Here is a 69,314-nt window from a genome sequence, read left to right as displayed (position 1 = left end):
CCTGGAACTCCCTGTGGAACTCAGACTGTTCCACCTGCCTCTGGCTCCTTAGTGTTAGCATTGAAAGTATTGGACTCCACACCAGGTAGTTGTTATTAAATATTAACAATGTTTCCGACCAGGCCCAGGGAAAGCAGAATTCGCCTTACATAGACATACCACACACACAGAGAGAGACACACACCCTCCATTCTCAGGGTTATGAACTCAAGACTAACCTGGACAAGAATCTGTCTCCAAAAAAAACCAGAAACATTAGCAAAGTGTATAATAGGTCAAGTTTAGCTGGATACTGCATACTTTTGATACCAGTACTCAGGAGGCAGAAGCAGGTGAATCTCTGTGAGTTTAAGACCAGCCTGGTCAACAGAGTGAGTTCCAGGACAGCCAGAGCTATGTAGAGACCTAACATAAAACAAAACAAACAGAATAACAACAACAGAAAAGATGGAGTTGAAGGACGACTCCGACAGCAGGAGGACTTCAGGGTTAGAGTCAGCTTCAGTGGAGCCGTGAAGCAAGTGAAAGATGGGGGCAGGGGCAGAAACAGTCAGAGCAGGGTCCCCAAGTGCTCAGTGGTCTGGTCTACCCCAGATATTGACTACTAGGGAGGCTTTCAAATAACCTTTGTGTTCCCTGGACTGATGGAGTGACAGAGACCTCACGCTGGAGGCCTGATGGAGCGACCTTGTCTTCTCCCTGCTCATCACTTCCTGGGTCTTCACATGACATGTGACCTTAAGCAGAACACTAAGGAGGGGATCAGGCTGAACCTGGGCCCTTTGTTGACCAGGATCTTACTCTCTTGCCAAAACACACATCTCCCCCTGACAGCCCCAGGGAGGTTCAAGCAGGATTCTGGGAGGAGCCTGGAGAGCTCAGACCCAGCCCCTCCCAACTCCCTGAGCAGCCCAGGGCAGTTACAAAAGGGGCCCCAAGCTGGGTAGGAGCACCTGCTGCAGTTACCATGAAGCTCACTGGTGCTCTCGTGTTGCTTGGGGCTGCCCTGCTCCTGACCTCTGGGGGAAGTAGGTACTAGGAGGATGTGGGTGACCTCAGGGTAAAGTGGTTACTAGGCTTTGGTGTCAGGGACACAGAGTCTCCAGGGCTCTCACAGCCTCACTCCCCAGGAAGGACATCTGTGTTCTGATGCAAGGCTATCAACAGAGAATCACCTTTTTTTGTGTGTTTCAGATTGTGGCATTTGCCCAGCTTTGAAGGAGGACCTTGCTCTATTTCTTGGCCCATCTGTGCCTGACTATGTGGAATTCGTGAGCCAGTACAAAAACGAGTCTGCCGTATTGAAAAATGCTGAAAATCTGAAGATGTGTGTTAATAACAAGCTGACAGAGGAAGACAAGGAAAATGTAAAGAGTTTGACGGTGAGTTCTCTGTGTGTCTGGATCAGAGCCTGTGTGCCCACCTGCTCACCACAGCTTAGGGATGGATGTGTGTTCCTCCCCAGCACTGCAGCTCCTCTGTGAGTCAAGAAAGATGTCAGGAGGAAGGGGCAGGAAGGACACTGGCTGTTCAGCTCAGTCAAGCCAGACCAGACCCCCAGGACCCCTGCCCCCATGGTACCACCTGGCTTCTATCAGGCTTTCTGGCTCAACCTCCCAAGTCCAGCAACATCAGTGCCTGACACCCCTACTCCAGCCCAGATCTTTTATCCTTACTGTTCAAGTCTACCACACACCCCCAAACACTCATCTTTTTTCTTGTTCTCTGGATCTCCGAGGTCACTGTGGGGAATCCAGCCCTGGATGCTCAGCTGCAGAATCTTATCCCTAGAACTAGTCATTGTCACCACCCCAGCTGCATGCCTCTGAGGTCATCATGTGACAGGAATCAGTTGGAGTCCTGCCAGGCCCTCCCCAGCTGCTTCTCCATTCTGCCCCACATGTGCCCATGGTGTCCCGAGGGCAGGTGGCTCTTCCCATCAGGCTGGATTGGAGGCTGTTTACAAGGCTCGCCCTGGTGTGGTTTGCTGGAGACAGAATAGAGAGGAGACTCCCTGGGCCAAGTCAGACCCAGGAGCTGTTGCAGAGTACAGGTCCCTCCCAAGTGGTGTCCCGTGTGTGACTGCTGAGATCTCCCTCACCTCTGATGCTTTGCCGCCTTTTTCTTTACAGGCAAAAATAGAAGCTTACCCTCTCTGTTGATGATTCCATCTTTTCCAGAAAACTCAGAAAGCCACTTGTCTGCTCACCTGCATAGATGCGCCAAGCCCTACCCCTACCCTCCAGGTGTCTAAAAACAGGGTTCCAACAATAAAAACCTTGCAGTTCACAGGGGAGCCTTGACTGTTTGGATTTGGGGATGGGCATTAAGTGGGTTGGGACATGGCTGGGACTACCAGTGGGACTTTGAACTGTCACTACTGAATTGCAGCGCTGCCAAAATGCCCCTGCAGAATGCATTAGGGGACCACAGTCACTACAGCCAGAGTGTCTGTCACTTTCAGGGGCCATGTTCCATAGGGCACATACATGACATCCCCAAATGAAGTCCCCAGGAACATGGAACCGTGAAGGGTCAGAGAGGCCGAGTGTCTGCTGAGGATCACACAGGCTCCAGACAGCAAAATCTCTTCCTTCTTCCCACTGCTTGGGACAATGGCCAATTGTGTGTGTAAAGTGTTCATGAGTTAAGATGCCCCTCTAGGCCTCTGGGTCCCATCTATCAAACCCTACCACAGCTGGGATGTGGGCGCTGTCTCAGGCTTCTGGGACCATGACTTGCTTTGTTATTATATTTGTTTGGGGAAGGGGGATAAGTAATAGTGTGTGTGTGTGTGTGTGTGTGTGTGTGTGTGTGTGTGTGTGTATGTGTCCATTTGTGTGTGTATATATAGAGGTCAAATTGCTCTCCTGCCTTGCAGGTCCCAGGGCTTGAACTCCTGTTGCCAGGGTAGGGAGCAAATGCCTTTACCTGTTGAGCCATCTCCCCAGCCCCACAACTGACTTTATAAAGAGTCAGTTCACACACATCTGAATAGAAATAAGGGAATACTATTAACTCAAAGGTCATCAGGTGAACACAATTCTTGGGTCACACAAATCTGGTTGCCTGTGTAATCTGATTTTGTAGCATTGGAGAATATCTGAAATAAGGACTCTCTACGCTTCTGTGATTCGCTGCAATTCTTTTCATGGCGATCACAGAACGACGCCCCCTGTTGCAGGAGCGAGACCAGAACTTCGGGGTACTAGCGAGGCTGCTGGCCAAGTGTCTGTGCATACCCATGTTCCAACTTTAGGGTGTTCTCCCATGAAGGGTCATGGCTTGAGGATACTACATTACCCAGAAGCCTCAGCGCTTTGCGTCAAAGGAGGCACTTCCGGCTTCGCTTTATAGGCAATCTGAGAGTCTGAGTTCGTGCTACCTCCTTGGTTAAGTAACTCAGAGATTTTAGAATATGCCGCCTAGATGACGCCGGTACAGGACAGCACGGGCCAGCGGAACTTCGCTGGGTCCCAGCCCGGAGCAGCTTCGCTCAGCCCCGAGTCTGCAGGTGGCGGCCGCCCTGACTAACTCGGCCAGGGATGGTGCCGAGGCCCCGGGCGGAGCTTGCAGACTGCCCTGCGATCATCTGAGGTCAGAGGCAGCCCCTGCCCAGGTCTTTTCAGCCTCACCAGGCTGATGCGGACTGGGCAGCCTGGTTGTGGGAGGTCCCGGCCTGTCACCCAGTGCCACGGAGGCTCAAGAAGTTTTCTCTACAGCAAGACTCACATGTTGAGAGGCGTGCAGATGCGCTTCGGGAGAGATGGGAGACTGAGCGGATGAGCCCAGGGCGCCGGTGGCATGGTGAGACGAAGATACTCTTATTTGTATATATGTATGTGTGTTTTGCTCGAATGTATGTCTGTGCAAGTAACGTTCAGCTCCCAGGGAGACCGGAAAACGGCTTCAGTAGCTGGAGACTGAAGGTTTAGACCATAGAGCTGTCATGTGTGTGCTGGGAATCGAACTGGAACCCATGAAAGAGCAAACAATCTCTTAACCATCAAGCCATCTCCAGCCTTTTATACCTACAAACCAAGGAGAGTCGTGAGTCAATGGAAGGAAGGAAGTGCTGTCAGATGAAGAGGAAAGGTTGGCGGGATAATTTTTTTTTTTGAAAGAATGTTACGAAGAAGGTTTGGGCCAAGCAATGGTGGTACTGAAAGACCTGGATAAATCCAGACCCCCCCCCCCCTTGCAGGAAAAAATAGAGCCAAAAATCTAAGCAGGGAGAAAATCAGAAATCTAGGATTAGCCGGTTCAGTGACTGTGTTTTAGGAACTAGCTGAAGATAAAGTTAGATTGTAATCTTCAGAATAATCTTTTTTTTTTTTTTTTTTTGAGAAACAGGGAGTTGCCCCCTTGTGATCAACACTGGTATTTTCAGAATTTTCTGTGACACCCTCGCGGCCCCTCTCGGATTATTGGGCTGTGGTTTCTTCCTATAAAAACCCCTTATCGGGCTTCTGGGTGCTGCCGCTGCCGCCGCTGTTGCTCCCGCCGCAGCCGCCTCTGCCGCCTCCGCCGCCTTGGAACCCAGGCCTGGGGGGGCGGGGGGGCCTCGCATGGAGCCCCCGCCCCCGGGAGCTGCCGCCGCCGCCACCGCCGCGCCACACGCAGGTCCCTCTGGAATGGCGTGAGCACTTCCCTAGCGATGGACCCGTCTGTGACGCTGTGGCAGTTTCTGCTGCAGCTTCTGAGAGAACAAGGTAACGGCCACATCATCTCTTGGACCTCACGGGATGGCGGTGAATTTAAGTTGGTGGACGCAGAGGAGGTGGCCCGTCTGTGGGGGCTGCGCAAGAACAAGACCAACATGAATTACGACAAGCTCAGCCGGGCGTTGCGGTACTACTACGACAAGAATATCATCCGCAAGGTGAGCGGTCAGAAGTTTGTCTACAAGTTTGTATCCTACCCAGAGGTTGCAGGGTGCTCCACTGAAGACTGCCCACCCCAGCCTGAGGTGTCTGTAGCCTCGACTGTAGCAATGGCCCCTGCTGCTATCCATGCAGCCCCAGGGGACACTGCCAGTGGAAAGCCAGGAACACCCAAGGGTGCAGGAATGGCAGGCCAAGGTGGTTTAGCACGCAGCAGCCGAAACGAATACATGCGCTCGGGCCTCTACTCCACCTTCACAATCCAGTCCCTGCAGCCACAGCCACCACCACCTCTGCATCCTCGGCCTGCCTCAGTGCTCCCCAACACTACCCCTGCAGGAGTACCAGCACCTCCCTCGGGGAGCAGGAGCACCAGTCCAAACCCCATAGAAGCCTGTTTGGAGGCTGAAGAGGCTGGTCTGCCCCTGCAGGTTATCCTGACCCCACCCGAGGCCACAAACCAGAAATCAGAAGAGTTGAGTCTGGAGCCAGGTTTTGGCCGTCCACTGCCCCCAGAAGTGAAAGTGGAGGGACCTAGGGAAGAACTACAAGCAGTAGGGGCTGCAGGCTTTGGTTCAGAAACTGTCAAAACTGAACCAGAAGTCTCACCCTCAGAAGGCCTTCTGGCTCGGCTCCCAGCTGTCATAATGGAAAATACAGCACAGGTTTGTGGCCTCTCTGCCTCTGCCACTGAGATCACCCAACCCCAGAAGGGCCGGAAGCCCCGGGACCTGGAACTTCCACTTAGCCCAAGCCTGCTGGGTAGCCCAGGACCTGAACGGACTCCTGGATCAGGAACAGGCTCTGGTCTGCAGGCACCAGGGCCAGCACTGACACCATCCCTGCTACCCACACATACCTTGACCCCGGTGCTGCTGACACCCAGCTCACTGCCCCCCAGCATTCATTTCTGGAGCACTCTGAGTCCAATTGCACCCCGTAGTCCAGCCAAGCTCTCCTTCCAGTTTCCGTCCAGTGGCAGCGCACAGGTGCACATCCCTTCCATCAGCGTGGATGGCCTCTCGACCCCCGTGGTGCTCTCCCCAGGGCCCCAGAAGCCATGACTCCACCACCACTCCCTTCTGGGGTCCCTCCATCCGTGCTCCTCAACTCTCCAACTAGCCATCTCGAGGAGAAACAGCTCAACTGACAGACTCATGCTCTGCTCGTGGTGGGGTGGATATTCCTGGGAAAGAGAGAATCTTTCACTAACTTCCACCCAAAATAGACAGCTTCTTTCTTTTTTGCCAGCCTCCCAGTGGCCGCCTTTACACGTCTCCTACTTGAATGGTAGAGGCGGTTTATTTATTTATTTTTTGAAGGCCACTGGGAAGAATCTGGCCTAACCCTTTTAGGAGAGTGGGTAAGACATCTCCCCCATTTCTTCCCCAATTTTCTCCCTAAAACAAGACAATCAGGGTATGGCTTGAGAAGGACCTTTTTATTTATTTCTCAGCCTGCCCTTGGGGAGATGAGGGTGCCCTGTCTTTATTTTGCAATATGGGTTGAAGAGCTAGTTTGTTTTGTTTTATTATTCCTGGCCATATCTGAGTCCAGGAAGCACTTAATGGTTTGGGAGTGGTAGCCAAGGAAGAATCACACTGTTCACATAGGAATTGCTACCTCCCCAACCTTCTCAGTCAGCTTGTTCTTTCTCAAGTAAGCTTTCAGCCAGGGAGGAATACTCCTCTTGTTCTTCCCCTGAGAAGCCATTCCTTTGTCTCCAAATTCCCTGGGGGCCTGCCTATTACCTCCCAATGGAGGGTTTTTTTGGGGTGGTGGTCCCCGTCTGGGGGGCCCCTCCAGCCAGTACTCCAGGGCTCTCTGTCTCCCATCTTCTTCCATTTTGATAGTATAATCTATTTTTAAATGGGGCTTTTCAATAGGGGAGAGGGAAGCATCCCTTCCTGTATCTGATGGGTGGGTGGGTGGGAAGTAAGGGATTTGGAGGTGGTCTTCCTGCCAACCCCAAGTGTTTATTTTTGATACCAAATGTGTATTTTCAGCTCCCTCCCTCCCAGCCCCCCAATTTCCTGCGGGCAGGTGCAAAGGACCCTTTTAAGTGTCCCTGGAGTTGGGAGGGAGGAATGGGGAACATGAAGCCTGTCTTGTATCAATTCTAGGCTGGAAGGAATGGATACAAAAAACTCCCAGGCTCACCTCCTGTCAGCACTTGGCCAGACCAGGCCTGAAGACCTGGGGGCTGGTGATTTGGGGGACGGTGCTACACTCGTCTCCACTATTTGTTTTACTTCCCCAAAATGGACCTTTTTTTCTAAGAGTCCCAGAGAATGGGGAATTGTTCTGTAAATATATATTTTTAAAGGTGAAAAAAAAACCCTTCTCCCGGTCACTTGGGGTCGAACTCCTTCCCTGCATGGGTTATGAGTCTTGGCCCCAGTGCACTGGTACCTGTCAATAAACCTCGTGTGATTGCAGCAAGGACGGTCTCTCGTGAGTTACTGGGGGTTGGGGGGGGTCGTGTTATCCCGAGACTTGAGTGAGAGTCTCCACACCGGGGGTCTTTCATTATCCACCTTTTAATTCCAGCACTGAGTAGCCAAAACAGTTGGATCTCTGAGTTTGATGCCATCCTACAGAGTGAGCTGCAGAACAGCCAGGACTATGCTGAGAAACCCTGTCTTGAAAAAAAAATAAACAAACAACAAAAAAGAAGTAGGTTTAGGGCCATGCTGAATCTGAGCTTGTCTAGAGAACTCTCTGTGAAGGTATTGAGTATACGTCTGGAGTTCTGGACAGAGATTCCTATTGGAGACACCCCATTTAGGTGACCTATATGTACATAGATGTAGAAATTAGTTCTATTAAAAAAGTTCAGGGGATGGTGTGAGCATTGCTAGGAGCAAGGCAGGTGGCTAGGGATCAGCTTAGGAACACTGGACTCATCTCTCAGATTGAGATGGGATCACAAAGACAGACAAGGTTAAGTCATGTTCATGGGTTAGAACTGTTTTGCAGGGGAGTCACCTCATGTCTCTCTGGCTTTCCCTTTCTTCCCCAATCATTCTGAGCAAGTCTGGAATTTTCCTATAGCAGTCTCTACAGCAAATGTCCACAAGTCCCAAACTCCACAGGCGCTTGGCTCCAAATGCCTCTGTTTTTAGCCCCTCAGCACCAAGCAGCTCTGCCTTCAGGTAGCTCTGTGCTTTCTCTTCCTGCCACCCACATGGCTGATTTCATAGTTTCCCTTGCAGGTTGCTGGCTGCTTGACTCCTTTTCTCCCCACAAGTGTGGGCCTTCCCTGGAGCCCCTCGTCAGGCTGCGGACACAGGGTCAGGAAAGCTGTTCTCAGCCAGGATGGACACCGCCTGCTTTTCAGCTCAGACAGGCTAAGCAGAGGCAGCCGGCCCCAGACTTTACCGTTATCATCAGCAGATTTGGTAAGACAATTGGGAACTGTTAAAGGGGGGATTAGTTCAAAAAACAAAGGGAGAGTTGTTTTGTCCACATCCAAAAATGGGAAACACTGTTAGGATGGAGAGACTTAGGAGATAATTAACTTAGAAGGGATTATATAATGTCAATTATAAACATTATTGGTTTGATACATCTTGTTTGATCCCGAAACAAGTTGGTTGATATGACTACCAAGAGATAAAGGCCTTAGAAAAGGTGACCACTGACAATATACAAGCCCTACAACTAATTACTAAAGAAAATAATGGAATTTCGTCTGATAAATTATAAGACTTAAGACAATTCATTAAAACAGATAATGAAGATACTCAGATATAGAAAGAGGAATTTAAAGGAGAACCAATGACACCATTACATCATAAACTTAGAGAGGAACAGTCCAAGGCTGTCAGACAATCAGCCTTAATTTATTTAGTCACCTGGAAATAACTATCAAATGGCAGTACCCCAAGGCTGTGTCAGAGCTGGCTGGGTTCCTGTGGAAAGGTTAGATTTGAGGAGATTTAAGGAAGCTGTAGTTTCATATGGCATGCATTCACCTTTTGTTCAGTAGATGTTAAATTCATGGTCAACTGGTAATAGAATTGTCCCAAATGACTGGAAAGACTTGGTTACAATAGCATATTGGAACCTGGTCCACAGTTACAGTGGAGGACATGGTAAGAAGTTGAGGCTAGGACCACTGAACAACAAAGTGGGCTAGAAGTCTTGAAATCTCCCAAGACCAACGTCTTCAAGAGGGCAATTATGCTGATGTACAAAGTCAGTCTCTACATGAAGACTATGACCACACCCTGACTCTGTGCCATGCAGCAACTTTGAATGCTTGGGACAAAAGAAGTCAGAAAGAGGACTCAGTCATTTACTAAAGTTATACAGGACCAAAAAGAAACCTTCACTGATTTTTTTTTCCACAAAGATTGACTTCAGCTGTGAATAGAATGACACCAAATTCAGAAGCCAGAAAATAATTGAATCGTTGGCTTTTAAAAAAGTTAATTCATAAAGCAAATGATAATTAGGCCTTTAAAGGCAAGATCTGCTATAGAAGAATGCTCTTTTACACTGTAAAGATTTGTCACTGCTATTGGTTTAATTAGATGTTGATTTCCAGTAGCCAGGCAGGATGTATAGGTGGGGCAACTAGACTAAGAGAATTCTCGGAAGAGGAAAAGCAGAATCAATTGCCAGCCAGACACAGAGAAAGCAAGATGAGAATACCTCACTGGGAAAAGGTACCAAGCCACATAGACAAGAATAATGGGTTAATTTAAGTTGTATGAGCTAGTTAATATAATCCTGAATTAATTAATAGTTTATAATTAATAAACTAATTAATAGTATATGAACAGTGTATAATTAATATAAGCCTCTGGGTGTTTCTCTTTTGGACTGAACGACTGTGGGAATGAATTGGACAGAAACTTCCATTGACAAAGGTCAGCACCCATACAGGAATGGATCTGAGATACAGTCAATATTGAAATCATAACCATGAAGATACTTGCATAGGAGAGGGGATTTCCAGAGGGTTAAAGAAAAAACAAATTGTCAGATGTTTTCATTGTAGTAAACAAGGTCATCTAAAAAGGAATTTTTCTAGACTGGGCATTTTTAAAAGCAGTTTCTTCTAGGACTAATCCAAACAGAACACCCCTGCCTTCTAGAGTAGGCAGAAGATGAGGCAAAGGCCCACAAGGACCAATGTATGCAGATCAACAAAGGACAGACAGGGTAACCCTTTGCCATCAGGAAATGCCTGGGGGACCTCTCTCAGAGGTCCTTGTCAAATTTAGTTGAAGGAAACTTCATCCCAGAACAATTATAGGACCTAATGTCTTTTTTTAAAAACCATATTGGGTGCTAGAGAGATGGCTCAGTACTTAAGATTACTGAATTCTCTTTCAGAGATCCTGAAATCAATTCCCAGGTCCCACATGGTGGCTATTAAGCATCTGTAGTGGGCTCTGATGCCGTCTTCTGGTACATGCAGATAGAGTGTGCTCTATCTGCAATATATATATATATATATACATCTGTAATATATATATATATATTACATAACTTTAAAAAAAAAGAAAGAAATAGGGACCCTAAGAGAGACATAAAAGGATCTATATAGGAAAGAGAAAAAGACAAAATCCCCCAAGTAAATTGGGAGTTGGGGGGAAGTACAGGAGAGGCTAGAAAGGGAGGGGAGCAGAGAAAGATGTATCACCCAATTAAAAAAAGAAATAGATACTGAAAACCATACTGCTCTAGATGATACATCAATTTTAGAAAACAAAAATTTCAAGAGAAACCATCAAATAAATATTTTGGCAGACTTTTGTGAATGATCAGAGACCAAAACTAAAAAGAAAAACAAATGACATTGTAATTGAGGGTCGTATAGACACAAGGGAGGACGTAACAATAGTTGTACCAGAATCTTGACATCCAAATTGGCCTCTTCAGGAAGTAAATGTTCAACTTTTAGGGATTAGAACTTTTTCTCTGGTGAAGGGAGAGCATAAGATGGGTTGAATGTGTAGGGCCAGAAAAACAGAGAGAAAATTAAAGCCATATGTGGCTAACATAGCAATGAATTTGTGGATACGTGAATGGCTACAACAGAGGAAAACCTCCAATCTCAGAAAGAAACCATAAACTAGCATATGTTTCTGAGAAAAATATTAAGAGGTATAGAAAGATCAAATTGAAGTCTAAAAAATATGCTACATAAATAGAAAGGGATGATAAAGACCCCAAGAGATAGATTTCATAATGCTTTATTAGTTTTAAATTTTCTAAATGCTAATGAGGAAGAAAGGACATCTATGAAGAAATGTTAGATGATAGAAAAAAACTACTGAATTAAATCAGCCTATATACTTTGATGATGTGTTGACCTCAAAATGGAAGCCAGGATATGTGTTACATTAGGAAAGAGGTTTTGCTTTTGTTTCCATGGGAGAAAAAATGCTGGGAATTCCCTCAAAATTGATAAAGATGAGATTTGAACAAGAGAGACCTTTGATTAGAAGAGTTCATCAGCCAGTGTGACCATTCAATTTAAACTAACTCATTAGACTAACAAATGCTTTTCATTTGGTTGGCTAAAACTTGCCAAAAGGGAAATTCCCCAAAGTTGGGGTTGGAGCAGGGATTTGGTTTTGTTTGTAAAGGAGAATGAAGGCGTCCGATTAGGGAATCTGAAGACCACTGGACAAATGACACATTCAAAGTAAAAGGACAAATCATCCAGAGAAAATGTCCCAACACAAAGACTAAATTGGCCTGTATGTGTATCACATTCCCAACAGGACAGCATTTCATAAATCATCCCAAATGTTTGTTTCTGCTGTTCTCTACAGACATATAGTATAAATGGTCTTTTTGTAGTTCTACTCCAATTAAAAATTAAACCTGGCTTTGGAATGGGTGAGTGGGTCTCTCCTTTTCTTACAACAAGCATGCTTGTTAAAGGACAATCCAAAATCTCTGTCTCATGTCAGAAGATTTACCTGATATGAAACGGAAGAAAAGCCAAAATTAAGGGAATGTTCTTTGCCAATATTCTCATAATCCTTTGTTTTATTTTTACTCTTTAACATATTTCTTAAAGTATAAATATTATCTCAAAATGTATAAAGTTTAATATCTATGTTTTTCACTTTGTCATGATATTAATGGTCTTCCAGAATACTAATTCTAGACAAAGGCTTCCTCTAGATTCCTGTACAAGATTTCAGGTTGGAGTCTCTATCAGGTAGCTAGGAATTAAGTTTTTACACTCTGGATGTACATAACAAATTATGGTCCTTGAACCTCTAAGAGATCTGCTGCATGTGACATTAGAATGTTCAAGTTCTGCAGTCACCCATGGCCATGCCCATCAGCGACATTCGAAGACTCCAAAAGGAGGATGGGGCCCACAATGATGATTACACCTGGATTATCATAATATTACTAAGCTGACAAACACTCAAAGATTGGTTAAGAACTCCAAACTGCTCAGGACATTTTCCAGGTGGCTAGCTGAGTTGGTCCAGCCTTACAGACTACTGTAGCCAGGACTTGAAGTAAGCCCTGCATTTTCCCATTACACAGAGACTGAACAACAAATGATACAGCTAGCTCTCCCAAGACATGACAATTATCCCAGTTTTATTAAGAGTCCCCAAAATATGCCATCACCCCCGGACAACAGGAAGTAATTTTAAGAACATGACACCCACATTCCTAAGAGGTGCAGTGGTTGGGTTTTGGTCATTCTGTAGGTTATGGATATTTGTCATCATTTAGAGGGATCGTTATTGATATTGTTATTGATAATGATCAGGAAAAATGCTGAACAAAGGAGATTAGATTCAGGGATCTCATTCTAAAAAGAAAAAGGTGGGATGTAGAAATAGGATAAAAGGGAAGATTATTAAATCTACTTTTAAACCAAAAATTGTAACTACTACTTTTAAATAGCTTACATTTGGTTTGAATTTTTATATATTTGAATTTATTTTTGTAAAATTTGAGTTTATTTTTGTAATACTGTGTATATGTTTCTACTCTTAAGATATTTTTATATTAATACAAATTTAAGGTTATTTTTGTTAGAACATACTGTATATAGTTTTCTACTGTTGTTCAATAATTGTACCTATATAGCTCATTTAACCATGTAAATTTCTTAAAAGTTATTATTACAAGCTATTTAGGATAATATAAAAATGCACGTTAATAGTCAGTCACCTATGGCATTCAAATTTGTAGTCATGTTAGGTATGTTATCAAGATCAAATGATATATTTTAGATAGACAGGCCATCTTCAAACACTTCATAGATTTACAGAATATGGCATTTAAGATGTTTTAATTATATAAGGTTTTTTTAAGACAATGAAACATGTTCCTGCTGTCAGCACCAATCTACTTCAGAGAAGATGGTTAGCAACAAAGAAACTCCACATGATGTTTACTTTTTTGTGGCAAAGCTAGCCACTGGTCAAGATACTGCCCTTTCCTCAACTGCTGCCAGTATACTGTCCAAATTGAACAAGCAGGAAACAAAAGAAAATGACAGCTGAACTTTGCCAAGATGAGGTGGGGGCAGTTCTTCAAAAATCCTGCTTCACAGAGAAGTCTGTCAGATATGCTAGACCTGTAGGCAAGAGTTGGAAGCCCCAAGGTTGCAGAGAAACCTCGGGGGACTGTCCAGGCAGCCACCTGTTCCTGTCATTTCTTAGTTTTGTGAAGTTCTTTGCTCTGCCCTTCCTGTTTACTCAGGTAATTTATATCTTTCTCAGGGAGTTGAAGCCTGCACAGTTATTCTTATTTTCATTGTTACCAAACTCAGAAAAAATTCTCACAAAAAATGGGTAAAATGTATGAGGTTCAGAACAAAAATTGATAGTTTTGGATTGGTAATACAAGTTATGATAGAAAGTATATTAGGTACAACACTTTGGACTTACCAAGATAGGGTAGATAATGGAGTATTTTCTCTGAATTTGTCAAATGCTAATGGACTAGACATTGTTAATATAATTACTGCCTTATATATTTCTTTATTGTTATTGTACTAACTGCATATACTTTTTATATGTTACTTAAAACTTTTGATTTTTACTTAGTCAAAATGGAGTAAATGTTGTGTGATATTTTGTGTTCTGACAAATAAACCTTGCTTGGAGTCAGAGGTTGGAACTACTCACTAGTTAATCATAGAGGTCTGGAGGTCTGTACAGGAAGGAAATGGGAAGTGAGCAGGTGGGGCAGAGACAGGATCTCAGCCTTGTTGGTTGCAGGAATGGAAGAGGTAGGAAGTCACTGGTGGTGTTCCTTTGCTTCTCTGGTCTTTCAGGTTTTGACCATGATATCTGACTTGTGGTTTTTATTGATAAGATTTTTCTGATTTCAAGTGGAGACCGAGGCATATTTTCAAAAACGATCAAAAGTCAAGGTTACCACAGCTGATTCAGTCTTCCAGAAAATCTACCCTGTGGGATGTGTGGCATAGTCATGAAACATCTTGTTCTGCAGGCTGAATGGCAGGGTTACATTCCCCACAAACTGCATACGTGTGGACATGGGGAAGGCAATTTTCCTTCAGGGTAAGCACCTCCCAACACCAGCACAGTGGAAGGAAAGGTTTCAGTGACGACGAGGACAAGGATCCCTGTGTAAGAACCACACAGTCTCCAGTGCAGAAACCCCTTAGATATGTGAAGACGGTAGGGAAAACTCAGGCCTTCTCCAGCATGAGACCAAAAGGAGCTTACCCATAAGCTCTGGATGCTGGGGGCCCCTCAGTGGAGGTGGACATTGCAGATGCAGGAAATGCAGGGAACATTCAGCCACAAAAATGCTTCCCAAGGACCAGCATATCCAGACTGCAGAACGGCCCTATAAGTGCCCTGAATGTGAGAAACGTTCATCAGACGGTCCCATCGTGTCAGGTGATGTGGGAGTGATTTCTTTCTAATTTGTTGCTTTCATTGGTTAATTAATAAAGAAACTGCCTTGGCCCATTTGATAGGCCAACCCTTAGGTGGGTGGAGTAAACAGAACAGAATGCTGGGAGAAAGAAGCCGAATCAGGCAGTCACCATGATTCTCCCACTCCAGACAGACACAGGTTAAGATCTTTCCTGGTAAGCCAGCTCATGGTGCTACACAGAATGTTAGAAGTGGGTTAGATCAATATGTAAGAGCTAGCCAATAAGAGGCTGGAACTAATGGGCCAAGCAGTGTTTAAAAGAATACAGTTTCCGTGTAATTATTTCAGGGTATAAAGCTAGCCGTGCGGGCGGCCGGGTGCCAGGAACATAGCCTGCCGCTCCCATTACTACAGTAAGGGATAAGAAAGCTCACACTGGAGAAAGGCTCTCTGCATGTCATGAATGTGGGAAAACCTTCAGCCAAAGATAATACCTTGTTCAGCATGAACAGTTCCACCCTGGGGACAGCCCAAATTCCTGCAGCAGATGTGGAAAAGTCAGGATGAAACAGGTTATTCAGTGCTTAGAGAACCCTGGCTTGTACAACCTCATGTGTTATCCCTGGAGGATAGCAGGCAAGGAGTAGGCCCATTACAGTCTGCCACAAATACATCCATTCCCTGGGTTTGATTAGTAAACATGGAGGGCAGTAAATCCAAGAATGTCAGCATCTAAGTGTGCTTCTGGAATGTTCTGCTCACTGTCACTGTGAGAGGTGAGGGTGCACACACAGTCTCAGACCTTCCCTGGTTGTTTATCTCTTGATACTCAGAGCAATGGCAGATATTCAAATGTTGCTGGATTCCCTGGAAACGTGGGCCAGAATGAGGAGAAAGGAAAGAAATACAAGTCCATGTGTGTGACCTGGGACTCAAAGTCAATCTCTATTGCCCATGATGTTCTGTGTCCTTCAAAATAGACCTCTCTCCCAAAGAGGGTGAGACCAGTGTATATTTGCCAAAATTTCTGAATTTTCAGTAAAGAGGAAATCTATATTTTTGTGCTTTTCACCAACCATTCCATTTGTACTGAACCATTCCTTTTATTAAAGCTCTATTGAGGGTGAATTGATGTGCCCTGTGCTGTGCGTAGTTAAAATATAAAATATGGTAGGTTATATGAACTCATCACTGTAGTCACAGTGTTGAGCGTCTTCATTGCTCCTAATGTTCCTTCCTCCCACTTTATAGCTCTTGTTTTATTATTTTAATTAATTTATTAATTTTAAAGATATACTAGTGCTCTGTGTGCATGTACACCTGCATACCAGAAGAGGGCATCAGATTCCATTAAAGATGGCTATGTGTCACCAAGTGGTTACTGGGAATTGAACTCAGACCTTCTGGAAGATCAGCCAGTGCTCCTATCCACTGAGCCATCTCTCCAGCCCCTTCTCCCCCTATATGATCACTCTCTCCTCACTGCCCATCCCAGTGTTCACTGACGGATTTCACTCAGGTGTCATTCCTCACCTACCTTGTCTAAGACATGTCTCTGTTGCTGTCTGGATTCCAGACAGTCTTCTTTGGATTCACCTATCTCCTCTCACCTATCAACAAGAGCACTGGAATTACAGATATATGCTGCCAAGTCTGGCCTTAGATGGGTTTTGGGATTCGAACTCATGTCACCAGTAAAGCACAAAAGCTCTCTACCCATTGAACCTTCTTCCCAGACCTTCTCTTCTCCTTAGTTGAGCTTCTACTCTAATAGTTTTCCCCATTTAAATTTTTGTTTTATTATTAACTTTTGTTTTTATTTTTGAGGCAGGGTCTCTCTATGAAGCCCTGGCTGTCCTGGAACTTTCTATGTATATCAGGCTATGGCAAATGATGACCTTTCTTACAGACCAGGAGAGTCTCCCCAGTCATCTTCAGAGTCACGGCACTGTTATGGACTGACCTATAAGGAGCCAGCTGCCCTGTGATGAACCCCAGAGGCAACATATGAGATGAGGAGCTGTACATCACATTTCTATCCCGGCAGTCTGGGGCGAAGCCTGTGGCTGCTTCCATGCTCTTTGTCTTCAGACAGCTCCTGTCTTACAGACTCACAAAACTGCAGCGAGCCTTGCGTGGTGAGGGCCAGTGCTTTTAACCCCAGCACTTGGGAGGCAGAGATGGGTGAATCTCTGTGAGTTTGCGGCCAGCCTGGTCTACAGAGCAACAAAAAAGGCTGCAATGGCTCTCCCAGATACCTAGTCAGTCAGTGGCAGTCACCCTGCTCTGAGTGTCTACCCAACTCCTTTCTCTCTCCTAGATCTGAAGACATCACATGACGCCTGCACTACACACAGACATGGGACCCAGAGCAGAGCTGCAGGTGTTTATTGAACCAGCTTCACAGACTGAGCAAGGAGGGGACAGGTTTCGAGATTCCAGCTTCAGGATGGAAAATGAACAGGGTAGCCAGGTGATTCTCAGATCAGTCATCATTTTCCAAATAAGTTAACTTTGGAAAGGATTCCCTGAAATTTGTCGCTGATGTCTTGGGTATAGTATTCTCTACATTCTGGGCTGAAGATGATGGCATCCTGAAAAACCCAAAGATAGAAAGGGGCAGAATTAGTTACAGGCAAACTGCAGAACCCCAGCAGGGCTCCCCAGTCACCCATGATGAGGCTGCTCCTCTGCACAGGGAAGAAAATTCCCTGCAGTGATTCAGGGCTCCAGCAACAGCCTCTGCCCCAGGGAGCTGCAGTTCCTCCACAGCTGTCAGGATGACTCTGAAAAGCCACCCTAGCCAGGCAGGGATGAAGGGAGAAGGACCCTAAGGCATGATGGGGGCTAGGTTGGAAAAGGTCAAGATGGCTGAGTTCTAGCTTTGATAATATCTTATACCTGAGGACATTCATCAGCAAATTGGCTGTATGGTGAGGTTAGAAATACGTCCCTACGTGGATGTGCTGGAAGAAATTCCTTCTTGGAGAGTGCTGTGGTTTTGCAGGACCTGACACCCAAAGCAAAAGCACTTTGGGAAACAGAGAGTGAGAGATGCAGTATTCAAATGTGTCTCTGTAATCCAGCTGTGCTTAAATGAGAGACTATGGGAGACCAGGAGTGGCTGGGGTGAGGAGCCACAAGCACTCTCTGGTGGGAATGGTGGAGGGAGGTTCTGGCTGTGGCTCTAAGGAAGCCAGTGGAAGGGGGGCTCCATCTGAGACAGGAGAGTAGAGTTAAGGGAGGCTCCAGAGAAGGTGATCCTGGCCAGTAGACAGGAGTTTCAAGCACCTTAGAGTAGAGGAGAGCTGAGGGTGTCCTCCCTGTGCAGATCCACACCAAGGACTCTCCTGTGCCCCTGTCCTGCTGTGGTGAGAACGCTGTGGTCACCCATCGTTGGAGAGTGCTCTGCAGGACCTTGCATAGACAGACTGGATGTGGACCAGCATGCTGCATGGACACGTTTTAGGGTGGGCAGGGATTCGGTGCTCTGGTGTCCATTCCCTGACACACGTGACTGGCTGCCTGCACCATTTGAACAGAGCGTTCTACCATATGCTGCAGGGAGATCAGGGTGGGGAGGACGTTACCATGAATTTGGTTTCCAGGATTTTGCCTTCCACTCCTTCATCATTCAAGCATTCCATGATTTTTTCAAAACCCAGCCTTACCCCATCAGTAGGCTCAAACTTGTCAAAGACGGCATTCAATATTTTCTTGTTTCCGATGGAGATTCCAGCAAAGGCTTCAAAGAAAGGAATGCATGCTTCCGCTGCAAACACAGACAGAAGAACATCATTAACAGAGTCCCAGGCTGGTGGTAGTGGAGTATCAGGGTTTCTTTGATCTTCTACAAATGTCCTACCTGACCTTCCACACAGTCCTGCCCTCCCAAAGGCTGCTGCCTCCCAGATACACAACAGTTTCCATAGACACACACACAGCAGAAGAGGCATGTATGAGTGTACCTGCCTGCACATCTGACCTTCACATAAATCCCACATATGATTCAGCTTCAGCTGGATATGGAACTAAGGGTGCATAATCACCACCTCACCCCTGTCTCCCTATCCAGCCCATCCCAACTGTCACAATCCTGAAGAGAATATTTCAAGGGTCTTCTGGAGGACTCCTGGCTAGTGACCTCCCAGGGACCCCTAGATCTGCAAACAGATCCATAAGGAAGGAGATGGAGTGAGCAAGGGTCAGAAAGGCCATCTGTTCCCGTTCTCACTTGTCTGGAAGCCCAGCTCCCCGGTCACCAGCAAGGCCAGCAGAAGCAGTGTCCCCTTCATGGTGTAGAGTGAGTGCTAAATGCTCTTCTCAGAGCAAGTCCTGCTACCTTATAAACTGTTGTCTTCCTGAGCCCAGTCCTGCCCACCCCCATCCCACCTCACGCCCGACCCTGCCTCCGAGGAGTTCCAAATACCTTTGGGCAAGAATCTGGCACCTATGGATCCCCTTCCCACTTGCATGGGGGAGTGAGCTTAGGAGCCCCTCCCACTCAGAAGAACCAATGGCTGGAGACATCCTGTGTGATACTTTATGTACAGAAAGGGCTGTACCTTTGCCAGAAGATGGTTAGAGCTAACCTTTGTAGTCAGTCACATGCTGAGCCAAATGCTCTGTTGTCTTGGTTCAATCTCACCTCTGCTTCCTCTCCTGGCTCCAAGCATGTCCTCCTCAAGCTTGGAGGGCGAAACCACGGGGGTCAAGGATGATTTCTGTCCCTGTAGGCAGTCAACTGCCCAGAACACTGCATCTGCCTGAGTTCAAGATCAGAGCAGAAGTGTGTGTATCTGAGGGGCCTGGGGACACTTGCCACCTTAGCTGCTGCAACCTTTGGTCTAGACCTCTGAGGGCATGAGGGAGCCATCTGCGGCTTTAGTGACTGCCAGCCAGGATAGTCCCAGTGTGTTTGGTCATGTTGGATCCTCAGGGCCGGTGGGGGTTTTGTTCTGCAAATTCCCCTCCCTGCCACGGGCGCTCATTCCTGTCTCCCTGCTCTTGTCTGTCTCACGCCCACCAGTAAGCAGGCCTCAAAGAGGTCTAAACAGTAGAGTCAATGTAGTTACAGCAGCTCGCAATAGAGGGAGGAAATAAACTATGTATCATGATTTCTCTGTTTTCCACAGCCCCACTGGCCACTGTGGACTGGCCATGTATAAACTAGAGCGTTCCTCTGTCCCCAGGCAGTGCTGTGTGTGTGGACTCTCTCAAGTTCAACTCAACCTACTACCCTCAGAATGATGTTTACAGCACAAATACATTGTCGGCTGGGTTCGTGTTAATCATTCTTGAAGACAGGAGGCTTACTGTGTGTGATGGCTAATCTGATGCTCATCCTGACTGTGTTACAATCACCATGGAAACAAAGCTGTCTGTGCGAGACTGTTTATGCTAAGTTAAGTGATGTCTGACTTTATGTGTCCAGCATGGACTAGTGTCATGGATGGAGTGGAAAGGAGAAATCAAGCTGGGCCTTCATGTCTCTCTACTTCCTGACTGTAGATGTGATCAATCACTTCAAGTTTCTGCTCCAAGCCTACCCCCACCATGCCTGCCCCACCTTCATGGACTGTATCCCTCAAACTGTAAGCAGAAAGCTGCTTCTTATCTGGGTTTTGTCAAAAATTCACTAACACAGTAGTAGAGCGTTTCTTAGCACATGCAAAGCTCTGAGGTTAATCCACTGCCTACACACACAAAAATGGAGTGGCTAAGGAGATGGCTCAGTGGACAAGTGCTCATTATGCAAGCCTAAGGATGTGAGTTCAGATCCCCAGGACGCGGTAAAGAGCTGAGTGTGGTGGCTCCACCAATGCCATGGGAGCTCCAGGTTCAATAACAGACCTTGTCTCAAACAGTAGGGTGGGAGACAGTTGAGATAGCTCCGTGATTAAAGTGCTTGCTGCTAAGCCTTCTGACCTGGGTTCAAATCCCAGAACCCACATGGTTGGAGAAGAGAACTAACTCCTGAAAATTTTCCTCTGACATTCACACACACAAACACACACACACACACACACACACACACACACACACATACCACATATAGCTTGACACATTGGAGAGCAACCGAAGGCACCTGACTGTCTATCTCTGGCTACCATGTGCATACACATGTGTATGCCATGTACTTTAGTTAAGATAACTATTGCTCAGCTGGTCATGGGGTGCAGGACTTTAATCCAGCACTCAGGATGCAGAGGCAGGAGGATCTCTCTGAGTTTAGGCCATCGTGGTCTACAAAGCGAGTTCCATGATAGGAGTTGCTTCATAGAGAAACCTGATCTTGAAAAACAAAATAAATAAAAAGTTTGCTATTGCTGTGAGAAAACATCATGACCAAAAGCGATTTAAGGATGATGCGGTTTATTTGTCTTATACTGGCAGAACCATTCAACCTCAAAGTCAGGACACTTGAGCAGGGCAGGAGCCTGGAGGCAGAAACTGATGCAGAGACCATGGAGGGAGCTGCTTACTGGTTTGTTTCCCATGGCTTGCTCAGCCTGCTCTGTTATAGAACCCAGAGCCACCTGCCTAGAGATGACCGCACTATCAACGGCCTGAGCCATCCCCCATTAATCACTAATAGAGAAAATGCCTGGTCAGGGGGTGGTGGTGCACACCTTTATTTCCAGCCATTGGGAGGCAGAGGCAGATGAATCTCTGAGTTCAAGGACAGCCTGGTCTACAGAATAAGTTCCACGATAGCCGGGGCTACACAGAGAAAATCTGTCTGAGGTGTGGGGGAGAGAAACTGCCTTACAGGCTTCCCTGCAGTCCAAACTTATGGAGGCATTTTTCTTTTTATTTTATTTTATTTTTTTGGTGTTTCAAGACAGGGTTTCTGTGTAGCCCTGACCATCATGGAACTCTCTGTAGACCAGGATGGCCTCAAAATGAAAGAAATCCTTGTCTCTGGTTCCCAAATACTGGTACTAAAGGCGTGTGCCAGCACTACCACGAGGAGGCAAGTTCTTAATTGAGGGTCTTTCCACCCCAATGACTTTAACTTTCGTCAAGGTGACTTAAAAATAGCCTGCATACCATGTATCCACACACACAAATGAAGATTTGTGTGAATTCATACACACACACACATGCACACAAATAGGAAACTGTGAGGAGCTGGGAAAACAGTAGAGACATCTTGTCAGAGAATACTAATGGTTGTAGTGAACAGTTCCAATCACTGGGGAAATGTGTACATGTCTTGTGTCCTCTGACATGTGGGGTCAAGGGTCTTAACATCTGTGACATCTACAAAAAGCCTGATGCCAGCTCTGACAGGTAGCAGGGGGCTACAGGTGTCACCCAGCAGCAGACAATTCTTAGCCACAGTCCGCCCTCATCTCCATTCCTAATACTTCCAAGAGTGAGAAGGCCTCAGCTGGTCATATTGTGCGTGCCTGAGCAGCACTCAGGACATGCAAGGACCACAGGACAGAGTGAACAGCTCATAAGTGGGCCTTGGTGCTTGGCACCACTTTTCCAAAACAGTTACTGGATGCAAATCCTGTTTGGCTTGACTAACCAGTAAGTCAGAAGGTTTTTGGTTCTCTGAGTCTTTGGCAAACTTCATCTGTCATCGCTGATGGAGAAAAAGTGACAGCCATGAGCCTTTGACAACAAACTACTTAGTTCTGACTTAAGAGACACTTAGACTCTTTACTTTCAAAAATTAATACCAGACAAGTTACATAAGCACTTGTAAAATTTAAACAGGGAAGGGGTACAGGAGGCTGAGAGTTTGAAGCTAGCCTAGGATATGTGGGAAGATACTGTTTGTTTTATGGTTTTTTGTTTTGGTTTGTTTTTTAAGACAGGGTTTATCACTCAAACAATCTTGGCTGTTATGGAACACACTCTGTAGACCATGCTGGCTTCGAATTCAACAGAGATCAGCCTGTCTCCCTCCCAAGTGCTGGGATTGAAGGTGTACATCACCACTGCCTGGCTGTTGGTTTCATGTCTTAAGAAAGGTCTTGTTTATGGACTTGAGAGAAGTGAACTAGACCTTCAACCTATCTACCCAGCATCTGTGGAGACCTCCTATGTGCTGTCCCTGGGATAGAGCGGCACATGCCTTGCTCTCCTGAGCCCTTAGACATCTAAGAGACACCAAAATCAGACAATGCAAGGGGACCTAGGGAAGTGATGACAGGGTTTAGAGCCCAGTGCTCTGGTGGAGGCTTGGTGTCCTTTTAGATAAGAGGGTTCCAGGTGCACTGAGGTGTATAAGCCGTGTTCCATTGCTATGACAAAACACCCAGGATAGATATATTGGAAAGAAGTCAACTTGGTTCATGGTCTGGAGTCTTGAAAGTCCAAGACAGAGCAGCCACATCCACCCAGTGCCTTCCTTGCCCTGTCTGAGCTCCTGGTGCAGAGCAGAAGGGCAGCGAGGGGTGGGGGAGGTGGGGCTGGCGGAAGACAGCAGGAGAGCAGAGGCTGCACAGGCTTTACAGCCACACACCATGCACTGCCTCTCACCTGCCACACTGGGACCAGGGCGCAAGGTGGGGTTTGGTGCGGCCTAGCCATGTGGACGCCATAGCAGGCTGTCCTCTGATTTGGTGGCTTTGGATGCAGTGTGGGGAATGAAGCATCGAATCTCCCAGCCAGGTGAAGGGCGAGCACACCAGACATAAGAACAGAGCATTTGGAGGCCGGGTTCTCCCTGGGGTCATGCTTATGGGGAAATGGTGCCATACCTGGTACAGAGATGCTCCAGATGACAAACAGGCCAGGGTAATGATGAGTTCTAATTTCAGGGCACAGAGAGATCAGGGGACTGGCAGAGTCCAGAGACATGAGGGGAAAACTGGTGCTTCCCACATGGAATCCCCGTTTGCTTGTGGGAGGCTGAGGCAGGTGTGTCCCGAGTTAACTGTCCGGGATCCCTCTGCTCACAAAGGTAGAAATGGGTGCAGGAAGGGGCACTCTCCAGCTGCTGCATTGGGCAACTTTCATTGCCCTCCATGTGTCCCAGCAGGAGCAGAAGCAGCTGGCACGTGGGAGCAGCAGCAGGAGGAACCCTCTAGTGAACAGGCCTCACACCAGCATTGGACACAGAGCCTCATGGGTAGGAAGTGAGACCTCCTTGGCACTCACCAGTGCTGTGGCTCTTGGCCCTGGTGAGGCTCTTGTGTCTAAAGAGGCCACAGCTCCCTGGACCTCTTTGTCAAACAGGTCCTGAAGTTTCTGTCCTGTGGATCTGTCCCCTTTGATCCTTCCTCAGACTCTGCTCCCTGCTTTCCTTTTCCTGCCCTGTCCCCGTCCAATGCTTCAGCCTGCACACATCAAGCTGCTTGCCTCCTGACCACTCAATTGTCATTCTCCTGCCTCAGCCTTTGCCCCACTGCCTCCTTCTCCATCACTGTCCATTCAGAAAATGACCATGAGCCACTTGCAGTATGAACTTATAGTGTATTTCCTGCTGGCTTGGAACTCCCTGTTGGGACCAGGCTGATCTCAAACTCACACTGGTTCAACTGCCTCTGGCTCCATAATGTTAGGATTGAAAGTATTAAACACCACACCAGGCAGTTGTTAATGAATATTAACAATGCTTCCTACCAGACCCAGGGAAAGCAGAATTTGCCATACATAGACATAACACACACACACTCCATTTTCCCGGTTATGAGCTCAAGATGAAGCTGGGTAAGAACCTGTCTGCAAAAAAAAAAAAAAAAAAATCAGTAAAGAGTGTAAGAGGTCAAGTTTAGCTGGATACTGCATATTTTTATCCCAGAACTTGGGAGGCAGAGGCGGATGAATCTCTGCAAGTTTAATACCAGCCTGTCTACAGATTGAGTTCCAGGACAGCCAGAACTATGTATAGAGACCTAACATAAAACACAGCAAACAAAACAAACAGAATAACAACAACAGAAAGATGGAGTTGAAGGACGACTCCGACAGCAGGAGGACTTCAGGGTGAGAGTCAGCTTCAGTGGAGCCGTGAAGCAAGTGAAAGATGGGGGCAGGGGCAGAAACAGTCAGAGCCAGGTCCCCAAGTTGTCCGTGGTCTCTGAACTGGCCAGACATACACATGACCCCTTGAGCTTGTAAATAAACAACAAGTTCCCCAGGGTGACGGGGTGATAGAGACCTCACTCTGGAGGCCTGATAAAGGGACCTGGCCCTCTCCCTACTCATCACTTCCTTGGTCTTCACATGACATGTGACCTTAAGCACAGCAGTAAGAAAGCCAGCAGGCTGAGCCAGGGCTATTTGTTGACCAGGATCTTATCCTCTTGCCAAAACACACATATCCCCCCAAGGGAGGTTCAAACAGGGTTCAGGGAGGGGCCTGGAGAGCTCAGACTCAGCCCTTTCCTGCCCCCTGAGCAGCCCAGGGCAGTTACAAAAGGGGCCCGAGGTGGGTAGGAGCACCTGCCACCATTACCATGAAGCTCACTGGTGCTCTCGTGTTGCTTGGGGCTGCCCTGCTTCTGACTTCAGGGGGAAGTGGGTTCTAGGGTGTGGGTGACCTCGGGGAACTGGGTACTATAGTGTGGGTGTCAGGGATGCAGGGTCTCCAGGGCTCTCACAGCCTCACTCCCCAGGAAGGACACCTGTGTTCTGATGCAAGGTTTTCAAAGAAGGATCACATTTGTATTCTAGATTGTGGCATTTGCCCAGCTTTGAAGGAGGAGCTTGCTCTTTTTCTTGGCTCATCTGTGTCTGACTATGTGGAATTCGTGAACCAGTACAGGAACGAATCTGCCACAGTGGAAGTTCTTCAAAATCTGAAGATGTGTTCTGATAACAAGATGACAGAGGAAGACAAGGAAAATGTAGATTTGTTGGTAAGTTCTCTGTGTGTCTGGATCAGAGCCTGTGTGCTCACCTGCTCACCACAGCTTAGGGATGGAGCCTGTGTTCCTCCCCAGCACTGCAGCTCCTCTGTGAGTCAAGAAAGATGTCAGGATAAAGGGGCAGGAAGGACACTGGCTGTTCAGCTCAGTCAAGTCACACCAGACCCCCAGGACCCCTGCCCCCATGGTACCACTTGACCTCCATCAGGCTTTCTGGCTCAACCTCCCAAGTCCAGCAACATCAGTGCCTGACACCCCTTCTCCAGCCCAGATCTTTTATCCTTACTTTTCAAGTCCACCACCACACCCCCAAGCACTCATCTTTTTTCTTGTCCCCTGGATCTCTAAGGTCACTATGTAGAATCCAAGCCTGGGACACACAGCTGCAGAATCTAATTGAATCCCATCTTGTCCTTAGAACTGTCAGGATTGTCACCGCCCCAGCTGCATGCCTCTGAGGTCATCATGTGACAGGAATCAGTTTTCTGAGGGTCATCATTCTGGATTGGAGGCTGTTTGCAAGGCTTGCCCTGATGTGGTTTGTTGGAGACAGAATGGAGAAGAAAATCCCTGGGCCAAGTCAGAGCCAGGAGCTGTTGCAGACAGAGTGCAGGTCCCTCCCAAGTGGTGTCCCGAGTATGACGGCTGAGATCTCCCTCACTCTGACGCTTTGCCACCTTTCTCTTTGCAGGCAAAATATACGCTAACCTTCTCTGTTGATGATTCCATCTTTGCCAGAAAACTCAAGGAAGTCACTTGTCTGCTCACCTGCATAGATGAGCCAAGCCCTACCCCTACCCTCCAGGCGTCTAAAAACAGGGTTCCAACAATAAAAGCCTTGCAATTCACAGGGGAGCCTGCACTGTTTGGTTTTGAGGTTGGGCATTGAGTGGGTTGGGACATATCAGGGACAACCAGTTGGACTTTGAACTGTCCCTGCTGAATTGCAGCGCTGCCAAAGTGCCCCTGAAGAACACATTAGAGGATGTAGGAGACCACAGTCACCAAAGTGTCTGTCACTTTCATGGGCCATGTTCCATGGGGCACATACATGACATCTTCGAATGAACTTCCCAGGAACATGGAACAGTGAAGGGTCAGAGAGGCCGAGTGTCTGCTGAGGATCACACAGGCTCCAGACAGCAAAATCTCTTCCTTCTTCCCACTGCTTGGGTCAATGGCCAATTGTGTATGTATCGTGTGTGTGAGTTAAAATGCTCCTCTGGGTGTCTGGAACCATCTATAAAACCTGACCACAGCTGGGATGTGGGCGCTGTCTCAGGCTTCTGGGACCATGACTTACTTTGTTATTATATTTGTTTGGGGAAAGGGGATAAGTAATAGTGTGTGTGTGTGTGTGTGTGTGTGTGTGTTAAGGTCAAAAGTGCTCTTCTGCCTTGCAGGTCCCGGGGCTTGAACTCCGGTTGCCAGGGTAGGGAACAAGTGCCTTTACCTGTTGAGCCATCTCCCCAGCCCCACAACTGACTTTATAAAGGGTCAGTTCACACACATCCGAATAGAAATAAGGGAATACTATTAATGCCAATATTATCAGGTGAACACAATCTTGGTTGCCTGTGTAATCTGATTTTGGAGCTTTGGAGAATATCTAAAATAAGGACTTTCTACATTTCTGTGATTGGCTGCAGTCTTTTCCACGGCAATCACGGTACGACGTCCCTTGTTGCAGAAGCTAGACCAGGACATCCGGCCACCAGCGAGGCTGCTTGCCAAGTGTCTGTTCATACCCATGTTCCAACTTTAGGGTGTTCTTCCAAGAAGAGGGTCATGGCTTGAAAATACTACATTACCCAGAAGGCTCAGCACTTTGCGTCCTAGGAGGCACTTCCGGCGCCTCTCCTAACAGGTATCTGTTTAGGCAATCTGAGAGTTGGAGTTTGTGCTGCCTCCTCAGGTCAGGTAACTCAGAGACTCAAGGAGACTCGAGAGTACACCGCCTAGATGACACCAGTACTGGAAAGCACAGGCCAGCGGAACTTCGCTGAGTCCCAGCCCGAGCAGCTTCGCTCAGCTCCAAGTCTGCAGGTGACAGCAGCCCTGACTCGGCCAGGGATGGTGCTGTGGACCCAGGCGGAGCTTGCAGACCGCCCTGTGCTCATCTGAGGTCAGAGGCAGCCCCTGCCCAGGTCTTTTCAGCCTCACCAGGCGGCATGGACTGGGCCGCCTGTTTGAGGGAGGTCCCAGGCTGTCACCCAGTGCAAGGGAGGCTCCAGAAGTTTTCTCTACAGAGAGACCCACGTGTTGCGAGGCATGGAAATGAGCTTCGGAAGAGATAGAGACGCAGAGGTTGAGCCCAGGGACTTTGATTCTGAGGGCGCTGGTGCCATGGAGAGCTAGAGATTATTATTTGTGTATGTGTGTGTGTTTAGCTCGAATGCATGTCTGTGCAGGTAACGTTGAGCGCCTCGGGAAACAGAAAAAGGCTTATGTCCCCGGAGACTGAAGTTATGGACGATTGTGGGCTGCCATGTGAGTGCTGGGAATCTAAATGGAGCCCCTGAAAGAGGAACCAAACTCTTAACCACCGAGCCAACTCTACTCTTTTATACCTACAAACGAAAAAGAGTCTTAAGTCAATGGAAGGAAGGAAATGCTGTCAGATGAAGTGGAAAGGTTGGCTGGATAATTTATTGAAAGTAATGTTAAGAGATAGGTTTGGGCCATGCCCTGGTGATGCACACCTTTTAATCCCAGAGCTCGTGAGGCAGAAACATGTGAATTTCTGAATTTGAGACATGAGACCAGCCTTGTCTACAGAGGGTGATGGGGAAGGAGGGGGGAAGAAAAGGGAAAAAAGTAAGAAAAGTAAAGAGAAAAGAAGTAGATTTGGGGCGTGTTAATTTCTGAACTGGTCTAGAGAAATCTGTGTGAAAGCATTGAGTATATGTCCAGAGTTCAGGACAGAATGTCTGACTGGAGACTCCTATTTTGGTGACCTATATGTAGATAGAAGTAGAATTTAGTTCTATTTAGGAAAGGAATAATGTGGACCGTGGCAGCGTTGCTGGGAGCAAGGGATATTCTCCCCCATTGGATTAGGAACCCTGAACTCATCTCTCAGACTGAGATGGGCATCACAAAGACGGACAAGGTGAAGTCATGTTCATGGAGTAGAACTGTCATTGGCAGGGGACCAAGGCTGCCAAGAGACTGGCTATGAGATGGGTAGGAAAGCAGAATAGTAAAGGTGACAGTGAGGCAGGGACCTGTATCTGTGACCACGCCCCACACTTTTGTGGCAACCCTGCTGGGTCCTGGAAATCTTCTCTTGGGCTTGTGGATAAGCTTATGGGTAAATGAGAGGGTTAGGGATAACTACAAGACCAGCAAAGCAGGGTTTTGATGGCCGAGATAATGGGGGACAGCCTGTGAGCAAGGCAAAGTTCCCCCAACTACTGTGCACCAGGACGGGTCTGATACAGGATGGCATCCAAGTTACACAGGCCATGTGTGCAGGATGCCTTAACCTTAGGTGTGAGCCGCAGGGTAGTGTATCAAAGAAGATGAAAAAAAGTGGGAAAGAGTTGATCAACAGAGTGATGTTCTTGAAGGGAGTGTAAACTGTTATTCCCAGAACCAGGAGAGAAAAGGAAGCCTGGATTTGTGCCGGTAAGGGCAAGCAGATTGTGGAATGCAGACAGTCAAGGAGTAGGCTGAGACCTTCATGTCATACCCACTGTTTAGATGGTATTTATCTGTTCCAGTGGCGACAGGATGACCAATGAGAGAAGGAAGTTAGGGCAGCTCTGGCCCCACCTTCTCCTGCGAGGGTATGCATGGTCACAGTGGCATAGGTAGCTGCTTTGCAGTTGTTGGATGAACCGAGAGTTCTGTTTAAGGGCAGTTTCTCTCATCACCACAGTAGGGCAGTGTGAGCTTTCAGGAGGTGACCCTGGACTTTCCGAGGAGGAATGGAAGCTTCTGGATGAGTCACAGAGGGGATAACTTTGCCTTGCAGCCAGACTGGGTCAGTTCTCTGCACTCCCCCCACCTCCTGGCCTGGGCTCTTTCTCTTTTTCCCAGGAGCTACTCAGCTCCTCATGGTCATCTGTCAATCCTAATTCCTTCTTGGCTTTCTTGCATAGGTGCTGTGGGTTGAGTACTTGCTTATCTCATTCAGCTACTCTGGATAGGAGTCTTCAAAGACCCAGAGATCCACCAGGCAGTCCTTCCTTCACCCTGGCAGAACCACTGACTGAAACTGTTCCTCCTGCCCACATCTGCCACTCCCCACCTGCTGACACTCTTGTCTTACCTGATTTCAGAGACCAATGGGCTCTCTCCCTCATCTTCTCTCTCTCCAGTACATGCTAGGCAAGTGTTCTCTGCTGAGCTGCATCTCCAGCCTTTAAAGATGCCTTCTCATTGCTGGTTTCCTGTCTAATGCTCTGTAGGAGCAGGGTCACCTGGGCTCTACTGTCTACTTTACCTTCATTATCCTCTGAATAGGACCTGTGCCTTCCAGGATTCATGTACTTGTCCAGCTGGAGGAACAAGCCTGGGTGACTGAAGGGGCAGATGTGACCCCAGGTCTAGCAAGACAACCCTGGAGGAGGACTAGCTCTGGAAAGAAAAGAGTGAGGGTGATTGTGTGTCAGGCCTGGCTTGTGATTGGTACCAGGAACCTCCCCTCTGCATTAGCCAGTTTAATGAGTAATAGCAGAGATAAGTCTGAAGGGAGCCTTCGTGATACATCCATCAACCACAGGCTGACTGACATCTGGACATCCACACTGGAGATGTGAGCTGTGGGTGACAGGTATGTGAGCGCATCAGTAGCTCCATTGCACTTTTAATCCAGACAAAGCCCTTTACACAGTTACATCACTATTGGTACTTGTAGCTGAAGCTATCCCACCGCTAAAAGTCAGCATGAATCAGGTTATTTGTTGATTGCCTTGGCGGGCTACTTAGTCTAGGGTTAGTAGCCCGCCTGGCAGTTCAGTTATTCCAGGGTCACGGAGAGGCACTACCTGGAAGATATGGGCTAGGAGACAGGAAGAAGGCCATGCAAAGTTTGTCAAAGCCTCCGTTTATTAGGGACGAGATACAACCTTTTATAGGGTAAGGAGTTGGGGGGATGGGCACAGGGTTCTGGGCTCTTGCCGCGTGGTTCACGTTGGTCACATGGTTCTCGTTGATCACGTAGCCAGGTTACCTTCAGTCAGGTCACTGTAGGCCAAGAAGTCGCAACTAGGAGATGACACACCTAGTTCTCTAGTTTGGAATGCGGGGTGGGTTCCGCTAACAGATAGCTCTCATTAACAGCCAATTTGGGTGTGGGGTAGGCTCTGTCAATAGAACCATTCTTAACACAATTAGGGGTGTGGGGTTCTCTGCAGGCTCCCCAGGGTGATGGTTCCTGTAATGATTTTAGGAGGAAATTGGCTCCTGACAGTTATTCAATACTTAGAGAACCCTGGCATGTTCTACCACATATGTTATCTCTGGAGGATAGCAGACAAGGAGTAAGCCCATTACAGTCTGCCACAAATACATCCATACTCTGGTTTTGATTAATAAAGGCGGAGGGCAGCAAATCCAAGAATATCAGCATCTATGTGTGCTTCTGGAATGCTCTGCTCACTGTAGCTGTGAGAGGTGAGGGTGCACACACAGTCTCAGGCCTTCCCTGGTTGTTTCTCTTTTGATACTCAGATCAATAGCAGATATTCAAATGAGCTGGATTCCCTGGACTATGTGGGCCAGAATGAGGAGAAAATAAAGAGATTCCAGTCCATGTATGTAACCTGGGACTCAAAGCCAATCTCTATTGCCCATGATGTTCTGTGTCCTTCAAAGTAGGCCTCTCTCCCAAAGAGGGTAGGACAATAGTGCATTTCCCAAACTTTCTTGTTTTTCAGTAGAGAGAGAATCCATATTTTTTGTGCTTTTAACCATTCTGTTTGTACTAAACCTTTTCTTTTATTAAAGTTCACTTGAGGTTGAATTGATGTGCCCTGTGCTGTGTGTAGTTAAAGTATAAAATGAGTTTTATGAACTCATCCTGCAATCTCGATGATGAATATCCTCATAGCTCCTAATGTTCCTTCCTTTTACTTCTTAGCACATGTTTTAATTTTTAGTTAACTTATTAATTTTTAAAAAATATATTAGTACTTTGCATGTACACCTGCATACCAGAAGAGGGCATCAGATTCCATTAAAGATGGCTATGAATCACCATGTGGTTGCTGGTAATTGAACTCAGATCTTCTGGAAGATCAGCCAGCACTCTTATCCACTGAGCCATTTCTCCAACCCCTTCTCCACCTTTATAATCTGTTGGAGCCTGTGTGGGTCCAACACAGATTCCCTAACTGGACTGGAATGGAGTTATGAGGAATAAATCAGACACAGCTTAGACGGTCATCATGGAAGGGCAAGATCTCTCCTTTATTATCCAAACACCTTATATATCATCACATCAATTGAGTGGGAAAACACATTAGGCTGTCTCCCTGTCAACCAGGTGAATGGGCTCAAGTCACGTCTGCATCTACCTGTATGCTAGCAGTCACATAGGCCATGAATTAGCATCTCTATAAGACATCCTCCAAATTTCAAAGGGAGGGTGGCACACCAACTCCAGTGTCATCTGTGTGACATGACATATGTCATTATGCCAGACGGGAGCTACGTGTCCCATGGGACTAGGCTTCCTGGAGGTCAATGGCAGACAGCCTGGTATTAGCCACAGCTGAGGCATAAACGGGTTTCTCGATTAGCTGGCTATGCGGATATGAGCTTTGCACAATCTCTTTTATAATAATGATATTCTATATATATACAAGACAAGGATCATTCTCTTCAGAAACAGCTCTGGGATAAGGAAGCACAATATGAAAATGTATAAGACTACAGCAGAACCTTTGTCATACACAGGGTGTATGATGAACAAGGGAATAGATGGGTTGATGTTGATGGACAAAGACTGTTATATTATACTTTAAACTTTATGGATAGGCTTGCTAGATCCCAACCCCCATAGTGTCTGCTACATAAGAAGGTACTAAAAAGTATAGTTCAGCAGGTGCAGAGAACTGATTAGGCATATTTGGTCACTAGATGAAGTAAAGGGTCAGGAAGAGGAAGGGCCATGATAGCGATAATGAGACAGAAACTTTCTATTCATAAGATGAAACCACTTGCCTGAGGTTTACATTCCCAAGGACAAGATTTCCTCTTCTAAGGATGTTTTATGTCTAAAACCTGTTCCTGATAATGTACTTTTCTTAAATATTGCTGATGTGACTAAAAGAAGCTTTCATACTGTGCCAACTAATGATACATGACCTTCTGATTTGTTCTTTGTTTGAATACTATATAATGAAAACATAAATTCAGTAAAATTGCAGCAGATTCCAACCACTCTCTTGTGTGTTGTGTCTGTCTGTCATTCGCTGAACTTGTGCCTTCCTGTTACCAAGACCCTGCTTCTCCCATGGTCTAAGTGGCTCCCCTGAGCCGGTCCGTGGCAGGAGGGAGCACCAAACCTCTTAACTTTCAAGTCATCAGCTTCAGCCAACATCTCTTCTCAGGTAATCTGCATTTATAACAAAAGAAACTAGGAGCAGCACATCCTGGCTATTGTTAAACAGAGACAGTTTGTCTGCAGAGTTCGTGACCACCTCAGACCGAGCTTATGGCTCTTGTGCCATACAGAAATATGGGCCTACAATCCACTCTCTCTTATTAATTTTACTAAACCCTGTGCTTCTTGCAACAGGACAGATGGGTCGCGCCTGGTTTGGGCAAAGTCCTCTTGATTTACCCAAATTTTCCCGTCTTTGGAACAGGCATCATATACACGAGCCCCTGTCTTAGGCATCTGGGGAGAAGGAGCTTCCGACCTCTGTAAAGAGAAGAGATTAGTGGAGAGAAATATACTTTTCAGGCCCTGTGTATCAGCCATATCTTTTGTCAGGATGTATCATAATGCTTTATGAATAATTATGCTCCCAAAGGTTATATTCTCCTATCTTAAAGGAGAGTAGAATCATCTGAGTTGAAAATGTTTCTTCCGCTGGTACCGAACATCATTCAGAGCTAACATTCTCAGCATACGTATCAACTCTCAACATTCATCGTCACAACCTCTCTTTCAGCCAACTGTCAATTGCAACAATTCCACAATCATGATTTTTCCACATCATCAGTCAATACCGATCTTCCAATTTTTCATATCATAATTATATATTTAGCCAGTCAAAACCAGCTCTCCAATTATTCATAATTTCATATTTAGCTGGTCAAAAACAGATCTCCTAATATTCACTTCATATTTAGCTGGTCAAAACCAGCTCTCCGATTATTCATTTCATATTTTTTCTTTACCATAATTTCATATTCTTTTCGGTCATTACCGATGTATTTAGCACCATTGGTCATTACCAGATTTTTCCCATCACCTTAATATGCAGCTGTAAATATCAGGTCATTACCGTTAAGAGTATAATACCATTTGCTGTTATTAAATCTCATTTTCAGTCTCTGTGTAGCTGTTAAACCCTTTGTCTGCCCCCTTGTTAAGTGAAGGGGGGTTTTAGTCATACTTTATTTTGCATCTTTCTTTCCCTGAGGGGAAAGCTTAGATCTTAGTTCTTAGGTTTAATATTTTATTTAATATGAGTTCCGTGTCCCATAAACCGAGAACTCTCAAATACTGTTTGTATCTTAGATCTGAAGCAACTGGTTTCACACCACAGCCAGCTGCAGACACCACAGTCAGCTCATCTCAGCAGGATCTCTTTGTCTGAAGTCTCCCTGCAGTGATGCGAGTTGCAGGTCCAGATCAGGCTCCTCTGTGGGCTGGGTTTCCAGATTCCTCCTGGAGCTCTTCTCTTTCTGTTCCTTCTGCGGTGCAGTTGTCAGCTAAGCTGTCCTCAGGTCTGTTGTCCTTCTACTGAGTACATCGAATTAGTGGCTCTGGAAGCCATCTGGCTTGATTTTCATCCTGTGAGAAAACACAGACATGCCCTAGACCCCATATTAGGATGGGATCGGGTAGTTTCCAAATCCCAGTGCAGGGATCCTTCCATTTTGCTTTAGCAAATATAGTTTTTTTACCATTATGCCACAACCTGTCCACGGCTGATCGCTCATGGACATCTGTATTTAGAAAGTTTAGCGTAAACAATGCATGATTTAAGGCATTGTGTGGCGTCTGAGGATACAACTCCCCTGTCTTTATTTTTTGGAGTTGTGTTTTTAAGGAGCTATGTGCATGCTCCACAATTCCTTGTCCTTGAGGATTATATGGAATACCAGTCTTATGAACAATATTCCATTGAGTACAAAATCTTTGAAAAGCTTTGTTAACATATCCGGATCCATTGTCCATCTTAATTACCTTTGGGGTTCCCATGCATGAAAAGCATTTTAAACAATGAGTTATTACATACTTGGCAGCTTCCCCAGTTTGTGCTGTGGCCATTATGAATCCTGAGTAGGTATCAATTGTCACATGCACATATCTCAATTTTCAAAACTCAATAATGTGAGTTACATCCATTTGCCATATATGGTTAGGAAGCAGTCCTCAGGGATTCATCCCCAAATGAGGCACAGGTAGATATTGTGGGCATCTTTCACGTTGTTTAACAATTTGTCGAGCAGCTTCTCTGGTCAGCTTAAACTGTTTTCTTAAACTTAATTTGTTTTGATAGGGCAAAGCATGTGACTGCTGTACAAGTTCAACCTGAGATATAGCAATTACTTTTGTAAGTTCGTCAGCAAGAACATTACCTTCAGCTAATGGACCAGGAAGTCTTGAATGCACTCTGATATGTCCCACAAAACATGGTAACTTTCTACATTGTATGGCTTTCTGAATCTGCTGAACAATATTTTAACTTGTTCATTGCTAGTTCCTATATATGACACTGTTTCAAAGATTTTTAATGCTTCATAAATATACCTGCTATCAGTATATAGATTAAAAGCCTTATTATCAAAATTCTTAAATACCAGAGTTACAGCCCGCAGTTTAACTATTTGAGCTGAAGCTGGTTTTGTCTGTACCATGTGTCCATTGCCATTGACAACATAAGCAGCTTTTCCATTAGATGAGCCATCAGTGAAAATCAACAAAGCATTCTTTAAGGGATTCTTTGCTACTATTTTAGGAAAAATGAATGAATGCTGTTGAGTAAACTGCAGTAACTGGTTTGCTGGGAAAAGATTATTAATCTGACCTTGAAACTGAGCAAATGCAATTGCCCATGAATCACTATTCTGAAATAACCATTCAATTTGCTGCTTAGTGTAAGGAACATTGATTACAGCTGGTTCTCTGCCAAAATATCTTCTAGATTCCATTCTGCTCTTCTGTGCTAAACATGCTACTGCTTCAAAATAAGGATTTAATACTTTTGCTGGTGATACAGGCAGATGCAGCCATAAAAGTGGTCCATTCTGCCATAAGACTGCTGTAGGAGTCGGCCTTGTAGGTAAAATACACACTTGCCACGTTTGGCTGTAATCAATATAACACACCTGCTGCTCCTGTATAGCCTGCTCTATCTGTGAGAGAGTCTGTCTGGCAACTTCTGAAAGCTGCCTGCTAGAATTTGGATCACTGTCTCCTTTAAGTATCTCATTTAAAGGCTCAAGGTCTCCTGTAGGAAATCTTAAATAAGGTCTTAGCCGTTGTATATTTCCCAACAACTTTTGAAAGTCATTAAGAGTTTTTAAGTCATCCTTCCTGATTTCTATCTTTTGAGGCTTAATTTCTTTGAGGTATAACATATGACCTAGATATTGAAAAGGCGGGTGTCTCTGTACTTTCTCAGGAGCAATAACCAAACCTGCTTGGCTTAGACTCTGCTGTAACAATCCATATGTCTCTAGTAAAGTATCCTCATTTCTATGAGCCAGCAAGATGTCGTCCACGTAATGAATTGCATAAACCTGTGGAAATCTATTTCTAACCTCCTGTATAGCTTGGGCTACAAATTTCTGGCATAAAGTAGCACCATTTAACATGCCCTGGGGCAAAACATTCCACTGATACCTCCTCATTGGTTCTCTGAAATTAACTGAAGGAATACTAAAAGCAAACCTTTGACAATCTTGTGGCACTAACGGAATTGTATAAAAACAATCTTTCTAGTCTAAGATAATCTTATGCGTGCCTTTTGGAATGGCTGCCAGGGACGGCAACCCTGGTTGCAATGCTCCCGTTGGCTGCATGGTTGCATTGACCTCTCTTAAATCCTGAATTAATCTCCACTTTCCCGATTTCTTTTTAATAACAAAAATTGGAGAATTCCATGGAGAATTAGATGGTGAAATATGTCCACTATCCAGCTGTTCCTGCACTAACTGCTGGGCAGCTTGTAATTTTTCTTGTGTTAGAGGCCACTGACTCACCCATACAGGGTCATCACTTTTCCATATTATCGGGTCTGCATGGAGTGCAGGTCTTTCAGCGACCTCTCCTAAAAATACCCTAATCCTGCTCTAGAAGGTCTACTGTCTGATACGACAGGATCCACCTTTCCCTTATTATTCTTGCCTAGACCTTGATTAGGTAATAATCCTTGTTGAAACATCTGATTAGTAACAGCCGTGCTGGGAGAATATAAATATACTCCCATTCTGGACATGATATCTCTGCCCCATAAGTTCACAGGTAAATGGGGAATAATATACGGCTTAAAAGTTCCTTCATGGCCTTCCTCATCTTTCCAATGCAGTTCATTGCTACTTTGCTCAGGATTTCTAGTCTGACCAATTCCTTGTAACTGTGTAATAGTCTCCGTTTTTGGCCACTTAGAAGGCCACTGACTGGCGGTTATGACGGAAATATCCACACCAGTATCCAGGAGGCCAGAAAATCTTTTTCCATTTATAAACAAAGTGAGTTCTGGTCTCTGAGGACCTATTGTCTGTACCCAAAATGCATCAGACGAACCAAATCCATCTTCTCTCTTTTCTAAGATTTCAACATAAAACCAACAATACCTAACCTCATTTAAGAAAAATTTAGGATTAACACTTGAATGCATGCACTGGTATAACACTAACACAGCCTCATTGGCATACACATTGAGAGAAACAATAAGATCTCTTGAACTGAGAAGCTTCTTTATAGCAAAGGACTTAATCAACATGACATAATAGCCTATAGAATTGGAAAATATCTTTACTAATCACTAATCCACTTCAAAAACATACAAAGAACTCAGGAAATTAGTCATTAAAAGAACAATTCATTCACTAAAAATATATGTTACAGACCTAAAATGAAAGTTCTCAACACATGAACCTAAAATGACTGAAATACATTAAAAAACTGCTCAAATATAACATCCTTAACCATTAGAGAAATGCAAATCAAAACAACTCTGAAACTCCATTTTATCCCTGCAAAAATGACCAAGATCAAAAACACTGCTCACAACTTATGCTTAAGAGAAACTCCTCCACTGCTGTCGAATTTTTCAGAAAATTAAGCAACAAACTACTTCAAAACTCAGCTATACCTTTTCTGGGCCTATACACAAAAGATGCTCAATCATACCACAAGGACACGTGCTCAACCATATTCACAGCAGAATTACTTTTTCATACACAGAATCTGAAAACAACTCAAATGTATCTCTTCTACACACATCATAAGTGAGATAGCCATAAATACCACAAATATCTTTGAGTAACTCTAATCACACAAATTGAAAAAACCTGTATAACAACTTTAAACTTTGAAGAAAGAAATTTAAGCCATCAGAAAATGTAAAGATCTCCTATTCTCTTGTAAAAACAGCACCAACACAGCAAAATTGACAATCTTACTGAAAGCAATCCATAGATTTAATGCAAATACCCATTAAACTTATAACTAAATTCTTCACAGAACTTCGAAAAAACAATCCTCAACCTTATGAGAAAAGATAAAAACTCAGGATAGCCTAAACAATCTTAAAATCCTGTACAATCAAGGAACTTCTGAATGCATCACAATCTCTGACTTTAAACTTTACTACAGCCCAGTCCTCGGGGCGCCCGGGCGGGCTGCACTTCCTTTGTTTCTGTGGCCTGCCTGCACCAAGGAGTGTAGGCGCTTTGTTTGCGAGCTGCCCAACCAGCACGGAGGCCTGATCTCTCGGCCCCAGGAGAACCAGCGTTGGGGTGAGTTTCTGGCCCGCGGCGCCAGGCAGGGACAGGGATCTCGGGGGTCCCTTGGCCTCCTGTCTTTCTTGGGCTCTCTGCAGGACCTCTATTCCCTGGTTACTGCCTCTTTCTTCCTGGCCCACCCAGCTTCCGTCCAGAGCCCTCCCCACTTGCCCCCCCCTGCCCTCTTTTGGCGCGTGGCATTGGGAGCTGGGTCCCAGTCCTCGGGGCGCCCGGGCGGGCTGCACTTCCTTTGTTTCTGTGGCCTGCCTGCACCAAGGAGGGTAGGCGCTTTGTTTGCAAGCTGCCCAACCAGCACGGGGGCCTGATCTCTCGGCCCCAGGAGAACCAGCGTTGGGGTGAGTTTCTGGCCCGCGGCGCCAGGCAGGGACAGGGATCTCGGGGGTCCCTTGGCCTCCTGTCTTTCTTGGGCTCTCTGCAGGACCTCTATTCCCTGGTTACTGCCTCTTTCTTCCTGGCCCACCCAGCTTCCGTCCAGAGCCCTCCCCACTTGACCCCCCTGCCCTCTTTTGGCGCGTGGCATTGGGAGCTGGGTCCCAGTCCTCAGGGCGCCCGGGCGGGCTGCACTTCCTTTGTTTCTGTGGCCTGCCTGCACCAAGGAGGGTAGGCGCTTTGTTTGCGAGCTGCCCAACCAGCACGGAGGCCTGATCTCTCGGCCCCAGGAGAACCAGCGTTGGGGTGAGTTTCTGGCCCGCGGCGCCAGGCAGGGACAGGGATCTCGGGGGTCCCTTGGCCTCCTGTCTTTCTTGGGCTCTCTGCAGGACCTCTATTCCCTGGTTACTGCCTCTTTCTTCCTGGCCCACCCAGCTTCCGTCCAGAGCCCTCCCCACTTGCCCCCCCCCCCCGCCCTCTTTTGGCGCGTGGCATTGGGAGCTGGGTCCCAGTCCTTGGGGCGTCCAGGCGGGCTGTAGTTCCTTTGTTTCTGTGGCCTGCCTGCACCCAGCAGGGTAGGCGCTTTGTTTGCGAACTGCCCAACCAGCACGGAGGCCTGATCTTTCGGCCCTAGGAGAACCAGCATTGGGGTGAGTATCTGGCCCGTGGCGCCAGCCAGGGACGGGGATCTCGGGGGTCCCTTGGCCTCCTGTCTTTCTTGGGCTCTCTGCAGGACCTCTATTCCCTGGGTACTGCCTCTTTCTTCCTGGCACACCCAGCTTCCGTCCAGAGCCCCCCCCACTTCGCCCCCCCCCTTTTGCGTCCAGGCGGGCTGCAGTTCCTTTGTTTCTGTGGCCTGCCTGCACCCAGCAGGGTAGGCGCTTTGTTTGCGAGCTGCCCAACCAGCACGGAGGCCTGATCTCTCGGCCCCAGGAGAACCAACATTGGGGAGAATCAGCATTGGGACGAGCCAGGGTTGGGCACGGAGACCTGATCCCTTGGTGCCAGGAGAGCGAACATTGGGGAGGCCGCGTTGGGTAGGCAAGGAGACCTGATCTGGTAAAAGAAGATCCATAAGGGAGTATTTGGAAGAAGAGATGGGCAGACGCCAAGGCAAGAATTCGCCCAACAAACTAAAAAGCAACATGAAGCCACCAGAAACCAGCGACCTCACAACGGAAGGACATGAACACCTTAATCAAGAAGGAGAAAAGATTGACTTCATGAAAGTGATTGACGCCCTTAAACAGCATGTAAAAAACGCCCTTATAGAAATGGATGAGAAATATAACAGAAAGTTTGAAGAATTGAATAAATCAGTGAATGATACCCTAGAAAACCAAGGAAAAACAATCAAACAGATAATGGAAACAGTTCAAGACTTGAAAACTGAAATAGAGGCAAAGAAGAAAACACAAACAGAGGGCCGGCTGGACATGGAAAATCTAGGTAAACGAATAGAGACTACAGAAACAAGCATAACCAGCAGAATACAAGAGATAGAAGAAAGACTCTCAGATTCTGAAGATACCATAGAGAAAATAAACACTATGATCAAAGAAAACAGCAAGTCCAACAAACTCTCATCACAAAACATTCAGGAAATATGGGACACAATAAAAAGACCAAACCTAAGAATAATAGGAGTAGAAGAAGGAGAAGAAGTGCAGCTCAATGGTCCAGAAAATATATTTAATAAAATTATAGAAGAAAACTTTCCCAACCTAAAGAAAGATATACCTATGAAGGTGCAAGAAGCATACAGAACACCGAATAGGCTGGATCAAAAAAAAACATCCCCTCGCCATATAATTATCAAAACACAAAGCATTCAGAATAAGGAAAAAATATTAAGAGCGGCAAAGGAAAAAGGCCAAATTACTTACAAAGGTAAACCTATCAGACTTACACCTGACTTTTCCATGAAAACCATGAAAGCCAGAAGGTCCTGGATAGATGTACTGCAGAAACTGAGAGACCATGGATGCAAGCCCAGATTACTATACCCAGCCAAGCTTTCGTTCACTATAAATGGAGAAAATAAAATTTTCCAGGATAAAAACAAATTCAAACAATATGCAGCCACAAATCCAGCCTTACAGAAAGTAATAGAAGGAAAATCACTAAACTTTACTACAGAGCCACAGTACTGAAATCAATCCACCTTGTATACGAATTCACTTGCCTACAAACAGCAGACTTTTGACAAAGAAGCAAAATTGTGAAATGGAAAAGAAGCATTTTAACCTGCTTATCTCAGAGGCTACCTTAATTTAAACCTGTCTTTTTTCCTTCACTTGAAGCTGGTGGGCAGATTTTTATTTTAACTTATAAATCATAAAATTAGAAGAATTTCTGAATCCTTTCCTCTGTTCTAAAGACTGTGTGAGGTTAAATTTGCCCTCTAAACTTACTTTTGCTCCTGCTTGCCCTTTATCCACAGCTGGGTTGGATTAACTGCTTACTGTGTGCACATGGCTACTCGATCTCAGTGGTAACTTGGTGTTTCTTGGGCCAAAAGTCATTTTTTCTTTACCTTTCTTACTCATTTAGCAATAAATAAAAGTTGCAAATCTGAGTCTATCACGCTTACAGATTCTCAATAACTCTGCCATTGTTCTGCTCCATTCTAACTTAAGTTACCAACATATTTAACCGAATACTTTTTCCTTATCCCATATATAACTTATTTACAATTTTTTTTCTCCCGATATTACTGTCCTTTATTTTTTACATTTCTTTAAATTCTGATCTCTACTTCTGAGCGCTCACTACTCACGCAACCACCGATTTCTTCTCATGGGTTCCTCACGTCTGGTCACCTCTTCCTTGCTTTTTGGGGAGCGTGGATCAGCCTCACGTTCTTTTCTCCCATTTCTCTTGGAGTTCAGTGGACAGCATTCATGGTCTTCCATCACCTTGTCCTTTCTCCGGCTTCTCATGGAATTCGGCAGTCAGCACCACGTTCTTTTTCATACCTCTTCTTCCTCTGGCACTCGTCTCAGGGTTCAGTGGTCAGCACCACTTTGTCCTTAATCTCGGGGTTCCGTAGTCAGCACCACGTTGCTGGCGCCATTGTGTTGGAGGCCGTGTGGATCCAACACAGATTCCCTAACTGGACTGTAATGGAGTTGTGAGGAATAAATCAGACGCAGCTTAGACGGTCATCATGGAAAGACAAGATCTCTCCTTTATTATCCAAACACCTTATATATCATCACATCAATTGAGCAGGAAAACACATTAGGCTGTCTCCTAGGCAACCAGATGAATGGGCTCAAGTCACGTCCGCATCTACCTGTATGCTAGCAGTCACGTACGGAAACTGATGCACATGGCCCTCTGGTCAAAGGCTACATGCATGTTTATCTTACACACTGACAATCTGTGTCCTGTCCATATGACTCAGTCCCTCACATGCTCACCAACATTGCTCTGCTCAGTTGCTCTTCCCAATATCTGCACACTCATTAGCTGTGCTATCATTTTGTATCTCCCTAATCACTAATGGTCATGTTTTTTGTTTGTGTGTGTTGCCATTCCTCTCCATTTACTTGTCTGGATGTTTTGTGTGTGAGTGTATGAGAGAGAACATACATGCACATGCCACAGTGTGCTAATGGCGGTCAAAGGACAATCTCGGGTGTCACTTCTCACATACCTTGTCTAAAACAGGTCTCTGTGGCTTCTGGGCATTCACGTAACTCCTCATCTCTCAACAAGAGCACTGGAATTATGGACGTATGCTTCCAAGTCTGGCCTTAGCTGGGTTATTTAAACTAATTACACTAATGGCACAGAAGCACTTTACCCATTGAACCTGCTTCTCAGACATTTCTCTTCTCTTTAGTTGAGCTTCTACTGAAATAATCATTTTTCCCATTCAAGTTTTTGGTTTATTATTAACTTTTGTTTCTGAGGCAGGGTCTCTCTATGTAGCACTGGCTGTCCTGGAACTTGCTATGTAGACCAGGGTATGACAAATGGTGACCTTTCTTGCAGACCAAGAGTCTGATGAGCACACCCAAGTCATCTGAGTCACAGCACTGTTGTGGACTGACTGACCTATAAGGAACCAGTGGCCCTGTGATGAATCCAGATGCAACATCTGAGGAGAATACTCTGCACCCCATTTCTAGCCTGGCAGCCTGGTGACGCCTGTGGCTGCTCCCATTATTTCTACCCTCAGACAACTTCTGTCTTACCAGCTCACAAACCTGCAGTCAACCTGACAAGCTGGGAGCAAATGCCTTTCATCCCAGCAATTAGGAGGCAGGGTTGGGTAAATCTCTGAGTTTGAGCCCCTACCCCAGGTCTACATAGCAACAAAAAGCCTACAATGACTTTCACATGATCAACTGGGGGGTCAGAGGCAGTCACTCTGCTCTGCGGGACAAAAAGTCATTTCTCTCGCTATCTCCAGTATCTGAAGATGTCACATGACTCCTGCACAACACACAGACATGGGACCCAGAGCTGAGCTGCAGGTGTTTATTAGAATCAGATTAAAACAGAACAAGGAGTTTCAGTCAGGCGTTTGGATTCCAACTTCAGGACGAAAAGTGGACAGGGCAGCAAGGTGGCTCTCAGATCAGTCATCGTTTTCCCGGGATGTTAAATTTGGAAAGGAGCGCTTTAATTTTTTCTATGGTATCTATGGTATAGTATTTCCTGCATTGTGGGCTGAGGGTAATGGTTTGCTGGAAAACAAAAAGACAGAAAGGGGCAGAAGTGGTTACAGGCAAGGAGCAGATCCCCAGCAGGGCTCCCTAGTCCCCTCCTTCTGCACAGGGAGAAAATTTCCTGCAGTGATTCAGGGCTCCAGCAGCAGAATCTTCCCCAGGGAGCTGAGCTCCTCCACAGCTGTCAGGAGGAGTCTGAAAAGCCACCCTAGCCAGGTGGGGATGAAAGGAGAAGTTCACTAAAGCATGATGGGGGCTAGGTCTGGAGAGGGGACAAGATGGCTGAGTTTCAGCTTTGATGATATCTCATAGCTCAGGACATCTGTCAGCACATTGGCTATATGGCCAAGTTAATAATTCGTCCCTGTGTGGATGTGCTGGAAGAAATTCCTTCTTGGAGAGTGCTGTGGTTTTGCAGGACCTGACACCCAAACTAAAAGTACTTTGGAAACGGAGAGTGAGGGATGCAATATCCTAAACATGCATCTCTGTAATCCAGTTGTGCTTAAATAAGAGACTAAGAGAGACCAGGAGTGGCTGGGGTGAGAAGCCACAAGAACTCTCTGGTGGGAATGGTGGTGGCTTCTAAGCCATGGAGGGAGGTTCTGGCTGTGGCTCTGAGGAAGCCAGTCGAAGGAGGGCTCCATCTGAGACAGGAGAGTAGAGTTAATAGAGGCTCCAGAGAAGGTGACCCTTGCCAGTAGACAGAAGTTTCAAGCACCTTAGAGTAGAGTAGAGCTGAGGGTGTCCTCCCTGTGCAGATCCACACCAAGGACTCTCCTGAGAGTGTCCCTGCCCTGCTGTGGTGAGAACCCAGTGGTCACCCATCATTGGGGAGCGCTCTGCAGGACCTTGCATAGACAGACTACATGTGGACCAGCGTGCTGCATGGACATGTGCTAGGGTGGGCAAGGTTTCCTTGCTCTGATGTCCATTCCCTGACACACGTGACTGGCTGCTTGGATCATTTGTTTACAGAATTCTACCATATGATGCATGTGTTCATCAGGGTAAGGAGGAAGTTACCAGAACTGTGGAATCCAGGAATTTGGCTTTCAATCCTCCCTCATTGTAGCATTCCTGAATTTTTTCAAAACTTTTTTTTTCCCCGTCAGTAGCGTCAAACTTGGTAAGGACGGCATTCATTATTTCCTTGTTTCCAATGGCCACTGCAGCAAAGGCTTCAAAGAAAGGAATGCATGCTTCCGCTGCAAACAGAAGGACACCATTAACAGAGCTTAGGCTGGCAGAAATGGAAGCTCTCTTTCTTGCCACTTCTACAAATGTCCTAACTGGCCTTCCACACAGTCCTGCCCTCCCAAAGGCTGCTGTCTCCTAGATACAACACACAGTTTCCATAGACAGACACTACCAACAGAAGGGGCATGTATGAGAGTACCTCCCTGCACATCTGACCTTCACATAAATCCCACGCATGATTTAGCTTCAGCTGTACATGCAACTGAGGGTCCATCATCACCACCTCACCATGGTCTCCCCATTCCACCCATCCCAACAGTTGCAATCCTGAACAGAAAGCTCAAGGGTCTTCTGCAGGACTCCTGGCTAGTGACCTCCCAGGGACCCCTAGATCTGCAAACAGATCCATAAGGAAGGAGATGGAGTGAGATAGGGTCAGAAAGGCCATCTGTTCCCGTTCTCACTTGTCTGGAAGCCCAGCTCCCCGGTCACCAGCAAGGCCAGCAGAAGCAGCGTCCCCTTCATGGTGTAGAGTGAGTGCTAAATGCTCTTCTCAGAGCAGATCCTGCTACCTTATAAACTGCTGTCTTCCTTAACCCAATCCCACCAACCCCCATCCCCCCTCACCCCATATCTTGCCTCTGAGGAGTTCCAAATGCCTTTGGGCAAGAATCTGGCACCTATGGATCCCTTTTCCACTTGCTTGGGGTAGTGAGCTTAGGAGCCCCTCCCACTCAGAAGACCCAATGGCTGGAGACATCCTGTGTGCTCACTTTCTGTACAGAAGTGGCTGTACCTTTGGCAGAAGATGGTTAGAGCTGACGTTTGTAAGCAGTCACATGCTGAGCCAAATGCAGTGTTGTCCTACCGCAGCTGTCACCTGGGCTTCCTCTCCTGGCTCCAAGCATGTCCTGCTCAAGCTTGGAGTGGAATCCACAGGGGTCAAGGAAGGTTTCTGTCACTGTAGGCAGCCAACTGCCCAGAACACTGCATCTGCCTGAGTTCAAGATCTGAGCAGAAGTGTTTGTATCTGAGGGGCCATACTGGGGACACTTGACATCTTAGCGGCTGCAACCTTTGGACTAGACCTCTGAGAACATGGGGGCACCATCTACATCTTCTAGTTATTCTCAGCCAGGGTAGTCCCAGTGTGTTTGGTCATGAGTGGATCCTCAGGGGCTGGTGATTTTGTTCTACCAACTGTATCATGCTGCAAATTCCCTCCCCACCAGGGAGCTCATCCCTGTCCTGCCCATGTCTGTCTCACCCCCATCAGTAAGCAGGCCTCAAAGAGTGGTGCAGGGCAGTTCTATATTCTGTCAATTATATTTTAAATAAACGCTGATTGGCCGATAACCAGGCAGGAAGTATAGGCGGGAAAACCAGACAAGAAGTAGAGGTGGAACAATGAGAACAGGAGTATTCTAGGAAGAAGGAAGCTTTTCCCTCACTCCTGCCCAGACCACCAAAAAAGCAGGATGCGACCTGCCCCGCTGAAAAAGGTTCTAAGCCATGTGGCTAACATAGGTAAGAATAATGGGTTAATATATGTTGCAAGAGTTAATAAGAAGCCTGAGCCAATGGGCCAATCAGATTATAACCTAATGTAGACTCTCTGTGTAATTTTCTTTGGGGTTTACTGGCTGTGGGAACTGTGCAGGATAGAAACCCCAACAAGCCAGCCCTCATGTTACAAAAGAGGTCTTAACAGTGGAGTCAATGCGGTCACAGCAGCTCACAGTGGAGTAGGGATTTATCTCTGTACCGTGAATTCTCCATTGTCCACAGCCCCACAGGCCACTGTGGAATGGCTGTGTATAAACTAGAGCTCTCCACTGTCCCCAGGCAGTGCTGTGTGTGTGGACTCTCTCAAGTTCAATTCAACCTACTACCCTCAAAAAGAGGTTTGCGGCACAAATGACATGGTCGGTTGGGCACTGTGTTAATCATTCCTGGAGGCAGGAGGCTTACTGTGTGTGATCGCTAATCCTGATGGTCATCATGACTGGATTTAGAAATAACATGGAAACAAAGCTCTCTCTGTGGGAGTGTTTAGGCTATGTTAATTATGTCTGACTTTATAGGGGCAGCAAAAACTAGGGCCATCGACGGAGTGGAAAGGAGAAAGCGAGCTGGGCATTCATGTCTCTTTACTTCCTGACTGTAGATGTGAAAAACCATGTCCAGTTCCTGCAACATGCCTGCCCCATCATCATGGACTGTATCCCTGCAAACTGTAAGCAGAAAGCTGCTTCTTATCTGGGTTTTCTCACAAATTCACTAACACAGGAGTAGAGTGTTTCTTAGCACATGCAAAGCTCTGAGGTTAATCCACTGCTCCACACACACAAATGGAGTGGCTAAGGAGATGGCTCAGTGGACAAGTGCTCATTATGCAAGCCTAAGGATGTGAGTTCAGATCCCCAGGACGCTGTAAAGAGCTGAGTGTGGTAGCTCCACCAATGCCATGGGAGCTCCAGGTTCAATAACAGACCTCGTCTCAAACAGTAGGGTGGGAGGCAGTTGAGATAGCTCAGTGATTAAAGATGCTTGCTGCTAAGTCTGCTGAACTGGGTTAAAATCCAGAAACCACATAGTGGGAGAAGTGAACTAACTCCTGCAAATTGTCCTCTAATGTACACACACACACACACACACACACTCATACACACACACAAACCATGACCCTGTGCCCTTACACATACACATGAATAGAAGCAAAGAAACACACACAAGTACAATAACGCACACATGTAAACTGGCACAAGGGAGCCTAAATGAGCTCCTAATGGTCAATATCCAATAATTTGAACCACAAACTAAGTAACACCCTACTGGATTATAATAGAATTGTAAAGAAACATGAGTCCATGCTGGCATGAATGGTTGGATGAGCAGATAAATAGAATGAAAGACAGTGTTCTTCCAGAAGAAATCATGACTATTTCTAGATGTTCCTGTCCTCTGGGCAGGGGAATTACTTCCTTCAGTCCTTCAGGGTGAGCACATTTCCAGAGACAGAAGCAAGATGGCCTGGGCACCGCTCAGTTAGGAAAGTGCTTGCTGTGTAAGAGTGAATACTTGTATATGTGCAAATGTGCATATTCATATGTATACCATATGCCTTAGTTAGATAACTATTGCTCAGCTGGTCAGGGTGGTGCACGCCTTTAATCCCAGCACTCAGGATGCAGAGGAAGGTGGATCTCGGTGAGGTTTTGGCCAGCCTGGTCTACAAACCCAGTTCCAGGACCGTCAGGACCATATCAAGAAACCCTGTCTTAAAAATAGAGAAAGAAAAGAAAGAAAGAAAGAAAGAAAGAAAGAAAGAAAGAAAGAAAGAAAGAGAAAGATTATTATTAATGTGCTAAAACACCATGACCAAAACAGTTCCTATTAATTAACAGTAATGTAATTAATGAGTGTAATTTAATTAATAATTAGTTAATTATTATTATGTGATAAACCATGATGACCAAATGCAAAATAAAGAGGAAAGTGTTTCAATTTCTTTGGCTTATACTTCTATATTGCTATTCATCATTGGGGAATTTAGGACAGGAGCTCAAGCAAGGCCTGGAGGCTAAGCTGGTGCAGAGGCCCTGAAGGGGAGCTGCTTACTGGTTTGTTTCCCATGGTTTGCTCAACCTGATTTCTCAGAGAACTCAGGGCCACCGGTTCAGGGATGGCCCCACTCACAATGTCCTGTCCATCACCCATTAATCACTGATTAAGAAAATGCCTGGGAGGTGGTAGTGGTGCCCGTCTTTAATCCCAGGACTTGGAAGCTCTATCTTTGAGCTCGAGGCCAGTGTGGTATACAGGCTGAGTTTCAAGATGATCAGGACCACACAGGGAAACCCTGTCTGCTTTGGTGTAAGGGAGAGAAAATGCCTTACAGGCTTGCCTGCAGTCCAAACTTATGGAAGCATTTTGTTTTGTTTTCTTTTGTTTTTGACTTTTTCAAGACAGGATTTCTCTATGTAGCCTTGGCCGGCCTTGAGCTCTTCTTAATTGAGGTTACCGCCTTTCTGATGACTTTAACTTGTGTCAAGTTGACATAAAACTAGCCAGCATACCAGGTAACAACTCACACAAGTGAACATATGTGCGTGTGCACGCACATACACACACATGACACACACATGCACACAAACAGCAAAATATGAGGCATGAGAAAACAATAGACATATCTGGTAAGAGAATTTTAATGGTTGTAGTGACCAGTTCAAGTCAATGGGTAAATGTGTATAAGTCATGTGTCCTCTGACATGTGGGGTCAAGGGTCTTAACCTCTGTGAGATCTACAAAAAGCCTGATGCCAGCTCTGACAGGTAGCAGGGGGCTACAGGTGTCATCCAGCAGCAGACACATCTTAGCCACAGTCCGCCCTCGTCTCCATTCCTAATACTTCCAAGAGTGAGAAGGCCTCAGCTGGTCATATTGTGCGTGCCTGAGCAGCCCTCGGGACCTGCAAGGACCACAGGACAGAGTGGACAGCTCATAAGTGTGTCCACTTTTCCAAAATGGTTACCACATGCAAATCCTGTTTTGCTTGGCTAACCAGTAAGTCAGAAGACTCATGGCTCTCTGAGTCTTTGGCAAACTTCATCTGTCACCGTTGACTGAGACAAAGTAACAGCCAAGAGCCTTTGACAACAAACTACTTAGTTCTGACTTAAGAGACACTTAGACTCTTTACTTTCAAAAATTAATACCAGCCAAATTTCATAAGCACTTACATGATGTGAACAGGGAAGTGGGGCCAGAGGATTCACAGTTTGAGTTCAGCCTGGACTATGATGTAAGATACTGTTTGTTTAAACTTTTAAGAAAGATCTTGTTTACAGACTTGAGGGACACGAACTAGTCTTTCAGCCTATCTACCCAGCACCTGTGGAGACCTCCTATGTGGTATCCCTGGGAGAGAGTGGAACATGCCTTGCTTTCCTGAGCCCTTATACATCTAAGAGACACCAAAATCAGACAATGCAAGGGGACCTAGGGAAGTGATGACAGGGTTTAGAGCCCGGTGCTCTGGTAAGCTTGGTGTGTTCTAAGATAAGAGGGGTCCAGGTGCACTGAGGTGTATAATCCATGTTTCATTGCTATGACAAAAAACCCAGGAAAGATACACAGGAAAGAAGGTGACTTGGTTCATGGTCTGCAGTCTTGAAAGTCCAAGACAGAGCAGCCACATCCACCCAGTGCCTTCCTTGCCCTGTCTGAGCTCCTGGTGCAGAGCAGAAGGGCAGCGAGGGGTGGGGGAGGTGGGGCTGGCGGAAGACAGCAGGAGAGCAGAGGCTGCACAGGCTTTACAGCCACACACCATGCACTGCCTCTCACCTGCACACTGGGACCAGGGCGCAAGGTGGGGTTTGGTGCGGCCTAGCCATGTGGACGCCATAGCAGGCTGTCCTCTGATTTGGATGCAGTGTGGGGAATGAAGCATCGACTCTTCCAGCCAGGTGAAGGGCGAGCACATCAGACAGGAGGGCTGAGCATATGGACGTCCGGGCTCTCCCTGGGGTCATGCTTATGGGGACATGGTGCCGTACCTGGTACAGAGATGTTCCGGATGACAAACAGGCCAGGGTAATGGAGTTCTGGTTTCCAGGCACAGAGTGGTCAGGGGACTGGCAGAGTCCAGAGACATGAGGGGAAGACTGGTGCTTCCCACATGGAATCCCCGTTTGCTTGTGGGAGGCTGAGGCAGGTGTGTCCCGAGTTAACTGTCCGGGATCCCTCTGCTCACAAAGGTGGAAATGGGTGCAGGAAGGGGCACTCTCCAGGTTCTGGACTGTGCAGCTTTCATTGCCCTCCATGTGTCCCAGCAGGAGCAGAAGCAGCTGGCAGGTGGGAGCAGCAGCAGGAGGAACCCTCTAGTGAACAGGCCTCACACCAGCATTTAACCAAAAGCCTCATGGGTAGGAAGTCAGACCTCCTTGGCACTCAGCAGTGCTGTAGCTCTTGGTCCTTGTGAGGCTGTTGTGCTTAAAGATGCCACAGCTCCCTGGACCTCTTTGTCAAACAGGTCCTGAAGTTTCTGTCCTGTGGATCTGTCCCCTTTGATCCTTCCTCAGACTCTGCTCCCTGCACTCTTGCTGTGACCTTTCCTTTTCCTGCCCTGTCCCTGTCCAATGCTTCAGCTAGCACACATCAAGCTGCTTGCCTCCTGACCACTCAATTGTCATTCTCCTGCCTCAGACTTTGCTCCTCTGCCTACTGCCTCCTTCTCCATCACTGTCACTGTCTGTTCAGCCCACACTCCTGAAAGTAGTGCAGGAAAAAGACAGATCCTCTCATGAGGCCTACAATGTCAGTCCCAGGGTAGAGAGTCATGCATGTCTCCCAGCCCAGTGAATGGATCAGAGCTGCCCCTCTCCATATGCCATAAGGGCACTGGAACCTACCACAGCCTGCCTCTTAGCAGCGCCCTCTGCTGCGCCACTCGGTGGGGGAAGGAAAGATGCTGCCCCTCTGGCTCGGGTAGAAATGGTTGAAGGGCCATCTAGAGTTCTGTGATAGAAAAACTCTGCTAGACACTCTGAACCAGTCAGATAGAGGCTGTGTCTTCAGAATCTGGGGCAACCAGCTGAGGTTGCCCTCCAGTTTTTCTAAGAAATCTATGGAGTATTCGGAATGTGCCGTGCTGGCTCAAGAGTCAGGTGAGTCTCTATGAGTTCAAGGCCAGCTTGGTCTGGATAGTAATTCCAGGACAACTGGGCTTGTGTAGAAACACCCTATATCAAAACAAAACAGCAAACCACAAAAAGATGGATTTGCGTATGACTCCAACAGCAGGAAGACATCAGGGTTAGAGTCAGCTTCAGTGGAGCCGTGAAGCAAGTGAAAGATGGGGGCAAGGACAGATACAGTCAGAGCAGGGTCCCCAAGTGATAAGCAGTCTGGTCTACACTAGACACTGACTACTAGGGAGGCTTTTAATAAACGTTGAGTTCCTTGGTGTGACAGGGTACAGAGACCGCACGCTGGAGGCCTATGGGAGGGATCTTGCCCTCTCCCTACTCATCACTTCCGTGGTCCTCACATGGCATGTGACCTTAAGCACAGCACTAAGAAGGGGATCAGGCTGAACCTGGGCCCTTTGTTGACCAGGATCTAACTCTCTTGCCAAAACACACATCTCCCCCTAACAGCCTCAGGGAGGTTCAAGCAGGGTTCTGGGAGGGGCCTGGAGAGCTCAGATCCAGCCCCTCCCCACTCCCTGAGATGCCCAGGCGGTTACAAATGGGGCCCAAGTTGAGTAGGAGCACCTGCAACCATTACCATGAAGCTCACTGGTGCTCTCGTGTTGCTTGGGGCTGCCCTGCTCCTGACCTCAGGGGGAAGTGGGTTCTAGGATTTGGGTGACCTCTGTGAAGTGGGTACAGGGATGTGGGTGACGTTGTGGAAGAAGGTTTCAGGGAGTGGGTGACCTCGGGGAACTGGGTACTATGGTGTGGGTGTCAGGGATGCAGGGTCTACAGGGCTCTCACAGCCTCACTCCCCAGGAAGGACATCTGTGTTCTGATGCAAGGCTATCAACAGAGAATCACCTTTTTTTGTGTGTTTCAGATTGTGGCATTTGCCCAGCTTTGAAGGAGGACCTTGCTCTATTTCTTGGCCCATCTGTGCCTGACTATGTGGAATTCGTGAGCCAGTACAGAAATGAGTCTGCCGTATTGAAAAATGCTGAAAATCTGAAGATGTGTGTTGATAACAAGCTGACAGAGGAAGACAAGGAAAATGTAAAGAGTGTGTTGGTGAGTTCTCTGTGTGTCTGGATCAGAGCCTGTGTGCCCACCTGCTCACCACAGCTTAGGGATGGATGTGTGTTCCTCCCCAGCACTGCAGCTCCTCTGTGAGTCAAGAAAGATGTCAGGAGGAAGGGGCAGGAAGGACACTGGCTGTTCAGCTAGTCAAGGCAGACCAGACCCCCAGGATCCCTGCGTCCACAGTACCACCTGGCCTCCATCAGGCCTTCTGGCCCAGCCTCCTGAGTCCAGAAAAATCAGTACTTGGTACCCCTTCTCCAGATGGGATCTTTTGTCCTGAACTTTTCAAGTCTACCACCGCACCCCCAAACACTCATCATTTTTATTGTCCCCTGGATCTCTGAGGTCAGAATCCAGGCATGGGTCACTCAATGGAGAATCTAGTTGAACCCCCTCTTATCCCTAGAATTGGTGGGGTTGTCAACACCCCAGCTGCATGCCTCTGAGGTCATCATGTGACAGAAATCAATCAGATCATTTTGGGGCCGCAACTACCCGAAGGGTCACCTGGAGTCCTGACACGTCATCCCCAGCCACTTCTCCATTCTGACCAACATGTGCCCATGGTGTCCCGAGGGCAGGTGGCTCTTCCCAATAGGCTGGATTGGAGGCTGTTTACAAGGCTCGCCCTGCTGTGGTTTGCAGGAGACAGAATGGAGAGGAGACTTCCAGGGCCAATTCAGAGCCAGGAGCTGTTGCACACAGAGTGGAGGTCCCTCCCAAGTGGTGTCCCGTGTGTGACTGCTGAGATCTCCCTCACCTCTGATGCTTTGCCACCTTTCTCTTTGCAGGCAAAAATAGAAGCTTACCCTCTCTGTTGATGATTCCATCTTTTCCAGAAAACTCAGAAACCCACTTGTCTGCTCACCTGCATAGATGCGCCAAGCCCTACCCCTACCCTCCAGGTGTCTAAACACAGGGTTCCAACAATAAAAGCCTTGCAATTCACAGGGGAGCCTGCACTGTTTGGTTTTGAGGTTGGGCATTGAGTGGGTTGGGACATGACAGGGACAACCAGTGGGACTTTGAACTGTCCCTGCTGAATTGCAGCGCTGCCAAAGTGCCCCTGCAGAACACAGTAGAGGATGTAGGAGACCACAGTCACCAAAGTGTCTGTCACTCTCATGGGCCATGGTCCATGGGGCACATACATGACATCCTGGAATGAACTCCCCAGGAACATGGAACAGAGAGGCCGAGTGTCTGCTGAGGATCACACAGGCTCCAGACAGCAAAATCTCTTCCTTCTTCCCACTGCTTGGGTCAATGGCCAATTGTGTATGTATTGTGTGTGTGAGTTAAAATGCTCCTCTGGGCGTCTGGAACCATCTATAAAACCTGACCACAGCTGGGATGTGGGCGCTGTCTCAGGCTTCTGGGACCATGACTTACTTTGTTATTATATTTGTTTGGGGAAGGGGGATAAGTAATAGTGTGTGTGTGTGTGTGTGTGTGTGTGTGTGTGTGTGTGTGTGTGTGCATTTGTGTGTGCATTTGTGTGTGTATATATAGAGGTCAAATTGCTCTCCTGCCAGGGTAGGGAACAAGTGCCTTTACCTGTTGAGCCATCTCCCCAGCCCCACAACTAACTTTGTAAAGAGTCAGTTCACATACATCTGAATAGAAATAAGGGAATACTATTAATGCCAAATCATCAGGTGAACACAATTCTTGGGTCAGACAAATCTGGTTGCCTGTGTAATCTGATTTTGTAGCATTGGATAATATCTGAAATAAGGACTCTCTACTCTTCTGTGATTGGCTGCAGTCCATTCCACGGCAATCATGGTACGTCCCTTGTTGCAGGAGCTAGACCAGGACATCCGGCTACCAGCAAGGCTGCCTGCCAAGTGTCTGTGCTTACCCATGTTCCAACTTTAGGGTGTTCCCTCCCATGAAGTGGATCATGGCTTAGGATACTACATTACCCAGAAGCCTCAGCACGTTGCTTCTTAGGCGACACTTCCTGCGTTGCTCTCCTACAGATATATGTTTAGGCTATCTGAGAATCTGAGCTTGTGCTGCCTCCTCAGGTCAGGTAACTCAGAGACTCAAGGAGACTCGAGAATACACCGCCTAGATGACACCAGTACTGGAAAGCTCAGGCCAGCGGAACTTCGCTGGGTCCCAGCCAGTGCGGCTTCGCTCAGCTCAAAGTCTGCAGGTGGTGGCCGCCCTGACTAACTTGGCCAGGGATGGTGCTTTGGCCCTGGGCGGAGCTTGCAGACTGCCCTGTGCTCATCTAGGGTCAGAGACAGCCCCTATCCAGGTCTTTTCAGCCTCACCAGGCTGATGCGGACTGGACAGCCTGGTTGGTGGAGTCCCGGACTGTCACCCAGTGTCACGGAGTCTCAAGAAGTTTTCTCTACAGCAAGATCCACGTGTTGAGAGGCGTGGAGATACGATTCTGGAGAGATGGGAGACTGAGCAGATGAGCCCAAGGACTTTGATTCTGAGGGCGCTGGTGCAATGGAGAGCTGGAGACTATTATTTGTGTATGTGTGTGTGTTTAGCTCGAATGTGTCTGTGCAGGTAACGTTGAGCGCCTCGGGAAAACAGAAAAAGGCTTATGTCCCAGGAATCTGAAGTTAATGGACTTTTGTGAACTGCCATGTGTGTGCTGGGTATCGAACTGGAGCCCCTGAAAGAGTAACCAATCTCTTAATCACCTAGCCAACACCAGCCCTTTATACCTAAAAAACAAAAAGAGTCTTAAGTCAATGGAAGGAAGGAAATGCTGTCAGGTGAAGTGGAAAGGTTGGCTGGATAATTTATTGAAAGTAATGTTAAGAGTTAGGTTTGTGCCCTGCCCTGGTGATGCACACCTTTTAATCCCAGAGTTCGTGAGGCAGAAACATGCGAATTTCTGAATTTGAGACATGAGACCAGCCTTGTCTACAGAGGGTGATGGGGAAGGAGGGGGGAAGAAAAGGGAAAAAAGTAAGAGAAGTAAAGAGAAAACAAGTAGATTTGGGGCGTGTTAATTTCTGAACTGGTCTAGGGAACTCTGTGTGAAGGCATTGAGTGTATGTCCAGAGTTCAGAACAGAACTTCTGACAGGAGACCCCTATTTTGGTGACCTATATGTAGGTAGAAGTAGACAGGATGACCAATGAGAGAAGAAAAAGAGGGCAGCTCTGGCCCCACCTTCTCTTCTCCTGCGAGGGTATGCATGGTCACAGAGGCATAGGTAGCTGCTTTGCAGTTGTTGGATAAACCGAGAGTTCTGTTTAAGGCAGTTTCTCTCATCACCACAGTAGGGCAGTGTGAGCTTTCAGGAGGTGACCCTGGACTTTCCTAGGAGGAATGGAAGCTTCTGGATGAGACACAGAGGGGATAACTTTGCCTTGCAGCCAGACTGGGTCAGTTCTCCGCACTCCCCCCACCTCCTGGCCTGGGCTCTTTCCCTTTTTCCCAGGAGCTACTCAGCTCCTCATGGTCATCTGTCAATCCTACTTCCTTCTTGGCTTTCTTGCATAGGTGCCATGGGTGGCAAATGGGCTGAGTACTTGCTTATCTCATTCAGCTACTCTGGATAGGAGTCTTCAAAGACCCAGAGATCCACCAGGCAGTCCTTCCTTCACCCTGGCAGAACCACTGACTGAAACTGTTCCTCCTGCCCGCATCTGCCACTCCCCACCTGCTGACACTCTTGTCTTACCTGATTTGGGAGACCAATGGGCTCTCCCTCATCTTCTCTCTCTCCAGTACATGCTAGGCAAGTGTTCTCTGCTGAGCTGTATCCCCAGCCTTTAAAGATGCCTTCTCATTGCTGGTTTCCTGTCTAACGCTCTGTAGGAGCAGGGTCACCTGGGCTGTACTGTCTGCTTTACCTTCATTATCCTCTGAATAGGACCTCTGCCTTCCAGGATTCATATAATTGTCTAGCTGGAGAAACAAGCCTGGGTGACTGAAGGGGCAGATGTGACCCCAGGTCTATCAAGACAGCCCTGGAGGAGGACTAGCTCTGGAAAGAAAAGAGTGAGGGTGGTTGTGTGTCAAGGCTGGCTTGTGCTTGGTACCAGGAACCTCCCCTCTGCATTAGTGTTTCTCACCAAGGACAGGAACCATGACTCATTTCATTCATCCAGCACCAATTCTTTACTCTTTGATGATTTTCCAAGCCAGCTCTAGGTTTTGGCTTGGGTGAACCAAACCTCTCAGGCCAGTTCCTTTCCATGGCTTTGTCTGCAGTGTTCTCTCACAATGAACATTCTACTCAGTGTGGTATGGATGCCTATGTATTCTTTGGGCCTGTTCTGGGTTGCCGTTCCATTTCCTGGGTGTGATGGACCCTAGCATCTCATCAGTGCTCACACCCCACCAACAGAAAAGCCTTGTTGAAAGCCATCTGCAGAGACGTGAGTCCGAGGATGCCTGTCCTTCCAGAAATGCCTACCATCACTGTTTGCCCTACTCTGAAGCTCCCTGTGTGTGACATGACCATGGTCAATACATCAAAAGTTTTCTCTGGATAACTTTTGCCGATAGCCATTAAAGAGTGTCATGTATGTATTCTTAGAAATGTAAGACCTGCATTTTAAGTGGGGACATTTCCTAACGAGAGGTTTCCATTTCCTTGGATATTTTCTATTTTCAGGTTTCTGGTTTCAAGTGGAGACTGAGGAGGCATATTTTCAAAGAGGATCAAAAGTCAAGGTCACCACCGCTGATTCAGTCTTCCAGAAAACCTACCCTTGTGGGATGTGTGGCATGGTCATGAAACGTCTTGTTCTTCAGGCTGAACGGCAGGGTTACATTCCTGGCACAAACTGCATACGTGTGGACGTGGGGAAGGCAATTCCCCTTCAGTGTAAACACCTCCCAACACCAGCACAGTGGAAGGAAAGGTCTCAGTGACGACAAGGACAAGGATCCCTGTGTAAAAGCCACACAGTCTCCAGTGCAGAAATCCCTTAGCTATGTGAAGAGGGTAGGGGAAACCCAGGTCTTCTCCACCATGAGACCCGAGGAGCTTACCTGTACACTATGGATGCTGGGGGCCCTCTCAGTGGAGGTGGACATTGTGGATGCAGGGAATGCGGGAAACATTCAGCCACAAAAATGGGTTTCCTGAGCACCAGAGTATCCAGACTGCAGAACGGCCCTATGTAAGTACCCTGATGTGAGACACGTTCATCAGACGGTCCCATCTTGTCAGGCATAAGAAAGCTCACACTGGAGAAAGGCTCTCTGCATGTCATGAATGTGGAAAAACCTTCACCCAAAGATATTCCTTGTTCAGCATAAACAGTTCCACCTTGGGGACAGCCCATATTCCTGCAGCAGATGTGGGGAGGCCTATCACAGACAATACTTACTTCTTCAGCACAAGGCAGTGAGTTCAGCAAGTGTGGCAAGTTCTTCACCCAACACTCTGGCCTTATTGTGGATCAGAGCCGGGTACACAGTGTAGCAGGTGCCGGTGAATGCAATAACTGTGCAGAATGCTTTAGCCAGAATTCTGACCTTGCCATACACTGCACAGTTCACATAACTACACCCACACCTGCAGCCAGGCATTATTAAAAAAAAAAAGAATGTGGAAAAGCCTTCACCTACCAACACAGACTTGGTCAGCATCAGCGAAGTAACACTAACAAAGGCTTCATGAGTGTACAGGCTGTGGCAAAGCCTTTAGCACAAAGTGCACACTCGTTGAGCATCATAAAATCCACTGCACAGTAAGTCCTCATGAATGCAGAGAATGTGGAAAAGATTTCCAACAAAGTTGTAATCTTCTCCAACATCAGAAAATTCATATAAGGTCGAAATTTAATTAGTATGACGTGTAAGAAATTCTTTGGCTATAGAAACACCCTTGTTTGGCATCAGAGAATCCTCTCTGGAGAGAGACCTTGTAAGTGTGGCAAGATCTTCAACCAAAGCTCTGACCCTATTTTACATTGAAAACTCACACTGGTGAAAAGCCATATGAGTGCATTCATTGTGGGCAATATTTTAGCCAAAGATCCCCCCTAAACGTGGGTAAGAGAGTTCACACTGGAGAAAGGCCTTAAAATGTAGCGAGTGTGGGAAAGTCTTCAGCCTTTAACTAAACGCTTGGTCAACACCAGAGAATCCATACTGGGAGAAACATTATGTGTGCAGTGCCAGTGGGAAACTCTTCACCGCCACATCCAGCCTCCTCAAACACCGAGTACACACTGAATGAAACTGTAAGCCAATGGCTCCCCCTTCTTTGGTACTAGAAAATTCACTTTGAAGAAAGGCTTTGGGGTTCAGAGAGCATGTGACGTGTTCAGCCAATTTAATGAATAATAGCAGAGATAAGTCTGAAGGGAGCCTTCGTGATACATCCATCAACCACAAGCTGACAGCCATCTGGATATCCACACTGGAGACGTGAGCTGTGGGTGACAGGTATGTGAGAGCATCAATAGCTCCATTGCACTTTTAATCCAGACAAAGCCCTTTACACAGTTACATCACTATTGGTACTTGTGGCTGAAGCTATTCCACATCTAGAAGTCAGCGTGAATCCGGTTATTCAATGTTTAGAGAACCCTGGGTTATACAACCTTATATGTTATCCCTGGAGGATAGCAGGTAAGGAGTTAGTCCATTACAGTCTGCCACAAATACATCCATACTCTGGGTTTGATTAATAAACATGGACGGCGGCAAATCCAAGAATATCAACATCTAAATGTGCTCCTAGAATGTTCTGTTTACTGTAGCTGTGAGAGGTGAGGGTGCACACAATCTCAGGCCTTCCCTGGTTGTTTCTCTTTTGATACTCAGATCAATAGCAGATATTCAAATGAGCTGGATTCCCTGGACTATGTGCGCCAGAATGAGGAGAAAATAAAGAGATGCCGGTCCATGTGTGTAACCTGGGACTCAAAGCCAATCTCTATTGCCCATGATGTTCTGTGTCCTTCAAAGTAGGCCTCTCTCCCAAAGAGGGTAGGACAATAGTGCATTTCCCAAACTTTCTTGTTTTTCAGTAGAGAGGGAATCCATATTTTTGTGCTTTTAACCATTCTGTTTGTACTAAACCATTTCTTTTATTAAAGTTCACTTCAGGTTGGATTGATGTGCCCTGTGCTGTGCGTAGTTAAAGTATAAAATAAGTTTTATGAACTTATCCTGCAGTCTCGATGATGAACATCTTCATAGCTCCTAATGTTCCTTCCTTTTACTTTATAGCACATGTTTTATTTTTTAATTAATTAATTAATTTTTAAAAATACATTAGTACTCTGTCTGCATGTACACCTGCATACCAGAAGAGGGCATCAGATTCCATTAAAGATGGCTATGAGTCACCATGTGGTTTCTGGTAACTGAACTCAGACCTTCTGGAAGATCAGCCAGTGCTCCTATCCACTGAGCCATCTCTCCGGCCCCTTCTCCCCCTTTATAATCACTCCTCTCCTAACTGCCCATCCCAGTGTTCACTGACTGATTTTACTGTAGATTTGTTTTCCTCTTTAGGAAGTTCACGGAAATAAAATAAGTGTCTTTGTTTCCTGTATGACCATAAAGATTTCTCCATTAGAATATGAGTTCTTTTTTTTTGTTGTAGATTTTTCGAGACAGTGTTTCTCCGTAGCTTTTTTGGTTCCTGTCCTGGAACTAGCTCTTGTAGACCAGGCTGGCCTCGAACTCACAGATATCCGCCTGCCTCTGCCTCCCGAGTGCTGGGATTAAAGGCATGCGCCACCACCACCCGGCATGAGTTCTTGACTGATGTATTTAAGACAGCTTTCTCCTGCATCATTCTCCATAGTTTGTTCATCTGTTAAGGGACAATTAGATATCCTTGAGTTTGAACTGTTCCAAGTGAAGCTGCTATGAGCATTTCCCTCTTAGTGTCTCCGGTGGGTTAACATCCAGGCATCAAAGGCCTGGGTGTCTCATTTTACCCATGAGGCTTTGCCTTAGAGACATGACTGATAGCACAGGAAGGTCGGCAGTGAGAGAACATAGTACTTACATGTTCCCATAGCAGGGCCTACGCAATGCCACACGGCCTCATGAGATGCAGGTGTTGATCAGGAGCCCTCATCTTTTTCTTTGATTGGGATTCCACAGACAGAGTAAACATTCTAGGGTTTCCTGCTCTGAATAATCCCAACAGGTTTCAGATTGTAGCCATGCCTGGTCCTGAGGTGTTGGTTTGGAAAAACACTGGCTTAGGTGCTAAAAGAATAAGCCAGTCTGTGCACGCAGGAGTCGCTGGTTTCCACATGAGAGCTGTGTTCCTGGAGAGGCCCTGTGGTCTTCTAAGACAGACCAGCCTTCCTTAGGAAGCATTCAAGCTGTCACATACGGAAACTGATGCACACTGCCCTCTGGTCAAAGGCTACTTGCATGTTTATCTTACACACTGACAATCTGTGTCCTGTCCATATGACTCAGTCCCTCACATGCTCACCAACATTGCTCTGTTCAGTTGCTCTTCCCAATATCTGCACACTCATTAGCTGTGCTATCATTTTGTATCTCCCTAATCACTAATGGTCATGTTTTTTGTTTGTGTGTGTTGCCATTCCTCTCCACTTACTTGTCTGGATGTTTTGTGTGTGAGTGTATGAGAGAGAACATACATGCACATGCCACAGTGTGCTAATGGCGGTCAAAGGACAATCTCGGGTGTCACTTCTCACATACCTTGTCTAAAACAGGTCTCTGTGGCTTCTGGGCATTCACGTAACTCCTCTCATCTCTCAACAAGAGCACTGGAATTATGGACATATGCTTCCAAGTCTGGCCTTAGCTGGGTTATTTGAACTCATGGCACAGAAGCACTTTACCCATTGAACCTTCTTCTCAGACATTTCTCTTTCCTTTAGTTGAGCTTCTACTGAAATAATAATTTTCAACATTCGGGGTTTTGGTTTATTATTAACTTTTGTTTTTGAGGCAGGGTCTCTCTATGTAGCACTGGCTGTCCTGGAACTTGCTATGTAGACCAGGGTATGACAAATGGTGACCTTTCTTGCAGACCAAGAGTCTGATGAGCACACCCAAGTCATCTGAGTCACAGCACTGTTGTGGACTGACCTATAAGGAGCCAGCTGACCTGTGATAAACCCAGAGGCAACATCTGAGGAGAATGCTCTGCACCCCATTTCTAGCCTGACAGCCTGGTGACGCCTGTGGCTGCTCCCATTATTTCTACCCTCAGACAACTTCTGTCTTACAGGCTCACTAAGCTGCAGTCAGTCTGACATTCTGGGAGCAAATGCCTTTCATCCTACCAGTTAGGAGGCAGAGTTGGGTGGATCTCTGAGTTCAAGCCCCCACCCCAGGTCTACATAGCAACAAAAAGCCTACAATGACTTTCACATGATCAACTGGCCTAGTCATAGGTAGTTGCTCTGCTCTGAGCGCCCACAAAAGTCATTTCTCTCGCTGACTCCAGTATCTAAAGATGTTACATGACTCCTACACAACACACAGACATGGGACCCAGAGCTGAGCTGCAGGTGTTTATTAGAATCAGATTAAAACAGAACAAGGAGTTTCAGTCAGGCGTTTGGATTCCAACTTCAGGACGAAAAGTGGACAGGGCAGTAAGGTGGCTCTCAGATCAGTCATCGTTTTCCCGGGATGTTAAATTTGGAAAGGAGCGCTTTAATTTTTTCTATGGTATCTATGGTATAGTATTTCCTGCATTGTGGGCTGAGGGTAATGGTTTGCTGGAAAACAAAAAGACAGAAAGGGGCAGAAGTGGTTACAGGCAAGGAGCAGATCCCCAGCAGGGCTCCCTAGTCCCCTCCTTCTGCACAGGGAGAAAATTTCCTGCAGTGATTCAGGGCTCCAGCAACAGCCTCTGCCCCAGGGAGCTGAGCTCCTCCACAGCTGTCAGGAGGAGTCTGAAAAGCCACCCTAGCCAGGTGGGGATGAAAGGAGAAGTTCACTAAAGCATGATGGGGGCTAGGTCTGGAGAGGGGACAAGATGGCTGAGTTTCAGCTTTGATGATATCTCATAGCTCAGGACATCTGTCAGCACATTGGCTATATGGCCGAGTTAATAATTCGTCCCTGTGTGAATGTGCTGGAAGAAATTCCTTCTTGAAGAGTACTGTGGTTTTGCAGGACCTGACACCCAAACTAAAAGTACTTTGGAAACGGAGAGTGAGAGATGCAATATCCTAAACATGCATCTCTGTAATCCAGTTGTGCTTAAATAAGACACTAAGACAGACCAGGAGTGGCTGGGGTGAGAAGCCACAAGCACTCTCTGGTGGGAATGGTGGTGGTTTCTAAGCCATGGAGGGAGGTTCTGGCTGTGGTTCTGGGGAAGCCAGTGGAAGAAGGGCTCCATCTGAGACAGGAGAGTAGCATTAAGGGACTCTCCAGAGAAGGTGACCCTTGCCAGTAGACAGAAGTTTCAAGCACCTTAGAGTATAGTAGAGCTGAGGGTGTCCTCCCTGTGCAGATCCACACCAAGGACTCTCCTGAGAGTGTCCCTGCCCTGCTGTGGTGAGAACCCGGTAGTCACCCATTGTGGGGGAGCGCTCTGCAGGACCTTGCATAGACAGACTGGATGTGGACCAGCATGCTGCATGGACATGTGCTAGGGTGGGCAAGGTTTCCTTGCTCTGATGTCCATTTCCTGACACACGTGACTGGCTGCTTGGATCATTTGTTTACAGAATTCCACCATATGGTGCATGTGGGCATCAGGGTAAGGAAGAAGTTACCAGAACTGTGGAATCCAGGAATTTGGTTTTCAATCCTCCCTCATTGTAGCATTCCTGGATCTTTTCAAAACCCTTCCTCTCCCCGTCAGTAGCATCAAACTTGGTAAGGACGGCATTCATTATTTCCTTGTTTCCAAAGGCCATTGGAATTAAGACTTCAAATAAAGGGATGCATGCTTCCGCTACAAACAGAAGGACACCATTAACAGAAGTTAGGCTGGCAGAATTGGAGGCTCAGGGTTTCTTGCCACTTCTATAAATGTCCTAACTGACCTTCCACACAGTCCTGCCCTCCCAAAGGCTGCTGTCTTCCAGATACAGCACACAGATTCCATAGACACACTCTACCAGCAGAAAGAGCATGTATGAACATCCTGGCCTGCTCATAAATCCCACACATGACCCAGTTGCAGCTGTACATGCAACTAAGGGTTTATCATCACCACCTCACCGCCGTCTCCCTATCCAGCCCATCCCAACTGTCACAATCCTGAAGAGAATATTTCAAGGGTCTTCTGCAGGACTCCTGGCTAGTGACCTCCCAGGGACCCCTAGATCTGCAAACAGATCCATAAGGAAGGAGATGGAGTGAGCAAGGGTCAGAAAGGCCATCTGTTCCCGTTCTCACTTGTCTGGAAGCCCAGCTCCCCGGTCACCAGCAAGGCCAGCAGAAGCAGCGTCCCCTTCATGGTGTAGAGTGAGTGCTAAATGCTCTTCTCACAGCAGATCCTGCTACCTTATAAACTGCGGTGTCCCTAAGCCCAGTCCTGCTCTTCCCTTCCCCACCCCAACCCTTACCATGCTTTCCAGGAGTTCCAAATGCCTTTGGGCAAGAACCTGGCACCTATGGATCCCCTTCCCACTTGCATGGGGGAGTGAGCTTAGCAGCCCCTCCCACTCAGAAGAACCAATGGCTGGAGACATCCTGTGTGATCAATTTCTGTACAGAGTAGCTGTACCTTTGGCAGAAGGTGGTTAGAGCTGACCTTTGTAAGCAGCCATGAGCTGAGCCAAATGCGCTGTTGTCCTGGCTCTGTTGTCACCTGGGCTTCCTCTCCTGGCTCCAAGCATGTCCTGCTCAAGCTCGGAGGTAGAAACCACAGGGGTCAAGGAAGGTTTCTATCCCTGTAGGCAGCCAACTGCCCAGAACACTGTATCTGCCTGGTCATGTGTGGATCCTCAGAGGCTTGAGGATTTTGTTCTACCAACTGCATCATGCTGCAAATTCCCCCTCCCTTCCCTGGGAGCTCATCCCTGTCACCCTGCTCTTGTCTGTCTCACGCCCACCAGTAAGCAGGCCTCAAAGGGGTCTAATCAGTAGAGTCAATGCGGTTACAGCAGCTCACAGTAGAGGGAGGGATTCATCCATGTACCATGAACTCTCCATTGTCCACAGGCCACTGTGGACTGGCTGTGTATAAACTAGAGCGCTCTACTGTCTCCAGGCAGTGCTGTGTGTGTGGACTCTCTCAAGTTCAATTCAACCTACCACCCTCAGAATGACGTTTATGGCACAAATGACATTGTTGGCTGGGTTTGTGTTAATCATTTCCTGAGGCAGGAGGCTTACTGTGTGCGAGGGGTAATCCTGATGGTCATCCTGACTGGACTCACAATCACCATGGAAACAAAGCTCTCTGTTTGGTAGTGTTTAGGCTAAGTTAACTGATATATGGCTTTATGTGGGCAGCGTGGACTGGAATAATAGACTGAGTGGAAAGGAGAAAGCGAGCTGGGCATTCATGTCTCCCTACTTCCTGACTGTAGATGTGATGGGGGAGTGTCATATATCAATCTGTTGATTTCATTGGTTAAGCAATAAAGAAACCGCTAGGCCCATTTGATAGGCCCACACTTAGGTGGGTGGAGTAAACAGAACGGAAGGCTGGGAGAAAGAAGCTGAGTCAGAGAGTCGCCATGATTCTTCTACCCCAGGCAGATGCAGGTTAAGATCATTCCTGGTAAGCCAGCTCATGGGCTACAGCAGATTATTAGAAATGGGCTAATCCAGGTGCGAGAGCTAGCCTAGAAGAGGCTAGATAGAAATGGGCCAAGCGGTGTTTAAAAGAATACAGTTTCCGTGTAATTATTTCAGGGCATAACTTAGAGCTAGCCATGTGGGCGGCTGGGTGCCGGGGACGCAGCCCACAGCTCTTATTTCAACATAGATGTGATAAGGCATGTCCATTTCCTGCACCATGCCTGCCCCAACTTCATGGACTGTTTCCCTGAAAACTGTAAGCAGAAAGCTGCTTCTTATATTGGTTTTGCCACTAGCTCACTAACACAGTAGTAGAGTGTTTCTTAGCATGTGCAAAGCCCTGAAGTTAATCCACTGCCTACACACACACAAAAATGGAGTGGCTAAGGAGATGGCTCAGTGGACAAGTGCTCATTATGCATGCCTAAGGATGTGAGTTCAGATCCCCAGGACGCTGTAAAGAGCTGAGTGTGGTGGCTCCACTGATCCTATGGGAGCTCCAGGTTCAATAACAGACCTTGTCTCAAACAGTAGGGTGGGAGGCAGTTGAGATAGCTCAGTGATTAAAGTGCTTGCTGCTAAGCCTGCTGACCTGGGTTTAAATCCAGAACCCACATGGTTGGAAAAGAGAACTAACTCATGCAATTGTACTCTAACATACACACACACACACACACACACACACACACACACACACACACCCAGGACACTTGTGGTCATTTATATACAGATGCTGAGAAGCACAAACACACTTCTGTTTTCTGTGTGAGTAATGTCTTTGAGAACTGGGACAAGGAACACTAAACAAGCCTCTAATGGCCAATATCCAACAATTTGAACCATAACTAAATAACACCCTACTGGATTATAATAGAATTGTAAAGAAACATGAGTCCATGCTGGCATGAATGGTTGGATGAGCAGATAAACAGGAATGAAAGACAGTGTTCTTCCAGAAGAAATCATGACTATTTCTAGATGCTCCTCTCCTCTGGGCAGGGGAATTATCTCCTTCAGTCCTTCAGAGAAAGCTCACGTTTCCAAAGACAGAAGCAAGATGGCCTGGGCACCGCTCAGTTAGGAAAGTGCTTGCTGTGTAAGAGTGAATACTTGTATATGTGCAAATATGCATATTCATATGTATACCATCTGCCTTAGTTAGATAACTATTGCTCAGCTGGTCAGGGTGGTGCATGCCTTTAATCCCAGCACTCAGGATGCAGAGGAAGGTGGATCTCTGTGAGGTTTTGGCCAGCCTGGTCTACAAACCCAGTTCCAGGACCGTCAGGACTATATCCAGAAACCCTGTCTTGAAAATAAACAAGGAAGAAAGAAAGAAAGAAAGAAAGAAAGAAAGAAAGAAAGAAAGAAAGAAAGAGAAAGATTATTATTAATGTGCTATAACACCATGACCAAAACAGTTCCTATTAATTAACAGTAATGTAATTAATGAGTGTAATTTAATTAATAATTAGTTAATTATTATTATGTGATAAACCATGATGACCAAATGCAAAATAAAGAGGAAAGTGTTTCAATTTCTTTGGCTTATACTTCTATATTGCTATTCATCATTGGGGAATTTAGGACAGGAGCTCAAGCAAGGCCTGGAGGCTAAGCTGGTGCAGAGGCCCTGAAGGGGAGCTGCTTACTGGTTTGTTTCCCATGGTTTGCTCAACCTGATTTCTCAGAGAACTCAGGGCCACCGGTTCAGGGATGGCCCCACTCACAATGGCCTGTCCATCCCCCATTAATCACTAATTAAGAAAATACCTGGGAGGTGGTAGTGGTGCCTGTCTTTAATCCCAGGACTTGGAAGCTCTATCTTTGAGCTCGAGGCCAGTGTGGTATACAGGCTGAGTTTCAAGATGACCAGGACCACACAGGGAAACCCTGTCTGCATAGGTGTAAGGGAGAGAAAATGCCTTACAGGCTTGCCTGCAGTCCAAACTTATGGAAGCATTTTGTTTTGTTTTCTTTTGTTTTTGACTTTTTTCAAGACAGGATTTCTCTATGTAGCCTTGGCCGTTCTTGGAGCTCTTCTTAATTGAGGTTACCGCCTTTCTGATGACTTTAACTTGTGTCACGTTGACATAAAACTAGCCAGCATACCAGGTAACAACACACACACATGAACATATGTGTGTGTACACACACACACACACACACACACACACAGAAACATGCATACAAATAGGAACATGAGGAGATAGGAAAACAGTAGAGACATCTTGTAAAAAAATACTAATGGTTCGAGTAAGCAGTTGCAATCACTGGGGAAATGTGTACATGTCTTGTGTCCTCTGACATGTGGGGTCAAGGGTCTTAACCTCTGTGAGATCTACAAAAAGCCTGATGCCAGCTCTGACAGGTAGCAGGGGGCTACAGGTGTCACCCAGCAGCAGACACATCTTAGCCACAGTCCGCCCACGTCTCCATTCCTAATACTTCCAAGAGTGAGAAGGCCTCAGCTGGTCATATTGTGCGTGCCTGAGCAGCCCTCGGGACCTGCAAGGACCACAGGACAGAGTGGACAGCTCATAAGTGTGTCCACTTTTCCAAAATGGTTACCACATGCAAATCCTGTTTTGCTTGGCTAACCAGTAAGTCAGAAGACTCATGGCTCTCTGAGTCTTTTGCGAACTTCATCTGTCACCATTGATGGAGACAAAGTGACACCCAAGAGCCTTTGACAACAAACTACTTAGTTCTGACTTAAGAGACACTTAGACACTTTATTTCCAAAAGTTAATACCAGCCAAATTTCATAAGCACTTACATGATGTGAACAGGGAAGTGGGACCAGGGGATTCACAGTTTGAGGTCAGCCTGGGCTATGTGGGAAGATAGTGTTTGTTTAATCTTTTAAGAAAGGTCTTATTTACAGACTTGAGAGAAGTGAACTAGCCCTTCGACCCATCTACCCAGCATCTGTGGAGACCTCCTATGTGCTGTCCCTGGGATAGAACGGCACATGCCTTGCTCTCCTGAGCCCTTAGACATCTAAGGGCCACCAAAATCAGACAATGCAAGGGGACCTAGGGAAGTGATGGCAGTGTTTAGAGCCCAGTGCTCTGGTGGGAGCTTGGTGTGCTTTTAGATATGAGGGACCAGGTGCACTGAGGTGTATAAGCCATGTTCCATTGCTATGACAAAACACCCAGGATAGGTACATGGGAAAGAAGTTAACTTGGTTCATGGTCTGCAGTCTTGAAAGTCCAAGACAGAGCAGCCACATCCACCCAGTGCCTTCCTTGCCCTGTCTGAGCTCCTGGTGCAGAGCAGAAGGGCAGCGAGGGGTGGGGGAGGTGGGGCTGGCGGAAGACAGCAGGAGAGCAGAGGCTGCACAGGCTTTACACACACCATGCACTGCCTCTCACCTGCCACACTGCGACCAGGGCGCAAGGTGGGGTTTAGTGCGGCCTAGCCATGTGGACGCCATAGCAGGCTGTCCCTCCGATTTGGTGGCTTTGGATGCAGTGTGGGGAATGAAGCATCGACTCTCCCAGCCAGGTGAAGGGCGAGCACATCAGACATGAGAACAGAGCATTTGGAGGCCGGGTTCTCCCTGGGGTCATGCTTATGGGGACGTGGTGCCGTACCTGGTACAGAGATGCTCCAGGTGACAAACAGGCCAGGGTAATGATGACTTCCAGTTTCCAGGCACAGAGTGGTCAGGGGACTGGCAGAGTCCAGAGAAGTGAGGGGGCGAAGTGGGCCTTTCCACATGGAATCCCTGCTTGTGGGAGGCTGAGGCAGGTGTGTCCCCAGTTTGCTGTCTGGGATCCCTCTGCTCACAAAGGTAGAAATGGGTGCAGGAAGGGGCACTCTCCAGCTGCTGCATTGGGCAGCTTTCATTGCCCTCCATGTGTCCCAGCAGGAGCAGAAGCAGCT

General features: G+C 46.8%; 5 protein-coding genes and 1 long non-coding RNA gene across 8 annotated transcripts; 3 read left to right on the top strand and 3 right to left on the bottom strand.

Annotated features, from left to right (window-relative positions):
• The first annotated feature begins 945 nt into the window (after window positions 1-945).
• Window positions 946-2,289, top strand: LOC142841194 (major allergen I polypeptide chain 1-like). The gene is made up of 3 exons (XM_075957993.1): window positions 946-1,028; window positions 1,195-1,382; window positions 2,133-2,289. Exons 1-3 carry the CDS (start codon window positions 968-970, stop codon window positions 2,160-2,162), a joined length of 279 nt encoding a protein of 92 aa, XP_075814108.1. The 5' UTR covers window positions 946-967; the 3' UTR covers window positions 2,163-2,289.
• Window positions 2,290-3,340: 1,051 nt separating this feature from the next.
• Window positions 3,341-7,326, top strand: Elk1 (ETS transcription factor ELK1). 3 transcript variants are annotated; one of them, XM_075984716.1, is made up of 3 exons: window positions 3,341-3,597; window positions 3,723-3,807; window positions 4,354-7,326. In XM_075984716.1, exon 3 carries the CDS (start codon window positions 4,658-4,660, stop codon window positions 5,945-5,947), a length of 1,290 nt encoding a protein of 429 aa, XP_075840831.1. In that variant the 5' UTR covers window positions 3,341-3,597; window positions 3,723-3,807; window positions 4,354-4,657; the 3' UTR covers window positions 5,948-7,326. The 3 variants fall into 3 exon arrangements, with proteins under 3 accessions (XP_075840831.1, XP_075840811.1, XP_075840820.1); XM_075984696.1 differs by having other exon boundaries at window positions 3,341-3,807; XM_075984705.1 differs by having other exon boundaries at window positions 3,341-3,807; window positions 4,348-7,326.
• Window positions 7,327-17,111: 9,785 nt separating this feature from the next.
• Window positions 17,112-19,102, bottom strand: LOC142857089 (androgen-binding protein homolog). Its single transcript, XM_075984730.1, has 3 exons — window positions 18,973-19,102; window positions 18,329-18,510; window positions 17,112-17,332 (listed from the first exon to the last, which is right to left on the bottom strand). The coding sequence occupies exons 1-3, from the start codon at window positions 19,031-19,033 to the stop codon at window positions 17,231-17,233; spliced, it is 345 nt and encodes a 114-aa protein (XP_075840845.1). The 5' UTR covers window positions 19,034-19,102; the 3' UTR covers window positions 17,112-17,230.
• Window positions 19,103-43,577: 24,475 nt separating this feature from the next.
• LOC142841191 (androgen-binding protein homolog) lies at window positions 43,578-45,507 on the bottom strand. Its single transcript, XM_075957977.1, has 3 exons — window positions 45,447-45,507; window positions 44,809-44,990; window positions 43,578-43,800 (listed from the first exon to the last, which is right to left on the bottom strand). The coding sequence occupies exons 1-3, from the start codon at window positions 45,505-45,507 to the stop codon at window positions 43,696-43,698; spliced, it is 348 nt and encodes a 115-aa protein (XP_075814092.1). The 3' UTR covers window positions 43,578-43,695.
• A 6,756-nt stretch (window positions 45,508-52,263) lies between these two features.
• On the top strand, window positions 52,264-53,708 carry LOC142841185 (major allergen I polypeptide chain 1-like). The gene is made up of 3 exons (XM_075957970.1): window positions 52,264-52,334; window positions 52,561-52,748; window positions 53,552-53,708. The coding sequence occupies exons 1-3, from the start codon at window positions 52,274-52,276 to the stop codon at window positions 53,579-53,581; spliced, it is 279 nt and encodes a 92-aa protein (XP_075814085.1). The 5' UTR covers window positions 52,264-52,273; the 3' UTR covers window positions 53,582-53,708.
• Window positions 53,709-62,208: 8,500 nt separating this feature from the next.
• On the bottom strand, window positions 62,209-64,307 carry LOC142841178 (uncharacterized). The gene is made up of 3 exons (XR_012909026.1): window positions 64,238-64,307; window positions 63,440-63,621; window positions 62,209-62,431 (listed from the first exon to the last, which is right to left on the bottom strand). It is a non-coding gene; the product is annotated as an uncharacterized LOC142841178 (long non-coding RNA).
• Window positions 64,308-69,314: the final 5,007 nt, after the last annotated feature.

Source organism: Microtus pennsylvanicus, chromosome 1, assembly GCF_037038515.1.
Source record: "Microtus pennsylvanicus isolate mMicPen1 chromosome 1, mMicPen1.hap1, whole genome shotgun sequence".
In the NCBI taxonomy this organism is placed as follows: Eukaryota; Metazoa; Chordata; class Mammalia; order Rodentia; family Cricetidae; genus Microtus; species Microtus pennsylvanicus.
This window is presented reverse-complemented; position numbering and strand designations above follow the sequence as displayed.

Excerpts from the sequence above, each read along its gene's own strand:
- LOC142841194 (XM_075957993.1), top strand. The coding sequence starts at position 968 with ATGAAGCTCACTGGTGCTCTCGTGTTGCTTGGGGCTGCCCTGCTCCTG. Across the intron at positions 1,029-1,194 it reads GCTCCTGACCTCTGGGGGAA|ATTGTGGCATTTGCCCAGCT; the intron begins GTAGGTACTAGG and ends TGTGTGTTTCAG. Across the intron at positions 1,383-2,132 it reads AAAATGTAAAGAGTTTGACG|GCAAAAATAGAAGCTTACCC; the intron begins GTGAGTTCTCTG and ends TTTTCTTTACAG.
- Elk1 (XM_075984716.1), top strand. The coding sequence starts at position 4,658 with ATGGACCCGTCTGTGACGCTGTGGCAGTTTCTGCTGCAGCTTCTGAGA.
- LOC142857089 (XM_075984730.1), bottom strand. The coding sequence starts at position 19,033 with ATGAAGGGGACACTGCTTCTGCTGGCCTTGCTGGTGACCGGGGAGCTG. Across the intron at positions 18,511-18,972 it reads GGAGCTGGGCTTCCAGACAA|CGGAAGCATGCATTCCTTTC; the intron begins GTGAGAACGGGA and ends CTGTGTTTGCAG. Across the intron at positions 17,333-18,328 it reads TCCTGGAAACCAAATTCATG|GATGCCATCATCTTCAGCCC; the intron begins GTAACGTCCTCC and ends TGGGTTTTTCAG.
- LOC142841191 (XM_075957977.1), bottom strand. The coding sequence starts at position 45,507 with ATGAAGGGGACGCTGCTTCTGCTGGCCTTGCTGGTGACCGGGGAGCTG. Across the intron at positions 44,991-45,446 it reads GGAGCTGGGCTTCCAGACAA|CGGAAGCATGCATTCCTTTC; the intron begins GTGAGAACGGGA and ends TTCTGTTTGCAG. Across the intron at positions 43,801-44,808 it reads TCCTGGATTCCACAGTTCTG|CAAACCATTACCCTCAGCCC; the intron begins GTAACTTCCTCC and ends TTTGTTTTCCAG.
- LOC142841185 (XM_075957970.1), top strand. The coding sequence starts at position 52,274 with ATGAAGCTCACTGGTGCTCTCGTGTTGCTTGGGGCTGCCCTGCTCCTG. Across the intron at positions 52,335-52,560 it reads GCTCCTGACCTCAGGGGGAA|ATTGTGGCATTTGCCCAGCT; the intron begins GTGGGTTCTAGG and ends TGTGTGTTTCAG. Across the intron at positions 52,749-53,551 it reads AAAATGTAAAGAGTGTGTTG|GCAAAAATAGAAGCTTACCC; the intron begins GTGAGTTCTCTG and ends TTCTCTTTGCAG.